The 72,089-nt window shown below is 37.9% G+C and overlaps 1 protein-coding gene across 1 annotated transcript; it reads left to right on the top strand.

Moving 5' to 3' along the window:
• The first annotated feature begins 12,819 nt into the window (after positions 1-12,819).
• PELI1 (pellino E3 ubiquitin protein ligase 1) lies at positions 12,820-66,524 on the top strand. The gene is made up of 7 exons (XM_043468888.1): positions 12,820-12,951; positions 50,821-50,960; positions 53,717-53,846; positions 60,542-60,643; positions 63,207-63,404; positions 63,492-63,680; positions 64,077-66,524. Exons 2-7 carry the CDS (start codon positions 50,890-50,892, stop codon positions 64,641-64,643), a joined length of 1,257 nt encoding a protein of 418 aa, XP_043324823.1. The 5' UTR covers positions 12,820-12,951; positions 50,821-50,889; the 3' UTR covers positions 64,644-66,524.
• The last annotated feature ends 5,565 nt before the right edge of the window (positions 66,525-72,089 follow it).

Genomic DNA, 72,089 nt, shown 5'->3' with positions numbered 1-72,089 from the left:
TTACGTTTCTTTTCAATCAGTAAAACTACTGAGTGACAGCAGTTTCTTGAATTCTAATCTTCTAAGAGGTAAGAATTACTGTTCACAGTTTTCCTAAATATTATGAAATCTGGCCAGTCAGAAACTAAAATGTAGATGTCTATAGTAATGATAATCTTATTAGTCAAGTTGCTTTCTTTAAAAATACATAATACTTTTCCAGCACCACTTTTCTTTTCTTTTTTTTGCCCCAATTCTAGGCATTGGGAAGAGATGAGAACCCTGTTTTACATATCCAGTCAATCCTTATCATTTGTGGAGTACATATTTGTGAATTTACCTACTCACTAAAATTTACTTGAACCCTCAGATCAATACTCTTAGTGACTTTGCAGATCATTTGTGACAATATGAAGAGCAGCCAAAATTTGAATCACTCAGTGCTCACATTCCTGGCTACGACTGAGTGAGGCAATGTTCTGCCTTCTTGCAACTCTCACACTGTCAACCAGTGTCCTTTTTGTGGTCCATTTAGTGCCAAATTTTTCACATTTTTGTGCTTTTCATTGATGATTTTGTTTAAAATGACCCATAGAGGTAGTACTGAGGTGCTGTCTAATATTCCTAAGTACAAGAAAATTATGATGTTTTCTCTGGAGAAAATATGTGTTAGGTAAGCTTCATTAATGCCGACAAAGGTCCATCTAGTCAAAGCTATGGTTTTTCCAGTGGTCATGTATGGATGTGAGAGTTGGACTATAAACAAACCTGAGCACCAAAGAATTGATGCTTTTGAACTGTGGTGTTGGAGAAGACTCTTGAGAGTCCCTTGGACTGCAAGGAGATCCAACCAGTCCATCCTAAAGGAGATCAGTCCTGAATATTCATTGGAGGGACTGATGTTGAAGCTGAAACTCCAACACTTTGGCCACCTGATGCAAAGAACTGACTCATTTGAACAGACCCTGATGCTGGGAGGGACTGGGGGCAGGAGGAGAAGAGGACGACAGAGGATAAGATAGTTGGATGGCATGACCGAGTTGATAGACATGAGTTTGAGTAAGCGCCGGGAGTTGTTGATGGACAGGGAAGCCTGGCGTGCTGCTTTCCATGGGGTTGGAAAGAGTCAGACATGACTGAGTGACTGAACTGAACTGAAGCTTCATTTGGCATGAGTTATAGTGCTGTTGACTGTGAGTTCAGTGTTAATGGATCAACAGTACATATTAAATAAGGTGTCTTTCACAGATGGCTAACAAACATATGAAACGATGCTCAACATCACTCATTATCAGAGAAATGCAAATCAAAACCACAAGGAGGTACCATTACACGCCAGTCAGGATGGCTGCTATCCAAAAGTCTACAAGCAAAAAATGCTGGAGAGGGTGTGGAGAAAAGAGAACCCTCTTACACTGTTGGTGGGAATGCAAACTAGTACAGCCACTATGGAAAACAGTGTGGAGATTTCTTAAAAAACTGGAAATAGAACTGCCATATGACCCAGCAATCCCACTTCTGGGCATACACACTGAGGAAACCAGATCTGAAAGAGACACGTGCACCCCAATGTTCATCGCAGCACTGTTTATAATAGCCAGGACATGGAAGCAACCTAGATGCCCATCAGCAGATGAATGGATAAGGAAGCTGTGGTACATATACACCATGGAATATTACTCAGCTGTTAAAAAGAATTCATTTGAATCAGTTCTAATGAGATGGGTGAAACTGGAGCCCATTATACAGAGTGAAGTAAGCCAGAAAGATAAAGAACATTACAGCATACTAACACATATATATGGAATTTAGAAAGATGGTAACGATAACCCCATATGCAAAACAGAAAAAGAGACACAGATGTACAGAACAGACTTTTGGACTCTGTGGGAGAAGGCGAGGGTGGGATGTTTCGAAAGAACAGCATGTATATTATCTATAGTGAAACAGACCACCAGCCCAGGTGGGATGCATGAGGCAAGTGCTCGGGCCTGGTGCACTGGGAAGACCCAGGGGAATCGGGTGGAGAGGGAGGTGGGAGGTGGGATCGGGATGGGGAATACATGTAACTCCATGGCTGATTCATGTCAATGTATGACAAAACCCACTGCAATGTTGTGAAGTAATTAGCCTCCAACTAATAAAAATAAATGAAAAAAAAAAGAAAAGAAAAATAAGTAAATAAATAAATAAGGTGTCTTTAAGAAGAAGTGCACATCAAACATGGTTATGTACTGATTAGTTGACTAAAATGTTGGCACCAGACACTCTCAGAAACTTAAACCTTATGTTTCCTCTCAGAGTAATCATTCAGTATTTGTTAGTTCAGTGTTCGCAGCAACTTTATAAAAGACTTGCAACTTAAGAGACTTAACCATTGGTAGTTTTATGTAAGAATGTTCTTAGCAGCTTTATTCTCCATAGCTAAAACCTTGCATTAACCAAATGTCCATCAACAGGAGAAAAGATAAAATATGTGATAATGAGAGCAATTATAACAAACTAATCCAGTAATAAGGATGAATTTCATAGGCATTTTATACTGAGAAGACCCTGAACATAAAATAGTATAATATTCCAAGAATATTATAAGTCACTACAGCCTGACTCTGGTCCTCACTATAGACTGAACCTGGTTCTCTCTTTGCCTCACAATGGCCCAACTCTTTGCCTCACTAGGACCTAACTCTTGACTCTTTGCCTCACAACAGCCTGACTCTGCCTCACTGGGACCTAACTCTGGTCCTCACTGGGCCCAGAGTCTGGTCTGCACTGGGCTCTGACTATAGCCACCACTATGGCCTGACTACGGTCCTCACTATATCTTGATTTTGGTCTTTACAAGGGCCTGACTCTAGTCCTCACGTTGGCCTGACTCTCATCCTCACCACAGCGTGACTCTCATCCAGATCACGGCCTGACTCCATCCTCTATGGCCTGACTCTTTGCCATACTATGGCTGACTCCTTGCCTCACTGGGGCCTGACTCTTGTCCTCAATAGAAACTGACATTGTGCCTCACTGTGCCCTGACTCTGGTCTTCTCTGAAACCTGACTCTGTTCCTCTCCATGGCCTGACTCTGCCTCACTGGGACCTGACTCTGGTCCTCACTGGGCCCTGATGCTAGTCCTCACTACAGCCAGACTCTGGTCCTCATTAGGCCTCACTGTCATCCTCACTAGGGCCTGACTGGTCCTCACTGGACCCTGATTCTTGCCCTCACTACAGCCTGAGTATGGTCCTCACTACCTCCTGAATCTGGTCCTCACTAGGGCTTGAATCTGGTCCTCACTAGGGCCTGACTCTTTAATCTAAGATTAAAAAAAAAAAAAAATCAAAGTTGTTGCTAGTGAAGAAGTAAGAAGCAAAAGAGAACCATCTAGGGAGACAGAAATGTCCTGTGTGATGACAAGCACTTCCCAGGTGGCACTTGTGGTAAAGAATCTGCCTGCCAATGCAAGACATGCAAGAGATGAGAGTTTGATCCCTGTGTCAGGAAGACCCCCAGAGTAGGAAATGGCAACCCACTCCAGTAATTTTGCCTGGGAAATCGCATGAACAGAGGAGCCATGGCTACAGTCCACGGGGTTGCAAAGACTCGGGCACGACTAAGCACAGGCGTGTAGTGTAATGACAGAGGTGTTGGGTATATTCATATATCCAGTTTGTCAGAATTGTACCACTAGGATTTGCATATTTAAATATATAGACATTTTACCTCAAAGAATTGATTGAGTGGAAATTGGAGAGCGTGTGGAGGTATAGGTGGTACAAGAACGACAGACTGTTGATCATTATTGAAGCTGGGTGTTGAATACATATATTTTTCTGCTTATTTTGCATATGTTTAGAAATTTTCAAAATACAATTTTTTTTTTTTTATGAAGAGAGAGAGACTTAAGAGATATAGCAACTAATAGCATATATATTCTTTTTTCTTATCTCCATTCATAAAAACTGACTGGGAGTTTGAGGAGGTTAGGGAAGCATCTGAGGGATGGTATTTTTAGATATGATAATTGCATTACAGTTAAGTTCTTAAAATAAACATACTCACTTTTTAAGAGGGATACAAATGAAATTATACGGCATCTGGGAGTTGTTTTGAAATAAACTAGTGGGTATGGTAGAGGTAGAGATAAAACAGGTTTGACCAGGAGTTGAAAATTGTTGAACCTGGATGATGGGTAGGTACATGGGGTTCATCAGACTATTCTCTGTCATTCTGTATACTTCAAATTTTCTGTAATAAAAAGATTTTCAAATAATATATATATTTTCATTTATTTTTATTAGTTGGAGGCTAATTACTTTACAATATTGTAGTGGTTTTTGCCATACATTGACATGAATCAGCCATGGATTTACATGTGTTCCCCATCCTGAACCCCCCCACCACCACCTCCCTCCCCATCCCATCCCTCTGGGTCATTTTTTATAAGTACTCTCACAAACTGAAAAACTCCAGGCTGGCTAAGTCTAGTCAAATGGATGGAACTGGATCTCTACTAACGTGTGACGCTGATTCTACCTGAGAAGAGACGGGCTGAGCTAGAGACAGGAGCCTGGGCTGGTAACACTAGAAGGAGGCATCTGGTGACTCAGGTTGGGAGGCTGGGAGTTTTGTACAGTGACAGAGTGGGGTGGGGCTGTGAAGAAGCTGATCTCTGAGAGGTAACTATGGAGGCAGGACAAGCAGGAGGAGACACAGATGATTAAAGCAGGATCTGAAATTGCATGGAGGGACTACTTGAGAAAATATTAAGGGGGTAAATTCCAGGAGTTGGTGATGGACAGGGAGGCCAGGCGTGCTGCGACTCATGGGGTCGCAGAGTTGAACACAACTGAGCAACTGAACTGAACTGAACTGAACTAGTTCAAGAGAGGCAGTTACAAAGAATCAATTCTCAGAGGCAGAGCTCAAGTAGGAAATTTCTATTGGCAAAGTCCACCATTCCTGTATTTAGGCCTACAAAGATAAAAACAGACAAACAGAAAACAAAAAACTGAGGCGTTTAGGGAGTAACTTGCTACTTTATTTATTAAAGTAGCTCAGAGAACTAGATGAAATAAACAGGGAAGATTGGGTTATGGGGCATCTAACTAGTTGGGAGGATGAAATAGGGAGTGTTAAAGCAAGTATCATGAGTTTATAGTTTTATAACTTAGCAAATTTAAATATGGTTCTTTACCCAGAACCTTCTCCTCACCCTCCCCTGGCCTGTCAAGATTTTCTATTCTACTACTCAAGACTGTAATGTTTAAAAGTCAACATGTTTCTTTTTTACTAAAAAAAATTAAATTGTTTTATTTATTTGGCTGTGCTGGTCTTAGTTGCAGCATGTGGCATCTAGTTCCCTGAACAGGGATTGAACCCCAAGCCCCCTGCATTGGGAGCGTGGAATCTTAGCCGCTGAACCACTTTGAACACTGAAGAAGTGAAGTGAAGTCGCTCAGTCGTGTCTGACTCTTTGCAACCCCATGGACTGTAGCCTACCAGGCTTCTCTGCCCACAGGATTTTCCAGGTGAGAGTACCAGAGTGGGTTTCCATTTCCTTCTCCAGGGGATCTTCCCAACCAAGGGATCGAACCCAGGTCTCCCACATTGCAGGCAGATGCTTTACCCTCTGAACCACCAGGGAAGACACTTTGAACACTAATGAAGTTGCATTTGAGAAAGACAGATGTGTTCTTAATAGTTTTGGGATATGGCTAAGTGTTTAAAATAGTTTTCTAAAAGAATTAAAAATAAGTTCTACATCATGGCAGACAGCTAATTAGAGCCACCTTTTCTGATACAAATACAGAGACATACTGCATAAGTGTAACAGAAGCAAAAATTAAATACATAGCTGAGCTTGAGAGAAATAAAGAGGAATTCCTGCTGCCAGTAAAAAAACAAAACAAAACAAAAAAAAACAACGTTCTGCCAGGGGAAGGGGACTCAAAGTCAGAGACCTGCTATTTCATTTTTCCACATCTTTTCTAGAGTATCAGTTATACTGAAATGTCTTTGCTTATCTGATGAGCACCTACTCATTTATCAGGACTCAACTCAACCACTACCTCTTCTTTGAAGTGTTTTCTGACTGCATTCTCATGAGAAATTATTCCTTATCTATAGTCTCACTATTTCCTAAACATCCTTCTAGAAAAGTACCTATAAAATCTAATTGCACTTATCTATATATACACTTGATTATAAGCTTTTTGAGGGTTGATAAAATGATAATTAATCTTTGCGTCCATAGCCTGGCACCATAGTAGATGCTCAATAAGTATGTGGTGAAAGAATAAATGCATGAAATTTGAGGTACGAAGATAACAATACAAGTAATTATTCCATGATTAAATAAATTAATAGGGATGGAAACACAATCTAAATCTTCCCTTCATGAGTTTTCCACGCCTTTCATTATTCAGTAATTTTTACAGTCTGAAAGTAACCTGCTGGCATACATGTTGGTTGGACTAATACTAATATATAGACTGCATTCTTTGATGTACAAACATACTCCTTTAAAACAGTAAAATCTTAACTAGCTTGTCTTTGACATTTTCCACATATATCTAAAATGTCAGAACCAACATTTGGGGCCTACAAATCTTTTGAGTGAAAGCCCAGGCCTTCAAATTGTGTGCCATTCACAGGTTTAAAATAGGAACATGTTCCATGTTGACGATGAGCTATTTGGAGATTTTTGAGGACATTAGAAGAGAATAATTTTATTTGGGGGAGAAATGTTAGAAGGTAGGAGTTTTGAGAGAGAACCTATTTATTGTCTGAATATTGAAATGAACACACATACATTATTACTCTAAAATCCAAGAACCTCAGCAAGAGTTAAATATGCAGTCTAGGGTCTTCCTGATCCTAAAGGGAAGTCTGCCTAAATTTTTAGAAACAAAAAATAACTTACAGCATACGTGAACTAACAGTATGTAATCATTTGTCAGTATAAAACATGAGAAATTTGGATTAAACATAAAAAGATATATTTGTTTGCAGGAAATGAAAAATTTCCAATGTAAGGAGAAATACAAGTTTGCAATATTTCAAGTCATAAGAAAAGCTGAGTGTGTCTAATTTCCTCTAGCATCATTTACTAGTAAATTAGGTTTATTGCACGATGTTTTAGAGACAGGTGCCAATAATGTGATTTTTCCTTATGTTCACATCCTAAATACCATTTTTATATTTGCCTGGGGGAGAGTAGAAACATAGTTTTAGCTGACTTTCATATAGTCATAAGGTAGAGGAAATATTGAAATTTACTAAGCAATTTCCCAAGATGAAAAACTTTTTAGCATTCAAGGGATCCCGGTAATATAACTTATTAGTCCCCTGTATGCTTAGTTGCTCAGTCATGTCCAGCCCGCCAGGCTCCTCTGTCTATGGGATTCTTCAGGCAAGAATACCGGAGTGGGTAGCCTATTTCTTCTCCAGGGGATCTTCCCAATCCCAAGAACTGAACCAGGTCTCCTGCATTGCAGGCAGATTCTTTACCAGCTGAGCTACCAGCGAAGCCCTATTAGTTCCTTAGGATTCACTAAAATGACTAGATATCTGAATATAACAAATTTGGAATAGCAGATTTTCAACCAAAGGTTAGCTGCTTTGGTCAAGGAAATGTAGGTATTAGACTAGATATGTGGATCAAGTAGGTGGCAATTGGAGGTGAACGCATTTTCCATGACTCAACTGTCCTCTACTCAAAGGACTTCAGATTTTGAAGAACGTAATAGAACTGTGGTGGGTAAATTTCAAAAAGAGATTCACAGATTTTGACATATAAATGAATGCCACCTTGATTTTCTACACCTGGCATTGGAGCACAAACCCTACATGGGTCTAAGTGGTGGTACATCTACTTTGTTATTGTGGCTCTGTTTCAAAGTAACAGATATTTACCAAGCATTTACTATATTCCAAGGACTACGCTAAGCAATTTGCATGTATCTTTTCTTCAAGAATAAACTGATTGAATTGATAGTAATAAGTGATACTCATATAAGAGATGAACTGTCCTTGGAATTCTAGTGACAAATACATGACCCCAAAACATATGTTGTAGTTATTGGCCATGCGGCCAAATTCTGAGCAATGTGTGGGTCTGCCTGATTCTGGGAAACACACTTTACTTGATGAAATCACTTTAGGCTTGTGGCTGTTCTGATTAGCTTCAGCTGTACATAGTGCAGACTACAAAAAACTATGCCTTTAAAGGAAACAGAAGTTTATTTCTCTCACTTAAAAGAAGTCAAGAGGTGGAAAGTCCAAAGCTGCATGTCTTTTCCATGGTCCTTAGGGACACAGATTTCATTTATATTTTTGTTTTTATTAGCTATACTCTTATTTATTACCAGCTTACTATTGGCTTATTAGCTATACCTGTTTGTTTTTTTTTTTTAATGGCTATTCTAAGGTTTAGAATATGCAGTTTTAATTCATCACAATTTGCCTTCAAATAAATTGTGGTCATCATTTTGGCTTTTCTCACGTCAGATTTGGAAAAGGAAATGGCAACCCACTCCAGTATTCTTGCCTGGAGTATCCCATGGACAGAGGAGCCTGGCAGGCCATGGTCCATAGGGTCACAGAGTGTTGGACACGACTGAAGTGCTAAGCAAGCACCTTCAAGTAATAGTGTAACACTTTACATATGATGTAAATTCTAACAATGTAATTCCATTTCCTCCTTCCACCCTTTGAATTCAAATAGTTATTGTGGTCAAGCATTTTACTTCCATATATGTTATGTTATGTTATATAAATTTTGCTTTAAATAGTCAATTATCTTTAAAAAATTTTTTAAGTGAAGGGAAAAATCTTTTATACTAACTCATATAGTTTCCATTTCTGACACTTTTCATTCTTTAGTATAAATCCAAGTTTCTATATAGTACTGTTTTTCTATGCCAAAGAATTTGCTTTAACATTTTTTATAATGCAGTTCTGCTGGCAACATTCTCTCAGCATTTGTTTTCTTTAGCCTTCATTTATGAAAGATATCTTCTCTAAATATAGGATTCTATGTGACAGACTTTTTTTTCTTTCAGCACTTTAAAAACGCCCTTTCATTGTCTTCTGACTTGCATAGTTTTTAATTAGAAGTTTACTGAAATTATTTTTTTTTTCTATACATAATCTTTTATCCCCCACTGGCTGCTTTTAATCTTTTCTTATCACAAGTTTTCAACAATTTAATGGTGTCTTTTGCAGTGGTTTTTGTGAGTATGTGGGAATGTGTGTGTTTATCCTGCTGAGGGCTCACTGAGCTTCTTGTCTCATAATTTTCATCAAATACAAAAATAATATCAGCTATATTACTTCAAATAATTTTTCTATCACCCTTCTCACCCCCTCTCATCTATATTACACATATATTAGAATACTTGGTATTATCCCACAGATCACTGAGGCTCTCTGTTTTACTTTTCTTTGTTGTTGTTGTTTCTCTAGAAATTCCATTTTTATACCTTTAATTTCTCTGTATCAGCATATAAAACATATTTGCAATAATTGTTTTAATATTTTGACTGCTAATTCTACCATCTCTGTAATTTCTAGATTTGTTTATTAACTGACATTTTTCCTGCTTATAGATTATGTTTTCCTACTTTGTATGTCTTAGCGTTCTCCCTAGTTCCCAGGCATCTTAAGCGCTGATGTCCCAGCACTTAAAAAGTAGGCAGGAAGAGCATGAAGCTGCCTCTATGCTATTATTGGCTCCGAGACTCCTGGATGCTATTAGTAACTTCTTTTCTGCTGTGCGTTCTCTCCCTGGCCAATCTCATCCACTTCCAAAATTTCAATCACCATCTATATGATGGTATACTCCAATCTGACCTTCTACTGTCCATTCTCTCTTCAGGGCAATAGAGTCATGTATATAACTGCCCACTCCTCTTCTCCACCTAGATTCAGAGCCATCTCAAACTCAGTACACCCAAAATGAAACTCATCAAATTCCCCCTCAAAAGCTGCTCAGTGTCTTATATTCCCTAACTCAGTGAATGGCATCACTTGCTCATAGTCATACAAGCCAAACATCTGTGTGTCATTATCCTTCTCCTTCCATGTAGTAGGTGTTGTGGTTCTCCCCTTCTCTGCCTCCATTCTTTTTCTAGGTTATCACCTCAATTTTCATTGGGATATCCACACCTTCTCATCCCAGCTTTGGATCTAGAGGCAGGATATATTTCTCTATCCTAAGATAACTAGACTCATGCCATTCCCTGGTCACCATGAATCAATTGGTGAGACTTCTAAGAAAGGAGTTTTCTCTCCTTTCTGAAAGAGTTTACAAAAATGACTCCCTCATCTTCTCTTCTTGGACCTAGACCTTGAAACTCACAGCCACAAGAATTGTTGGCAACTATAAAGCCAATACTAAGGAAGAGCAATGAAACAAGAAAGAAGCATGTCTTTAATGACATCACTGACCTGTTGAATCATTCAGCCTTGTAGCCCATCTTTTCACTGGACTTTCTATCTAGACAGGTCAATGTTGGTTTATTGGTTAATCTAGTTAGAGTTGGGATTTTTGCTGCTGGCAATCCAAAGCATCATAACTGATAACTTTTCTTCATCCTTCACGCCCAATCACAGGTAATTGACTCACTAGGTTCTAGTAATTCTTTTACTTAGTGTCTGATTTCCCTCAGTTCTGTCTCCTGCCACTGCCAGTGCCAGTTCAGACTCTCATCTTTTTCTAAATGAATAAAATGCATTTATAAAATGTACATCTAACTAAAATTTGCTTCCAATCCTGGCACAACTTTCCATTGCTTCTAGAAAAGACTGCATTCTTTGCATATTATACGAGATTCTTCACAATCTGTCTCCTTTACCTTTTCGTCTCTCCTCTGGCCATTCTCTTTAACCCCATCCTACCACCAGCAATGATGAATTCTTTACTGAACCAAAATATTCTTTGATCTCACACCTCTAGCACTTTACTCTTGCTGCCCTAAACCCTAGCCCTAACCCTGCCCACAATTCTCTCACTTACTTCTCCCTTTTCCTTCCTCCACCGAAGAACACAGACACACTGACTCCTAGTCATCCTCAAGTTTAAATGTTCTTTGAAGCATTTCCTGATGCTATCTGAGTCTGGGGTAGGTGTGTATCAAAGCATCTGGTAAACTTTTCTAGTAAGGTATTTATTGCAGTTTGTTTATTTACCTGGCTCCTCCTCTGCACAGTAAGCACTTTGAAAACAATAAATATTTCTTTTAAACTCCTGTATCTCTATTTCTGGGAACTGAAGACATACTATACTCAATAACTGTTTTTTGAATATTAATTATGGGGTCTGCAAACAGAAGGATCCTTGACCTTGAAACTCTCTACCTGAAAACCGCAGCTTTTTTCATGTTTCTGATTTCTAAACATTAGTCCTTTTCTTCCAGAGTATGGGGTTCTAGGTAGGCAGAGAAGGAAAACAAAAGATCTTGGGACAGGTTGCCTTTAGTTCTCTGGAATCCAGTAACATGTCCTGCCTTGCACCAACCTCCTCCACCATTTCTTCACACCTGGCTGTCCCACATGGGTGTAGATTTAGCTGACCAGCCCCAAAGCATACTCAGACCTTGGTTCAGACTTCTCTTATTGCCAAATGAAAGTTGGTAAATGTACATATAGCAAACAATTTTCAACTTTCCACTTATCTTTTGAACTTTTATTTTACAAAATTTGTATTTCTTGAAAATTATAGGCCTTAAAATTTTAGAATTTTTTTTAACATGGATCAAGTAAGATATAGTGATCTTAACCTTGAGCTTAACCTTTGCTGGCCTTAAAGTTGGATGTGACTGAGTGAAGAAATGATGGGACTCTAACAGTGGTGATGTTCCTAACCCTTTTATAACCTAATTAATTAAGATATCGAAAGCAACTGATGGCTCAGATGGTAAAGAATCTGCAATGCAGAAGCCCTGGGTTCCACCTCTGGGTCAGGAAGATCCCCTGGAGAAAGGACCAGTTACCCAATCCACTATTCTTGCCTGGAGAATCCCAAGGAGCCTGGAGGGGCTACAGTCCTTGGGGTTACAAAGAATCCGACATGACTGAACGACTAACACCTTTCTATAAGTCTTAGGTTAAAGAACAAACAAACAAAGAACCTTAAATTTAAGGCAGAGAGGATACATTTGCGGGAGGGGAGGGAAATGGGTATTTGTGATCCCGAATTTATGGGATAAAATTAAGCAGCAGGGAAGACCGAGATATGGTGAGGAAGTCAGATTTCACTGGGCACTTGGCGTCATGAGGCTAGAAGCTGGGGGTGGAGCGAAGTAAAAGGACTAGCCAAAAGTGGGATCCCTAACAGTACCATAATACAAGGAGGGCCTTGTTCAGTCAGCAGCCTCGCTTAACACGTTCCCTTCCTTAGGGTGTCGGTAACCATAGTAACAGTAGGGCCGAGCCGCCCCCCACGCCGCCCCCGCTCCCCAGCATGCGCAGTGCCTAGCGAACGCAGACGCGTCCTCAACAACAAAGTACATCTTTTTTCTTGAGGAGAACTACAACTCCCAAGAGACAGCTCGGCGCCGCCGCACCGCCTCCCGCTGTGGCCCTGCCCCGTCCCCTCCCTCCAGTCCCGCCCTCCCGCTAGTCCCCTCCCCTCCCTCCGAGCGTGGGTCAGAGACCCAGAGGCGGTGGAACCGTCGGGGGGCGCCGCCGCCGCCGCCGCCTCCAGCAGCAGCATCAGCCTCGCCGCGCGTTCGGATTTGCCTCGAGCCCTTCCGGAGCGCATCACAAAGCGGATCTCGCGGCTCTTCCTCCGCCCGCGGCTTCTACAGCGTTCGGCTCCGCGGCCAACTTCCCCTCGCTGGGCTCGGCCGGCTGGCAAGCAAGGCGGCGGCGGAACGGGCTGTCTGCTCGCGATCCGCGCGCACGCACACTTCTCCCCCCTCGCTCCGGGTGTCGGGGCCGTGCTGGGATTCCGGCCACCAGCAGTTGTCCGGTGAGTGTGGCCGCAGGAGGGGTCGCGGCGGGGCCGCCGAGGGGTGCGGGCCAGGCAGGCGCGCAACTTCCTCAGCGGCTTGCCCGGGCGGCCGGCCGGCCGGCTCTCCCCGCCCGCCTGCGCGCCCCCGCGCCGGAGGCGGCCGGGAGCGGAGTTTGCGGCGCCGGCATCCCGCGCCCTCGCAGGAGGAAGCGCCTTTGTCAGGAGCCGGCCCGGCGCGCCCTCCCCCTCTGCCTGGGAGCGGGCGCGCGGGTGGCCAAGTCCGAGCCCCGCGCTCGGGGCCGGGTCGCCAGCTGCCGGAGGGGAGCTCCGCGGGGGCGGGGAGCGAGACCGAAACCAAAGGGAAACAAAAGGGGTCGTGGGCTTTTCTTTTGTTTGTGCGACACTGATAACTTCTTTTTCCTTTCCTTACATAACACAGACTTCCAAGTTAGTCATTCTTTTTATTATGATTATTGTCATCATCTCTGCGTGTCCCTCGCGTTTCCTTTCATCTCTGGATCTCAGAGCACTTAAAAACACTAATTAATTACACCTCCGGGGCCCCGACGAAACAAGTTAATAAACCCGTTTGTGTAAGTGGGTAAACTGAGGCCCAGAGGAGCTCTCTAATTGATGGATACGCTTGCTCCTCCACCGCACCTGGTGTCTGAAGACCTGAAAGCATTTATGAGTAAAAACTCGTTCTCCAGTGCCCCGTGGAAAAAAGTTAAAGATGTTCCTTTTACTTACAGGCTAACTAAAGTCTAAAAGAGGTCGGGGTACTTGTTAGGTAGTTCAAACAATAACTCTTCTTACATAGTGTTTGAATTTTAACCTCAAAAGTCTCTTGAAAAATGCCGGGAGTGGGGAAAATACTGTGATCATAAACTCACCTCACCCATCTACTTTTATTTTTTGTGTGTGTAGGTTTCTTACAAGGCAGACGAGCAGGGATGGGGGATGGGGGTGGGAGGACAGAGACTTTTTAACGTAGGCTTCACAGATTTTAATCACTGCACACAAGGAAATGTGTCTTGGTTTTAATAGCGCCAACAGCCTCCCCATCGTTTAGTCATCAGATAATTGAGTGAGCGCCTTATCCATAAGGTGCTGGTTGTGCTAAGAACTGAAGCTTTAAATATACGAAAAGGTCATCTATTTGTTTTGGTTCAAAGACGGTGTACTTCTCTTAGTCTGCAGAATGTTATTTTGTTTTCATAGCAGCTGATCTTTTGTTTAAGAACTGGCTTTGTCTTTTTCTACCTTGAGTATGGGTCACCTTTATAATTGAGCAGAACGATTAAAGTGTTTTTGTTGTTATTTACTTTGCATAGTAGTGTGAATTTAGATTTTTGAATTGTGGAGAAGGTTCAATTTCTCCAGTTCTTGTTTCAGTTTATGGCGTTTTCTTTGTAACTAACAAAGAGAAAATGTTTTCTCAGAGTGATCAGATTTATATCTTTCAGAACATTGTCCTTCTTGTACAAATACAGCATATAAATTCTTTATGTTTTTTTACTCGTACCAACAACCTCTTGTGGAGGAAGATAATTCTGAGGACAGGTTTATTTTTGTAGTTGACCCAAACTAGAAGGTACTGTAAATTTAAATCAAGCATTATTTCTACTAGTTATTTCCTGAGGTGAATAATGATCAGAACTGTAGTAACAAGACTTTTTCTTATCCACAGTTCTCTTGAATTTAATTTTGTATTTTATAGTTGCCCCTAGATTTTAGATTCTGGTGATTCCATCAGAAAAGGGAAGGATGTTCTTATTTTGATATTTTCCCCCAGTCTTCTAACCTGTTCTCTTTCTGTAGTATCTTGAAAGAGATCGTGACTTTAAAACAGTTGAAAAATAAAACAGTTAAGTGTATGGAAAGATGCATGTAGTGAAGTGGCTATAATACTAAATCTAATAAATTTAAGACTTTTAAAGAGAAAACTGTCACCTAGATTTTTATTAATAATACAGAAGTGCTGTCATATAATAATAGTGATATTTATTGACTTTGAAAAAGAGATCCTGGGAATTGTCTCTTCCTGGAAGATTTGGGAGCAGGGAGAAATCTGTGCTCTCCTTAATATTTTCATTGAAGTGACCGTACAGTCGGTTAAGTTGAACTTTTTCTACAGCGTTTACAAACCAGATTTACCAGAGGCATTTATTTCAACTTTAAGAAAGCTACTAACACAATGTCTGCTCAGTCACTGGAGTCCAAAGGCAGAAGTTAGTGTTGACTGTCAAAAGGCTGGCATTGCAGGTTTCCTAGTTGCTTTGGAACCCTTTAAAGGAAATGACTGAAAAGCACAGGGCAGGGAACTGAGTCTAGTACTGCTGAATGCTGCTGAGCCAAGTTTCAAGGGGAAGCCTAAATATGTTTCCATCCGTCTTTGTTTCAGCTTCCTTTCAGGTTGTCAGAATGTCACTTCTATATGAAGAGTTCTCTGAATTCAGAATATGCCTTATTGTGGTTGTCCAGTAGGTCAGATGATAAGGACTATAGTAGTCGTGCTCCGTGAAGAACAGTTTTCAGACAGAAGCTTCTGTAGCTAAGAGATTTTAATCTGGAAGACTTTGAAAACTAACATTCTCACATAATACGCCTTATCATGGCACATCAGTAGAGACCTTTTCTCATATTTATTGAATCAAAAAGACTTATATGGATTATTTTGTTACGTCTGTTTTAATTGTCTGTGTGAAAACATAATGACAAGAACATGATGGAACTGAGAGGTGGTGCTAGAAGTTTCTTTGGAAAAATCATGCTGTTCCATGAAGTTACATTTGTGTCTTTTAATTGAGGAGGATAAAAAAATTTAAAAGCCAGTAGAAAGAAGAAAGAAAATCGGTAGAATGAAGGAAACCTGATGAAGATATTTTTAAAGAGTACAGTATTACAGATTCCTGGCAACAGTATGTAAGGGACAAAATTCTAGCTAAAGTCAGTAAACAGTGAATTCCATTTAGCACTTTCTGTTTATAGATCTCTAGCCATGTTTTCCAGATTCCCTCTAAATATATCACATAGGAAATGTAAATAGAAATCATTCCTTCAAGGGATTTGAGTTGTTAGGAGGTTTGTTTTTTTTTTTACACACATGGTAATGAGGGTTTATTGGTTTTCTTTGTTAAAGTTCGACCTCTGTTAGAGGACAGTTTCCCCCAGACTAATGTGTAGGAACCTCAATGCAAGAAATATTGGACACTGAAAGAACTAGATATAATTTCAGGTTGTATCACTAGCTTTTAGGGGTGTGTGTGTGTGTGTGTGTATTCTCTCGAAAGAGCAGTTCTAATAATTGTTCCTTCCAGAGGTTGAAAATAATTGCATGTAGTAGGTCTTACATAGTTTTTGTTTTTGCTGAATGAATTTGCAAGATAAAGAGAAACCACAAGATTTCTTGAGTCAGAGAATTTATTTCATTTTAAATAGAAGTAACTAATTGAAACATGAACATCTGATTGAAGCCCTTCAATTAGCATAGCTTTCTTCAGAAATAAACTCAAAGGGAAAGAGCTTCATCAGGTACTGTAAAAGAACTGAGTTGCAAATGAGTCTAAGAAGACCTGGTTATTTTTTCAGAATGTTGTACATGTTTTAGATATTTTGCTACAATAAACTCCGTTTCAGAGAAATAGAGTTCTACAATTACTCCTTGTATCACCCGCGTAATACTTTTTTACACTTCATAATACCATTTACAGAAAATAGAATATGTTGCTGATGCCTATGAGAAAATCCTGACATTTGTCATCCCCCAGTTAATCGTGACCGTCCATGTAGTTAAAAAAAAGTTTTTAATTGAATACACATGTAATTTACTTATTTACTTCCTTTTTGAGGAGTTTATTGCTGGTCTTTTACTTTATAATGTACCTCTTGGGATGTTGCTACTTCTAAAAATATGTAGTACCCCCACTCAGTTTCCCACCATGTTCTGCAGTTTCTCCTGTTAACTTTTTGGCTTCAATTTGCTTTTCCCCCTAAATTGTCTAAAATGAGCTAAGAAATGTTGAAACATACTTGACAAGAAATACAGTCAGTAATTTATTATGCTAAGCTTCAGCTAAATTTCAAAATACAAGTTTCGTTGGATCTATTTTGGAAATAGAAATTTACTTACTTTAAAGGTGGCAGATATAGCTAGTAGATTTCAACTTGGGTACCAAATCTGATTGCCTGGTGGTGACTGCCTAGAGTGCCATGTAGAAAACATGGAGTCCTGGTTCAGACTCAGCAGGACAGAGTGCTGTGATTAGCAATTTCTGCTGTGCACTTTTGGCATGAATGCCAACTATTCATTTAATGTTTTTTGGATGCCTTTTATGTGTCAGGCATTGGTCTAAATGCTAATAGCACACAAACTAAAATCTCTGCCTTATGGTGTTTACATTTTAGTAATGACGCAGACAATAAAATAAACAAATAAAATATTTTGTCTTTTAATGACAAATGGCCTGGATTCTTTTAATCAATAAATAGCAAGAAATCAGAGGGAGGGGTAATATAACTTTAAAAGCAACTCATGGGTCATATCCATCAAATGGATTGTATGGTCCTTAGATCCTGCTTTGAGCAAACTAACTGTAAAAGACATTGATGAAAAATTTGGGAAATTTAGACATTGGGATATTTAATAAAAAGGAATTGTTGGTTTTTAGGGTATAATGTATTGAACATGTAATGTAATTTTAAAACAAGAGCCTTACCTTTTGGAGATAGATATTTATGAATTAAAATATGATATCCGAAGTTTTTGCTTTAAAATAATTTGGAGGAGAGAGGAGCATAGATGAAACAGTATTGGCCACGTATTGAAAGTTGTTGAAACTGGGTAATGGACAGATGAGATTTCTTACTTTCTACTTCTGTGTATGTTTGAAAATTTCTGTAATTAACAGTTTTATACACACACACACACACACACACATACATAAAGCAGAAAGGGAGAAGAGGGGATACATGGGTTGGGAGTGCAGAGGTAATAATTATTTGAGTAAAGATCTGAAGGAGTTGAGAGCAAAAGCCTTGGAGCTAATTTTGGGGCAGGACATTCCAGGTGGAGGGAAGAGCAATTACAGTGACCCTGAGGTTGAACTTTGATTGTAAGGCCAGAAATTACAAGAAAATCAGTGTGTCTGGGTTGGAGTGAGAGAGAATAGCAGGGGATGGTCAGAAATACGGGGCTTCCCAGGTGGCACTAGTGATGAACTCACCTGCCGATGCAGGAGACTTAAGAGACATGGGTTCAGTCCCTGGGTCAGGAAGATGCCCCGGAGGAGGGCATGGCAACCCACTTCAGTATTCTTGCCTAGAAAATCCCATGGACAGAAGTGTCTGGTGGGCTATAGTCCTTAGAGTGGCAAAGAGTCAGACACGACTGAAGCAGTCAGAAATGTAAGTGGAGGGTAGAGGAGACCAACTTGTATAGGACTTGGTTGTCCATCCTTCCTTTAGAGTAAGGATATTTATTTTATACACTTATCTAAAATAAGTCTTCAGCCACCCTGGAAGCTATGCATAACAATATTGCTACTGCTAAGTCGCTTCAGTGGTGTCCGACTCTGTGCGACCCCATTGACAACAGCCTACCAGGCTCCTCTGTCCCTGGGATTCTCCAGGCAAGCATGTTGGAGTGGGTTGCTATTTCCTTTTCCAAAGTATACATGCATGCTAAGTTGCTTCAGTCATGTCTGACTCTGTGCAACCCCATAGACGGCAGCCCACCAGGCTCCTCTGTCCACAGGACACTCTAGGCAAGAATACTGGAGCGGGTTGCCATTTCCTTCTCCATCAACAATACTAGCATTACTCAAATATTTTTGGAACTTTTAAAGAATTGCCTTCTAAGCCAATTTAAGAGCCACACATGAAAATAGCTCATTACTTTTTATTTACTCCTTGTTTTTAAGGAAAAGGGGTATTAGCTACATGGTATCTCATTTTATTTATCAGATATGACTCAGAAAGGATTTTAACAGAGAGAAAATAGGAAATAACTTCAGGCTATTTGTGAATATCAGATCTACTCAGAGAAGGCCATTATTGTTTCTGAAAACCAGATCTACTCATAGACTAAAGAGGAATTTTAATAATGTCCTAGACAGTTGTAGCATCATTTAGAACAAGAATATAACCTGTGAGAATGACTAACATGGAAGAAACTATACTCATTTGGATATTTAAGTTCTGTCTCATACATGAAAACACATAACATACACACAAGACCATGCATATTTCTTAATACTTAAGTATTCGAAACAGTGATTGCTGATAAGTTTTGTGTCATGCATCCAAAATGGAAGAGATGGCATTTATCATCATAATGAAACTGTGTAACTTTCTTGTTGCTATGGCATACACTTGGAATTGAAAGACTAGCATGCGGTTAGTGTTAGGAATTTGGCTTTCAAGTCTTCTTGTGTTCATGTTTCAAATCTCAGATTAGTAGTTGTTTCAAGAACATGCTGATTTCCCATGAAGAACTCTTTTTAAATCTTTATTAAAATTACAGAAAAATCAGACCCTTATCCTCCAAGTGTTTGAAAGCTCCCCTTCCCCGAAAAAAAAAAAACTCCATCAATAGGAGTTTTTTTTAAATCATCTACTTATAGGACAATGTAAAGATTATTAGTTTTGAAAATTTTTATACTAGTTCATTTTTTTAATAGGAATGTTTTTCAACCTGAGAAACTTAACATTTGAATGCTTTTTAGTAACATTGAATAAAGAAAATATCCTTTTTCTAGTCAATTATGCATAATAAGAAGGTACAGTATTTTCTTTAACCAATAATATGATATGTAGATCTCTGCAAGGAGATCAAACTAGACAATCCTGAACGAAATCAACCCTGAAGGAATGAAGCTGAAGCTGAGGCTCCAATACTTTGACCACCTGATGGGAAGAGCTGACTCATTGGAAGAGACCCCGATGCTGGGAAAGAGTGAAGGCAAGTGGAGAAGAGGGTGGCAGAGGAGAAGATGGCTAGATAGCATCACCAAACTCAATGGATGTAAGTTTGAGCAAACTCCGGGAGATAGGAACAGGGAAACCCGGTGTGCTACAGTCCATGGGTTCGTAGACAGTCAGACACAACAGCGACTGAACAATAGCAACAAGCATAGAAATTAATGGAATTAAGTAGAATTTATGAAATTTTATTATATAATAGGTTACTAACAGTGACCACTAAGCACGTAAATACGTAACTGTATAAGGAATACTTTAACCAAGATTCCTATTTTTCAGAAAATTGTTAGGAATCTAGTTCTTTAATTCACTCAAGAGTTTTTGTCCTTTTGGTGGATAGATAGGTAGATAGCCAGATCCTTTTTTCATATACTGCACATACTATTAGGATTAAGCTGCTTGGCTGGATTATTTAATGTGTTTTAAACACTATCCTTTGAGCATGGAACATAGGCCATGTTTAATTTTGGGGCTTTCCAATAACTCTGGAAGTCTTTAACAAACTATCTTTGATTTACCTGTGAAATAAAAGTGGTGGTAGTTTTTTGGAAAGGACTTTGAAATTTTAAGAGGTGACTGTACTTGAGATAACAGTCAGTCTTTGGATTTGGTGGTAGGATTATCAAGCTGTTTTCTCATTTCCATTTTTTTGTGGAATAAATAACTTATGAAGGAGGAGAAAGAGAAAGAGGGAAAAGGGAGAGAGCAGGAGAAAGAAGGAAAGAAAAAAATTGGCTGTCACAAAATAGTAACCATGACCAGATAGACCTAGTAATTTGGATCTACTTAAGTGTCCATGACCTAATGAGCTAAGATTCAAACTTATAAATTCAGTAAAGAGTAGTAATAAAAATACAGCCTCTCTTTAAAGGAAAAAAGTTGCTTTGCAAAAGGGCCATGTTATATTTCACATTGACTTGAACATTGTGACCATGATAAAGCCTGTATTTCATTTTGGAGTGAATAATGATGACAGTGATTAACAATAGTTTATGGAGTTATATGAAAATTCAGTCTATTACTTAAGCTCTGTTCATGGTTGCAGCATCAGGTTCCAGGTTATTCTGTTCACCTTGTGTGTTGCAAATACTCATATTCCACCTCTCTGACTTCATCTCTCTCTCATGCTCATCTCTCCACTCTGCCCCGGCTCTGTTTATCTTCCTTCACCAGCTTTAGTAGAGCCCATTGCTCTTCCACATTTTTTTCTGCCATTTTTTATACTTATAAAGTGGATTTGAAATGAATTAAGGGCCTAAAAGATGTGACATGTAGATGGCAAGTGTAGTACTTTTCCTATGTGTCATACCTAGTTAGCTTCTCTTTATCTTTTCTTGCCCTTTTTATGGTGTGTGTTCTAGTGGAGAGATAGTATATTGTATCACTTGGCACTCAGAGATAACTGACCTAATAGGATGGAATACTTTTTGAACTGAGTAATGTAGAAAATAATAATAAACTCAGCCTCATAAGTTAATCCTGCATCCATCCAGAATCTATACATCAGCTAGCCTAGTGGATTTTCAAAAGCTGTTTTCAGCTTTTGGTGTATGTTGTTGTCTTTTCTGAAAATGTCAAACAATCAAGAACTTTATCATCACTGTAATAATAGTTAATCATAAATGGCCTTGGGGAAAAACTGTCTGGACTTCCGTTGAGCTGTTTTTTGATAGTGGAGAGGAAAGGAGAAAAAGATCAGTAATGTGATGAAGTCCTTTATAACTTCTTCCTTCCGTAGAGTGAATTATAAGGTGACTGGCCCCGATTTTTTTGCTAGTTGTAGTGTTCAAGGTATCTGTCAGTTGCCTTAATCTTCAGAAGGCACAATTTGGTTTAATTTTACTTTTTAATAATAAGCGAAAACAATTGGAGGTGTGTGGTTCTTCAGAACCTTAGAGTTGTATTCCTGGTTCTTGGCAGATACTATCCACAGTACTTAGTGTTCCTGTGGGTTTACACCAGATTTAATGAACTGCATGTACTGGAAACACTGAAAGCTGATTTTCTTTAATTTTAGACTACAGTTAACATAATGGATTTTTCTTCAGATTGTCTCTCACTACCATACTTTAAATGTACCAAAGGACTAAAAGACCCAAATTACAAAACTAGTTAAGTTTATCATTCATGAGAAAATGTGTGAACTGTGTGTGTGTGTCTTTTATAAAGTATGAGCTGCTAATTAGAAACCACTGTCCTATAGACAGACTTCATGTATATGAAAGCTTTTCAAATTTGCCTACTGCCTTACTGTAATTTTCGTTTAAAGTAGGAAGATTCTGTCTCTGAATTAGTCCTGTCAGGTCACTGAAGGGCTGTGAATTTTGAGGTAGACTCTTAAACTGTTCAGCAGAGAGCATCACCAACACTTCCTCAACAGAAAGTAAATCCCATTTTACTGAATCTTCTTGGTTGTATCTCTTATAGAAATGGCACACTAGTTTATCTGTAGATAGTTGAGTTCTTAAAGACCAGTCTTCTTAAGACTTTCACTGGAATTTGCCTCCTGAGGCTGTCTTTTAAATGGCTTCCAAAAAGGATTTGCTACTTTTCCAAGCTGAGTAGGCTGTTAACAATTCAGTATGCCCCCTCATTCTCCTCCTACCTCTTAAATTGAAAGCACCTTCATAGCACCTAGGTTCCCTGAGTCATCATGGCTAAATTCTAAAGAAGAATTGTCACATGGAAACACTCACCATGAAGTAAAATTGTCAGAAAACAATCTGAGTCAGAGATCATTCATGGATCACAGTGATACAACTTAGAGGTTGTGGGCTTCATTTAAATCTTTGAATGTACTTTCATCTAAGTCTTTATCATAGGACTTGTAAATTTCAAGGACTTGTTTATTCCCAGCTAAATTTTAATTGGTTTGATTTTTATTATCTACTACATGAAAATGCCTTGCTATTTTTAATAAATGTATCCAACAGGAGAAGCAGTATGGTTCTGGAAAAGACCGTCTCTTGATTCAGAAGTCAAGAGGTGTAGAGTTCTGGTCCATTTATTTGGGATGCACCTCACATATTTCACTTAATGTCTTCGAGCCTTAGCTTCCTTTTCTTTACAAGGAAGGTCAGGAACTCTATGAGAGCCCTCCTTGGAACTGACCCATGGCAGATAAAGCTAATAGCTAACCCCAAAATGGCCCTAGACTCCTTTTTGGTACAGCACTGTCAGCACCTATATGGTTGGCATTCTAGATGAAATCTGTCATCTCAGCCTTATAAGGTCCTTCTAACTCCATGATTCTGTGACTTCCCATAGGACATCTCCCTCTCCAGTCTTTACTGTCTTTTTCACGTGAGCATCAGAGTTGAAACTCACTAGGTGAATTTAAGCATTCTTAGTTTTTGTAGTCAGGGATAGCATGTGTATATTTCACACAGTACTGTAGACTGATGTTTATACCTGCCCAAAATGCATGTGTAGAGACCTCATCCACAATAGGACAGTGTTTGGAGGTAGAGCCTTAGGGATGTATTTAGGTCTTGAGGGCAGAGCCCTCCTGAATGAGATCAGTACCTTGTAAATGACCCTGGAGGGATTTCTTACTCCTTCTATCATGTGAGGACATAGCAAAAAGATTTGTGAATGAGGAAGTTGGCCCTCACCTGACATCAGATCTGCCAGTGCTTTAGTCTTGTACTTCTTTGTCTCCAGAACTGTGAGAAATAAATCTCTGTTGTTGATAAGCCATCAGTCTATGGTATTCTGTTATAGCAACCTGAATGGACTAAAGTATGTTGCACTATTAAGAAAAAGTGATTGGAGAAAATTCATGGGTGCACTTAAAATTCCAAGTGAAGTGGAACAAGTCAAAATGGTCAGTGATAATTTGATTGACTCATTTTAACTCCTAAGTGTTTTTGTGGCAAAACCTCAGGTTAGTGAAGGTCATAGTAATGTTGTGTCTGTTTGGAGGGCACATAATGAAGCAGAACGTATCCTAAATTAAGAGAGAAGAGGCCTGAGTTCTAGGTCTGCAAACTTTTTAACCTGATTAGTATCTTCATCTATGTAATGATAACAGACCAGGGCTTCTTGGACATTAATACAGTGTGTGAGTTATCTGGGGGTCATAACTAGGTGCATATCCTGATTTAGTAAGTCTGGATGGGCCTTGAGATTTTGCGTTTTTAACAGTCTTCCAGATGTGCTACTACTGTATGCCATGGACCAGAGTTTGCTTTATGAAAGTGCTGTGATGGTATGAGGCTCTTTTTGCTGGATCTTTAAATCTTTACTTCTTTCTTTCCATCTGTTTCACATCATCCATGAAACTTGGTTTTTTTGAAGTCTTTTGTTTTCCTAGACTCATTCCCTATTTTCTCAGGCTAACAGCTTCTTGAGTTTTGCTGTTTTTCTTTTTCCAGAACCAACTTCATAGGTGGTCAGTCATTCAAGTTAGTATGGTAGTAGAATAGAAAGAGGCTTTGATTTGAAGAAAATTGGATTCAAATTCCTCCCTCACTGGTTAGCAGCCTTATGTAGTTGACTCAGTTTACCTCTCAAAGCTTTGAATACCTTCCAGATAGGGTTGTTGAAAGGAGTAGAAATTATATGTAAAGCCCTCAGCACAGTGTTGAGTGTTCAGTAGGTGCTCAAAACTCAGAAGCTGTGTTTATTCTTACTGGCATCCTGATTTGGTTTTGTAGAGGAGGAAAAAGCTGTGGAGATCACTTACTGTCTCTGTGTTGCTAAATCCAGTGACACTTCTCCACCATTTATCTTACCTGACTTCTCAGCAGCATTTGATATCAGTTGGTACTTCCTACTTTTTTAAACATTCTTCTTCACTTCCAGGACACCATATACCTTACACCAGCACGTAATGCTGTTGCTTTTTTAATGTCTTTCAGAAGCTGCTGCTGATCTTGTAGAATCCTAAATTTTTAATTCCACAAGGCTTAGTCTTAGATTAGATTTTATTCTCTTATTCTATACTCTTCCTAGGTAATTTCTTTTGTATGTTGGAGATTTCCAGGTCTTTATTTCCATCCCAAGCTCCAGACTTATATGTACAGTTGTTTTCCATGGATGTCTCAAATGTAACTCCGATTCTCGTGCTCAAACTAGTGGGAACCTGAAGAGCACTAGACTGCAGAAGTTTTTGAACAATGAGTTATTACCTTTCAAAAAAGTTAATCTCCAGCCAATTTCCCCCCAATTTCTCTTTAGCAGGAAATAGTTTGTATACTAAAATAATCATTTTAAGATAATTGACAAAACAAATATTAAAGTAAATAGAAGTTGACAGTCAGAACTGTAACAGTAAAGCTTTATTGAGCTGCTGCTTTGTCCTAGGCACTTTGTTGCTTTCTCATAATAACTCATTGAGGTAGGTAATAATATAGGTAATGTTAGACTAAAAGTTAATACACTGTAATGTTTGTAAGTAATTTACTGATCTGGGTCTCAGTTTCCTTCTCTGTGAAACAGAGATGGTATTATTATTTGTCTCTTAGAAACATTAACATCTCTTAAGAATTAATTAAAGAATTAGTATGTAAAAGTCTTTGAGAAATATGCCTGGCACTTCTGATAAGCACTGCATACATGTGAAGATTATTACTTATTAGTTATCTTAGGTTTACAGGAGAGTACACGGAGCCTCAGGGAAGTTGGTTCAAGTCTCACACCTGTTGAATGACAGTGCCAGGCGTCAGCACAGACGGTCTGACTCCAGGACTCCCTTAAACACTCTGTTTCACTTCATCTCAACCAGTAAGAATTTATCTCATCCTTTTGCACACAGACTCTAAGTTAATGGTCTCATTGTGATCATAAGAGAACTATAATTCATTTCAACACTCACACCTGGTGTTTGAAATACAGAAGATCTAAAATATGCAGGTAAAATTTCACTTCAGTAAGATATGAGAGAGCTTCCCTGGTAGCTCAATCGGTAAAGAATCTGCCTGCAATGCAGGAGAACTGGGTTCAATCCCTGGGTCAGGAAGATCCCTTAGAGAAGGAAATGGCAACCCACTCCAGTATTCTTGCCTGGAGAATCCCACGGACTGAGAAGCCTTGTGGGCTACATTCTATGGGGTCTCAAGAGTCAGACACAACTTAGAGACTAATCCACCACGGAGATATGAGAAACACAAGGATATACATCTTAATTCCATTTTATTCCATGTGTATTTTTTTTTTTCCCTTTTCTTGTTAGCAGTTAAGTCACCAAAATCCCTAGAAAGTGGAAGTCCTAATTCTATATTACTGTTAAGTGGCTTTAGTTGTCTTTTACTTATTCTGTTAAATTCTCTCTGGCTGAAATTTTCAGAATGACTTGGAGGCTCAGTAACATGTTGTATCCACATAGTAAGCTTAAAATTAATAATTTCTATGATTTTGATTAACCTCTTGAAATTATGTAGTGATTTGTCTGTTTTCAGATGTCTAAGATATTTCAACTTCCCAAAGTATTTTCCTTTAAATTTTATCAGCTGCTTTTTGAATAAGAACTTTGATTTAAAATCATTATGATATCTTTATATTACATTCTAGATGTAGTTGAATCTGCTTAACTTATAAGCTTTAAAGGACATCTGGTTATTATTTACAGTTTCTATAGCGGATTTTTCCCCCCTGCCCCCACCATTACTTATTTCTTTTTTCCCCACTGTTGATTTTTTATTCTTATTCCTTTCCAGTAATTTTTTCTTTTTTTTTTTACTTTGTGTTTAGACAGTATAAAGGCAGAAGATACAGTCTTTCATAGCCTTTGAACATAGTAGGGAGGTAGGGTAGGAGGTTCTTGAGAAGGAGTGGACTTTGAAAAACTAGAATCTTCTATGGGGATGAGTCTTGTTTTTACTTGTTTTGGGAACTGAATTCTATGACCTAGTGTATTTACTTTGGGGAAACACTTAAAATGGTTATAATATCAGCTAAGACTCTATTGTGACAGAAAACTCCGTTGAAACTGGCTTAGGTTGGGGCCAGCTGGGGGGACAATTTATAAGGGTTTGTGTAAACTGGTCCAGGATAGGTGTAGCATCAAAAATAGCTGCACCCATGGCTCAAAGTCAGCAAGACTCAGTTTCGGTATGTATCTTAGTACTGCTTCCTCAGTGTTAACTTTATTCTCCAGCCATGCATGAGCAAAAGATAACTTTAGTCCATTCAGCCCCTAAATCCTTAATCTGAAAAAATTGATTATCTTTTTTCCCTAGAAGTCCCAGCAAAAGTCTTACTGTATCTCATGGATTCATACTCGTCCACTGCCCTGTGGCCAAGGGAATGTGAGGTTCAGATTGTCTGGGACAGAGCGATGTACCCAGCTTTTGAGTTTGAGGATTAGTCAACTACATCAGACACACATAAACTATATGTATGTACAAAAGGGGAATGAAGATATCATTATACCACCTGAAGGGTGATTGATTGATTGTTGCCCAGTGGAAAATAGATGTACTTTGTAGTATCTTTTCCATTTTAAGAGTTAGCACTCAACTAGGAAAGATCAGTTCGATTATTTTTTAATATAATATTTGGTGCAATTTGAAATTTGTGTGATTTCACTTCTAAATTACTATTTTAAAGCGGTATGTAAATGGGAATTGTTAGAATTTTCACCTCTGAAGAGCTTTAAGAATGTATCAAAATTTAAAATTTGGTGCTGTTTTAACAAATACCATACTACTAATTTTCCTATTAGCTGTAGTAATCCAATTTGTTGATAGCTAGTTTTTATGAGATAAGGCATTGTCTTTATGGATTAACGTCTTTTTCTAGGTTAACACTTCCTTAATGCCTTAAGCATACTGGGCTCTTGGACCAAGAAGTTCACAAAGAACCATAAAATCAAAGATTCTCCTGGACACTTAGGGCGTTAGAGAGAGGAGGAGGCGTCAGGGGTTATAAGGGATGCTAGTAAAGGCATCACATATTGATTTCTATGACTGATTTTAGTCTGAAAATGAAAACTAGATTCTTACTGAAAAAATGATACTGTAAAATTACTCTTCTTAACATCAAAAATATGAAGTGGTAAATGTTATTTACATTTCAGTCTCTAATACAATCATTTAGATACCTGCTTCTAGTTCTTATGTTACATTAATATGTATATGAATGAATATATCCATCCCCACAGAGCTTTAATATTCTGTAGTCTCTAGGAAATGTTAGTTTTCTCTTTTAAATTTCTTGACATCATAGAAATATTTATACTTTATCCACCAAATTAAAATGAAGACTCCAAAGGATCTAATGTAAATGTATATTTAACATCATCTTTTCCTTTATTATTAAGTGCTGCAGAATGAGGAAAACAGTTTTTATTTTGCAGTTTTCAGCTTTAATAGGAGATAGCATAAGCTCATACATACCTATAATGCAAGGGTTTTATAAGAATAAGAGTTCAGGGGATAAGGAAAAATTTCGTGATTGGAAAAGGAGAATCAAAATGGGTCTTGAAACATTAACAGAATTTCTTTTCAACTAAATAGTGATAACATTAAAACAATTACTGTTTACTGAGCATTTGTCATATAATCAGTTTCATTTTTGTCAAAAATATGTGGTATATGTGACATAGAGAGGGACAGCCATGGCACTTTATGTTTGGAAGAAGTTGGAAAGAATTTGAAGTACAGTGAATTCAGAAGACACAGGGTTTAAAACTTAAAATCGAAGTAATGGAGCTTATTGGGACATATCAATTGGGGACCTTTCTGTTTCAGCCACCATAATAACTCTTCCTAGTGTAAATAAAAATTTGAGAATTATTTCTCACAAAAATTACATTGTTTCTCTGTAGGTAATCAGTGATTTTAATCAAAACTTAATAGTACATGACAGAAAACAACAAAATTCTATAAAGCAGTTATCCTTCAATTAAAAAAAAAACGTAATAGTACATACATTGCTTTAGGGGGTGCTAAATTAATCTAACATTAGAGTCATTATTAAAGAAATCCCTGTGACTATATGGATCACCAATATTAGCAGTTGTAGACTGTATTCTATATCTTAGAGAATCAGCAGTGTATCTATTTACTTGGTTTTTATATAGATACTAGGGCATTTTACAAATATAGGATGGTACATTTAAAGTAGGTTTTCCACAATACAGTGTGACATTAAATGAGTGGTCTTAGAAAATTTGTAAATAGTCTAAATATTTACTGAAGAACACTTTCATAATAACAAAAAAGGGAATAATATATTTCACGAGCTATTAGACAAAGCCAATTCGAATATGATTTTAATTGCAGTTTATTGAAATACATGAAAAAGAGCCCAGAGTAGTTTAAACATATAAGATCTGAATTTATGGTCTTCTGAGCCTAGTATTTTTTTCTTTGAATGTCAGGGGTATATATTAAACTGCCTACATTTATGTTTCTCTACAAAAGATTGTTCTGACAGTAAGTTTAAGTCATTTTCACAATTTATTTGTTGTCTAAAAATTTCCCTTGACTTCACATTTTGTTCTGAATGTCTTGGTTTCTTTCCTCCACCTACACAATATTGAAGGCAAGTGAATCAAGAGTTGCAAAGTAACAGTGAATTGGAGAACCCTGGCTTTTTTTTTTCCCCAAAAAACAAGATAAACCTTTATTATTAGGTTACTTTTTATTGATACCAAAAAAGAGCTTTTTGGCAAGTGTTCAATAAATGTGTGAATAACCTAATTGATTTAGTGGAATGAATAGGAAGCTTTGCTATTTGTCTTTGTAGCTACTTGGTTAGTAAACACAGTGATAGACCAAATGCTGCATGGTCTAAGGTAAAAACAAAACCAAAAAACCCTTAAAGCCCTCCAAATGTATAGATCCAAAGAGCAAATTTCATGTCTGTGTCACAGCCTTCTAAGAGAAAGAGCAGTATGTTAATTAAATCTTATTTCTATTATGAAAAATAATCATGTTAATGTACATAAAACTCAGTGTTTTGACCAATGGTAATATGTGAAAATATCAACAGTGAAACTTCTCCTTAAGAATAGTAAACTGTATGAAATTCAAAGATATGTGTGGAAATTTAAATATATATACTCTACAATAAAACTCCAGTAAGGGCAGGAAGCATAATGAGGGCAAACAAAGGTAACAGCAGGAGCAAATTAAGAATTTTTTAAAAGCTTATTATAGATAACATACTCAACTCAGTCTGTAAATTTTATGTTAAAAGGTTGAAAAGGTAAAGTTTTAGGAGATTTTAGATTAAAAGACTAAAAGGTAAAATTTTAGGAAATTTTTGAGGTCTGATAAAAAGATACTCTGTAGTTGGAGAGGAAAGATAAAGAAGTGTTGGTGGCAATTAAAATGTATACAGTACTTTTAAAAAGTACATTTGGAATCTGATCACTTAGCCTTAAATGCACAGAAGTGTATCATGTATAGGTTTATTTGCTTGTAAGACCATTAAATGGTTAAAAGTAGGAACTCTCAGAAGAATTCTAGGGGGAAAAGGAGTTTTCCCTAATTTTAAGGACTTCTTTAAAATATTTCTCAATTATCTTTGTATCTATAATTTCTCTTACAGTACCTGACCCATAGTAGGCACTTCATAAACTGAACTAGTTACTGTTTTAGAAATATCCATATAAGACAGTATTATTTTGCTGGGCTTTAAAACAATACTCTCCCCACCACCACCTACCATACGCACATACCTTTGTATCTCAGTTTTGATACAAATAGGTTTTCAGTTTTGAATGTAAAGAAAACTGAAATTTTTCATCTACCCAGTCTTAATTTGAACTGAAATTACTTAAAAGGGAACTCAGTTTAACAGCATTCCTTCTTTTCAGGTGTCTGATGTGTATAGAATGTGGATTCTAAATGATATGGTTGGAAATAATCTGGTTTTATCTGAGAGGACTGGTTGGGAAAAAGTCAGTAAACTAAGGTGGAGAACTGGTTTGAGAAATAGATTTCTTTTTGTCTAGTGGTCATTCCTAACAAATGTAGTTAAAGGGAAGCTGAATTCTGACTTTCAAATGGTTAACTGAGGCAACAACCTCGATTTTCCGGGTTAGTTCCAGTTTCAGGTACAAAACTCCTTTGACAACAAGGAAAAGAACTATGGGTAGCAAAACTGCAATTGTTGCAGTCAAAATCTGATTGGAAATAGAGTTCAAGAAAGATAGTTAGGAGACTTCCCCGGTAGTACAGTGGTTAAGAGTCCTCCTGCCAGTGCAGGGGCCACAGGTTTGATCCCTGACCTGGGAAGATCCCACGTCACCACGGAGCAGCTAAGCCCATGCGCCACAGCTACCGAAGCCTGCGCTCAGCAGCAAGAGAAGCCGTCACGATGAGAAGCCTGGGCACAGCAAGGAGGAGCCCCAGTCTCTGCAACTAGAGAAAGCCCACAGCAACGAAGACAGCGCAGTTAAAAATAAATAAATCTTTTTTTTTTTTTAAAGAAAGAGTTAAATGCCGTTTCAAGATTTTTAAACTTATTTTTAATTAGAGGATAATTGCTTTACAATGTTGTGTTGGTTTCTGCCATACATCAACATGAATCAGTATAGGTGTACACATGTCCCTTTCCTCTTGAACCTCCGTCCCTCATCCCACCCCATTCCCCGCTCTGGGTGGTCACAGAGCACCAGGCTGAGCTGGGAAGGAGAGGGTGGGAAAAATTGAGAAGTGGTATTGAAATACATACATTACCACATGTGAAACAGACAGCTGGTGGGAAGTTGCTGTATAGCACAGGGAGCTCATCCTGGTGCTCTATGAATATACTTCTAACACAACAGAGTTCCAGAAGGCATCTACTTCCAATTCAGCAGTGTTAATAACCTGACTTACTTAACATTGTTTAGGAAACATTGCTGTGATGGCCATAATCTACTAAAACACAGTCTCCCAACAAGTTTATACAGAATCATGGTCTTTGAAAACTTTTCAAGCCAGCTCTTAATGGCTTGGGATTGGATGAGTTTTATGCTTTTGTCTTCCCATGTTTTGTTACTTCTGTTTAATAAATATCAGCTAAGGGTTATGTCACAGCCTGGGCTTTTGCAATATGCTTCAAGAGAATGTTTTTTCTGGTCTTGGTAATCTATCCATGATTGAAAAAATACAGTGTGAAGAGATTTTTTTTATTGTCAAGATATAAAGAGGAATCAGTAATTATTGTCATACTTTTTCTTTATGTGGAAACTGAATTTTTTAAACTGAGGTTTTATATTTTATTGCAGAAATATTAAAGATCATAACTGACAAGTGATTTCTTTAGCTTCCTTCCAATCTTACCCCACCCAGCTCCTCATCCTCATAGGTAAACTGAACTGTAGTAAGGTTGTCCTGGTTCTCAGTAACCTAAAAATATGAAAACCCTGTCCAACATCAGACATTCTTTTTGGTTAGTTTTGGCCTGGCTAGTTTTAAATAGCTTAATAAGCATCCTTCGGCTTTATATGCTGGCTAAGTCACTTCAGTTGTGTCTGATTCTTTATAACCCCAATAACTGTCAGCTTTATATGTAGATTCTTATTTATATATGTGTCTTCCAGAAACATGTATGCAGATGATCTCACATTTGCACATTACTGGTTTGTTCTTGACCCATGGACCTGAGGAAAAGGACAGGTACAAACCCATTCCTGTATGGTGATCCCAGGGTCTTTTTCCTTCTTTAGGGAAGACTGTTCATCTGGGAGAAATTGAATAGTAACATACACAAATGCTCAGGGAGCCCACCAGCCTTCTGTATTCATCAATATAGATTTTCATAAATAAAGTGTAAAAAATTACCAAAACACTGTGAAGAGAATCAGTAACTAGAAAAAGGAGCCGTGCTGCTTGTGTCTTTGTGGGCTTTCTATGGCTTATGTCATCCATTTCGTTATAATGCGTTGGCATGTATTTCCCTCTTCGTCTTCAGATCTCGTAATTAGTTTAATCTGTCAGAAAGATAGCTCTTTCTTCAAGATAACTTCTCAAGAAACCCCAAAATGACGTGTCTCATGCTAAGTAGCTTCAGTCGTGTCTGACTCTCTGTGATTCTATGGGCTATGGCCCACCAGGCTCCTCTGTCCATGGGATTCTCTAGGCATGAATACTGGAAGTGAGTAGCCCTTCCTTTCTCCAGGAGGTCTTCCTGATCTGGGGATCAGACCCACATCTCTGTCTCTCACATCTCCTACAGTGGCAGGCAGGCTCTTTGCCACTAGCACCACCTGGTAAGCCCTTAATGTGTCTACTCCAGCCTATATTTTTAGATCAAGCTATCCCAACAGTCTACTCACATTTGGCAAAAACCCATTTACCATAATGTAGCAATAAGCAGACTAAAAAAAATAATTTGACATAATACCAAATTTGATCATGGACATTATGGCCAGACATCCTTTGGCCCTGGCTTGATTGATTGAATTTTGCCAGGTAGAATGGTAGACAGGATGTATGTTTAAATTCAGATCTCAACTTTTGCCGCTTAGTTTCTGAATGACCATGAGCACATAATTTAGCCTAATTTCCTTACCTGTCATAGACAGTTGTAAAGATTGAGTTTAACACATGTAAAGTTCTTACTTGCTATATAATAGGTAATACATGCAAGTTGTTTTCTTCCTTTTCTGAAAGCCTTCCTTAAAGACTTCTGACTAACTCCAGAGAAAAGTTCAGTCTCAAAAAAAAAGAAAGAAAAGTTCAGTCTCTTTACCCAGACTCTTAGGGCCTGCTCTGTCAGGCTCTTCTTTACCTTTCAGTTCCTGGGAACCTAACCTTTCCTGAGCACACAGTACTTTTTTTTTTTTTTTTAATCTTGACACATGTTGTTTCTTCCACCTGAAATGCTTTTTCCCCATTTATCCAAATCTAGTCTGTCTCTCAGGGCCCAACTCAAATACCTCGCCTTCTGTGAACCTTTCCCTGGATGCTCTTCCACCAACATGGTAATACTTTTTCTTGAAATGTTACATTATCTATTCCGTTTTGCTTTAATATGGTACCTGATTTGGGTTGGACTGATTGGTTTACACCTTTTCCCCTCCAAACTCTGAGTAAATGAGTGGTAGTATAGGGAATCATACCTTTTGCATTAGTTTGAATATTCTTATTGCTTCTGGCATTATAGTAAATGCTCAATACTATTTGTTGGAATTGGAATTGTATTATTAGACTCTAGATGTGACTCCAGATGTATAAAATTAAAAGTAAGGAGATCATAGGCCTCAGTTTGAAAATTACTCAAACATCTAAGCTAATTAAAGTGCAGGGAAGCCCACAATTGCTGTTGTTAGTAGAGGAAATCATTAATAGGCATTTAGTGGAATCTAGAGGATTGGGAGAAGGGTGGCTCTTTGTAATCCTGCTGTGGAGAGATACCATCATCTGGTAACCTAGATCTTAGTTTTCTGTTTTCAGCTATTTAGCCAAATGAGACTGTAAGCTAGTTAATACTCAAAATACTTAAATAACACTTCCCTTTATAATAAACTGGTAAATGTAAGTTAAGTTTTTTCCTGAGTTGCATGAGCCATACTAGTAAGTTAGGGAACCTGAAGAGGTAGTCATGGGATCCCCCGATTTATGGCAAAATTAAGGGTTGCCTGAGATTTGCAGCTGGCATCGTAAGTGCTGAAGTGGGGCTCTTTTATGGGGCTGAGTCCTTTAATCTGTGGGATTTGCGCTAACTCCTCCAGGTGGATAGTGTCAGAATTGAATTGAATTCTTGGACACTCAGTTTGTATCAGAGAATTAATGAGTTGGTCTTAGGGGAACACCCTTCACTCGTATTTATTGAAGGTGATGTAAGATGTCAGCAAAACCAAACAAGAATGTCTACAATAAAAGGTAGATTGAAATAATATAAAATTAAAAATTCCAAGCCTGACTGTGAATATTATGATTTTTGTACAAAAAGCAAATTGGTTTGGTAGTCTCCAGCTCTGTTTGTGAAAATCTGTCTATCTTGTAGAATGTTCAAATGATTGTTTCCCTCAGTTTCTTTGGTTCAAGAAGTAGTAAGTTCAAGATCAGTACTTGAATTCCACATGCATGCCAGCATCCAGTGATCTAGAGTCTGTGGCATTTTTTTTTTTAATGTGGAAATGCTTTGTTTCTTTAATAATGTAATAGTTTAATTAAGACATAATTTATATACCATGTATTTGAAATGTAAAGTGTATACTTCAGTGGTTTTTTAGTGTAGTCACAGAGTTGTATAACCATTATTACAATTTTAGAACATTTTTATCACCTGAAAAAGAAACCCTATGGCATTTAACCATTGCCCCCTCAAGCTGCCATTCCCGACCCCCTCTCCCCCCGACCCCGTCCCAGCCCTAGGCAACCACTAATCATAGTTCTATCTCCGGATTTGCCTACTCTGGACATTTCAAATAAATGGAATTATACAATATGTAATCCTTTCTGGTTGGCTTCTTTCACTTAGCATAGCGTTTTCAGAGGTCACCTATGTTGTGGCATGTATCAGTATTTTATTCCTTTTTATTGCCAGATAACATTCAATTGTATGGATGTGCCACATTTTATTTATCCATTCGTCAGTTGATGGACATCTGGCTTATTTCCACTTTTTGGCTGTTATGGATAATACTACTGTGAACATTTGTGCACAGATCTTGTTTGAATATGTGTTTTCATTTCTTTTGAATATGTTACCAGGAGTGGAATTCCTGGGTCATATGGTAACTTTGTGTTTAATCTTTTGAGGAGCTGACAGACTGTTTTCCAAAGTGACTGCCCTATTTTACTTTCCTACCAGCAGTGGTCGGGAATTTTGTATTTTCCACATCCTTGACAATATTTCTTTTTGATTACAGCCATCCTAGTGGGTGTGAAATGGTGTCTCATTATTCAGGTTTTGATTTACCTTTCCCTAATGGCTGTTGATATTGAGCATTTTTTTGTGTGTAATTATTGATCATTTATGTGTTTTTTAAAAAAGAAATCTCCATGATACACATATCATCAAACTTTTATTTGTCTAATTTTCAGCTTTTTCTTTATGGTATAAAGTAACAGCACACAGATAAGGATAGAGCTAGAGGTCAGTCTTGGCCATCTCACATGATAGTACTGTGGTACAGGGTATGAGTCACGTGTCAGCTGACTGCTCTTTTCTTTAGTTTCGTGGTATTGCCTCCAAAACGAATGAAACAACCTAGTAGAAGTCAAAAGATCTATTAACTGGCTCCACTACTTAGTACTATGACTTAATCAAATACCTTACCCTCTCTAGATACAGACTTTTCTCATCTGTAAAATGAGGGAACTGAAAATTGGATAAGCTGATAGGATATTCTTCAAGGTTCTTTCCAGCTTTACAATGTGGTTATATGATACAGGAATACCAATGATATTTTTGTTGTTGTTGTTCTTCTTCCTGTCCCTAATAATGAAGAATTATGCCTTGTTGAAAAATCTTAGACCTCAAATACCTTTTCTTCAAAAGGATTAGAGTTAGGTGCGTTTGGCAGGTAAAAACCTGGGCACGTGTAGATATTCAGTAAAAGCTTACTGGGGAATAGCCAAGGCCATCTATGTGAATTTGCCTTATGGGTTAGAGGAACATGACATAAGTGTCACCAGTGAGGTGGAACTAAAGGATGAAATAGTTTACACACTTGCTGTGGGTGTGGCTAGAGGTAAAGCGCCTAGAAGGAAAGAGTCCTTGACTGTATCCTCAGAAGTATTCAGAGACCTTTAGAGGAGAAACAGGCTCTCAGAGGGAAGTCGTGTTCAAAGGTGAAATCAAAACCTAAACTACAACAGATAAGAAAAATAAGGCATAAGAAAAGAAACATCTGAAAAGGCATAGACATTGTGAGGTAAGTGCACTTTGTTTTGTTTATTTTTCTTCTGTATTGATTTTAAGTTTCCAGGGTACTGAAAGTTTATCATTGGTATCAAAAAAAAAACCCAGCCCAACTGAGATAAGTCCCAGAAGTTCAGATATTGTGGGTGAAGACAAGGAAGTTTGACACCTGTAAGCCAAGGCAGACTGGGGAGAAGGGTGGGGAAAGGTTATTGAGGTGTTAAGGTCCATTTGTCAGAGTTTGGTAACTTTGATTCCTACCAGTTAACAAAACTACTTAATGTTTTGTTTTTGTCTTTGACTGGGCTTCCCCAGTGGTTCAGTAGTGAAAGAATCCGCCTGCACTGCAGGAGATGCGACTTCGATCCCTGGGTCAGGAAGATCTCCTGCAGAAGGAAATGGCAGCCCACTCCAGTATTCTTGCCTGGGAAATCCCATGGACACAGGAGCCTGGCAGCAGGAGTCAAACACAATTTAGCGACTAAACATCAACAAACAACGAGATATTACTGAATCAGACATCATTGTAAATAAAAAATAAACCACATGTAAAAAGCAAAAAAAGTTCATAGAGAAAAAAAAAAACCCAGATAACTAGTCAATTCAGATTGGGAAAGAAAAGCTTAAAAATTTAATTCTAGCCCTTTTCCGTTATGAATATGGGTCTTTTGTCTCATTTTAAAATTGTTCATCATTCTCAGTAAATAGGGAGGTTTTGTCTTCGTGTTTTCTTGGAGCTCTTTAAGAAAAATATATTCCTTCAGATTATTTGGTATAAACACAGAGCTTGAACTACGTAAGGAATTTTTATACTCCTGATGGTCTGTTTTTAATCATTATAAGATAAGTCATGGACAGTGTACGAGCTGTTGATCTATTTGATTGCCTTAGGAGGTGAGCAAGAAATAACACTCCCCAAGTTAATAAGAGAGTCAGTTTATTGGTCTCAAGAATGGCAGGTCCTCAAGTTTTGTTGTGGCGTCAAGTTTAAGGCATAGTCAGTCACAACTACATTCTGTTTAGTATGAGTATTGGACCCGTCACGTCCGGCTTCTTGAGCAGTTTCATCAGCCTGAAATCACATGACGTGGCAGTATCACCAAATAGCAAAATGTTAGAGTATGCCCAGATTACTTTGACAAAAAGGTTTCCTGGACTGAGCATGTATCTACATTGGACAAAAGCAGACTACCTGAGCAGATTTACTTCACAGTAACCTAAGTGGGCCTGCTGCCAGCATAATGAGCAAAAGAAACATTATGCAGATTTGCTCAAGAATAGCTGCAGGGGATGTGACATAGTTATGGAATGCTGGGTAGCAACAGAAGTAGACTTGTAGCTATAAGCTAGAAGAGGGTTCATTTTGTGACAAGATATTATTTGGTAGGTATTAGGTAGATAGTAGATACCCTAATTTACTACTATTTAGTAGATACTAGGGTATCTATTATTTGGTAGATATTAGGGCTGCCGAGTATTTTTCTATAAGTGCATTTGCTCCCTAGACTCAAGCTGAACAACAATTTAATGGGTGAGAGTATAGATAGTTTGCATGTGCAGCTTGTTGAACAGGTATGGACCAGAATTTGCTCTTGTAACTTAATTTAGCATGCTTAAAAAAACCTGAAATGTAATTAAGCACAGAGTAGGTTTATTTTTGGCTGTGTAGAGGAATAACAGGTTCTATGTATAACCCTTCACCATAAGAAAACACATTTCTTAAGAAAAGGTGCAGGGAAATTTGGAAAAGCAGGCAGTAACTCTTCAAATAAAGCTTACAAGTAGGATCTAAAAGCTGCTGAAGTCAGTAAGTAAGGTCCTTGAGTGGCTGTTTGGTGAAACTTATACAACCCCAACTCCCTCTGAGGACTGCTATCATTTCTCTATGTTCATGAGCATCCAGTGAATCTGTTTTTAAAGTATAAATCTGGAAATAAGCATGATCAATTGGAAATGTGATTGAATGCTCACCTGTTCTTATGCCTGGGATAATGTAGTTTTTTGTAACAAAACCAAAAATTCTGCTTCGTTGGATAGTTCTAAAAGAGCCATCTTTCTTTGCATATGATATTGATTCTTCTGTTTTTTTAAGTAGATGTTTCTTAACAGATTAAATATTATACTAAATCTGTTAAAATAGGCTATTACTTTATCATGAAAAGGTAGTTCAGAATTTTATATTTCCAACATTTTTAGAGAACCTTTATGTAGTCAATTCAGTCAGCCTTTTAAGAAATAGAATACTCCCTTTTGAAGTACCGTATTCCATAACTTGAAATTCAGTCTGTGTTAAAAATTGTTCAGTGCTTTCCTTCCGTTTCTTCTCTTTTAGGATACAGACTTCCTTAGGGAGGAGAGGGGAGACGTGAATTCTCAACTCAGCCAATAGAATGTAGAATTACATAGTGTTTACCTATTTTGTGTAACACAGGCCCACCCACACACATTATGAGGTGCTTAAGTGAAGGAACACTGAACAGACTGCTTTTATGTGTGTGATTCCAAGTGTAACTGGAAGATGCTTTAGCACTATCTGGATTTTATCATCTGGTGAGAAGGTTATTTATCTAGCTAGTGGTGATAGCAAAGGAGTAAAGAGGTGGGTGTTCTATGGCTTAATAAGTGTCACATTGTCAGTGCTTCAGGGTAAAGGTAGGGTTGCAGAAGGAATCATTTGAATCATCAGATGGTTTATATTTAATTTTTCCACATTTGGTTTTAGAAATATGTAAAAATTATATTTTCTTCCCTCTTGGGAAAAAGTTTGACTAAATCTCAGGCTCCAAGGGTTTTGTGTTTTTAGCGAGGTTTATGCTATTAATTTTAACCTCTCATTACTCTTAGAGAAATAACTACAGGGATTTACTGCCTGTTGACTGTTGGTCAGCAGAAAACTAAAAATTCTTCATTTGCAGTGTTTTTCCAATCCAGGCTACAGTATTTAGTGTTTTTCTTTCAAGCTACAGTATTTAGTTTTTAACATACTTTGGGATTCAGTGTTGTCCATTGTTTTCTTCTGAATTATTAAATTTGAGAATTACATTCCTCTTTGAAGGAAATTGTTTGGTAGCCAGAATGATGGAGCTGTCATTGTACTTTGGTTAGCTGTTGATAGCTTATTCAGAATTTAGCTTTTTGACAGTAAGTCTCCCGAGGTCCTCTCAAAGAGATTAGGGCTTTGAGATAACTACAATTTACTTAAAAATTTAAACATTTTTACAAGGTAGGGAAAATTTATAGGATTTTTTTAAATATTGAGAGTTTTGCTTTATAAAAATTTTAGATAATGTTTCTACCTGAATGTTTTGTTATTGTTCTATAATGTGGTAGGAAGAGATTTAATAATTTTAGATCTGCTGTTTAAGAGGAGGTGAGGCACCTGCTAAAAAATGAACAGTTTTACGTTCCCAGCAGTGTTCTTTTCTGAAGCATTTTATTTTTATTTAAAGAAAAGGTATAACTTAAGATTTTCTTTTTTTAATTTTGTTTAAAACTGAATGTTTGCCAGAATACCAACATGCTGCCCAGTAATGTGTGTTCATTTTTTATCAGATTTTCTAATTTGTGAGAGGGGAGTATATACTCTCTTGGGTATGTATACAGCAGAAGATGAGAGAAAAGTTGCAGATTAGGAAGAAAAATTGATCTTAATAAGTTACCTACTTGGGTAATCAGAGTGGAAAGAGGAAATTTGTAGAAATATCCAGGCTACATGTATGTATTATTTTCCTAATGAAAAGAATTAGATAGGAACACCATACCAGGTGATTTAAAATATTCACTCTGCTAAAAAAAAAAAAGATGTTCTTAGCCTCCCACACACAGTGTCTCTAAATTACTGTTATAAAAATTTATGGGGAAAACATGGTTTGGTCAAAGAAAGATCAGATGCTGTTACTTTTGAGAACTTTTCATGAACCACAGAGAAATCATAATATGAAACTTCTGTTCATTAGTGAGATTATAATAGTCATCATCTTTTAATAATGACCTCTCTGTGGGTTGCTGACTTTATTGTTAGAAGAAATATTGGAGATTTAGTTGTTATTTGAATTTTCAACCACATTTTCTTTTTCCTTTCCTTAAGCTTATAATGAAATTGTGAAACTTTAAGTTAACTCCCTATTAAGAGCAGGAAATTGTTGTTCATTCGCTAGGTTGTGTCCAACTCTTTGCGACCCCATGGACTGCAGCACTCCAGGCTTCCCTGTCCTTCACTGTCTCCCAGAGTTTGCTCAAACTCTTTTATGTCCACTGAGTCAGTGATGCCATCCAACCATTTTATCCTGTGTCACGCCCTTCTTCTGCCCTCAATCTTTCCCAGCATCAGAGTATTTTCCACTGTGTCAGCTCGTCACAACAGGTGACCAAAGCATTGGAGGTTCAGCTTCAGCATCAGTCCTCCATTGAATATTCAGGGTTGATTTTCCTTTAGGATTGACTGGGTTGGTCTCCTTGCTGTCCAGAGGATTCTCGAGTCTTCTCCAGCACCATAATTCGAAAGCATCAAAAGCAGGAAGTACATACACTAAATCTAATTTGATTTAAATGTAGTTTTTTCCACTACTGAGAATCAAAACATTTATATAACATTCAACCTTAAAACTAATTGCTATGATCTTTGAGGTTTTTAATTATATTTCAGGTCCTCTTATGTGTTATGAGCAGTAGAAAACTAGAACTTTATACATGGTATCAGTTATCGACAAAGAGCAGACCATAAACATTTGTTTAGATACTGAGAAATAAAGATGCATCTCTGAGAAAACAAATATTAAGTGATAAGGCAGCATTACCATAAATTAAGTATTATCAAGGCCAACTTTATATTATTGGATATATTATTTAGTTTACCAAGTATTATGTAGCCTAACTGAATACATTTTACAAATACTTGAATTTTTTTTAACATACATTAAGACCTTGAAAATTGCTGGTTTAACTCTCACAGTTTGAATAATTTTAAGAGACTCAAAATTCTGTGACTTGAGTGAATCAAGGAGATGGCCCAACAGAACAAATCCCAGTGTGGCTTTGTGGTTCTCATTCAGACCCGGTGACAAATCCTATGAGGTGAGGAAAATGTTGTCCCCATCTTGGGGAATTGTGTGTTATAGTACTGGTTTGTAGCTTTGAGCATTCATGAAAGACCCTGGGTCCAGCCCTCGTGACTGTCAAGGGCCAGAGTTCTTAGGGTTGGTCTCAGAGGACCCTGTCATAGCTTAGTCCTTGGCAAGAGCCTTTTCTTATTTGAAGAGAATAGTATCCACAATGAAATAATTAACGAATAATTCAGGAAAGTATTTGACTTTCTGGCTTTTCAGGATTTTATTCTAATTGAAATGTGTCAAGAATCACCCAGGGCTGCTGCTTCCTAACTCTTATTTTTCCCATCCTTCTTTCTATTCCCTTTTATAAACTCTTCAGAACTCAAATAAACTAAAATCCTGTTAAAGGTCAGAGTATAGTATAGCATTAAATCAAAAGCTATGATATAATTCCATATACAAAGTGTTTTCTAATAAAACTTCCTAGAGCATTCAGTAGTTAAATTGCTCTTATGTCATAACTTAAAAAAAAAAAAAAGCCATGAAGCATGATTCTGCCAAATTTAGATCAGTGTGTGGATACATCACTAAGGTTCAGTTATTATCACTCAGTCCAATGAATGGCCACACTTGGTAGTAACAACTTTGCTCACTAAAGAGGCTGTGAATGGGGCAGCTTCACATCAGAGACAGGACAGGAGACCAGATGCTGTGACTTGACAGGCCCAGCATAAGTGAAAATCTTACACATTTAGGTTGTGAGAGGGCTGGAAGGAAGCAAACTTTAAATCTTGAATTCATTTTGATATTAAATTTTTTATTAAATTTTGTTTTCCATTTTTATTGCCTTCTTTTTTTACTTTTTATTTTGAAATAATTCTAGCCTTAGAGAAAAATTGGAAAAATAATTCAGTGAGTTTACATATACCCTTTATTTCTTGTAATGTTAGCGATCTGTATAACCAGAGTATATTTATCAAGATCAGGAAACTGACATTGGTACAATACTATTCACTAAACTATAGGCCATATTCAAATTTCAGTTTTCCACCGTCCTTTTCTGTTCCAGGATCCAATTCCTAATCCTGTGTAGTTGCTTCATCTCCTTAATCTCCAACCTGGGAGTTTCTCAGCCTTTCCTTGTCTTTCATGATCTTGGCACTTTTGAGTGCTGAGAGTTATTTTGTAGGCTGTCAGTTTGGGTTGGTCTGATATGTTCTCCTGATTAGATCAAGGTGACACGTTTTCTGGCAACATAGCACAAAAGTGATGTGGCTTTCATACATCATAATCAGGGAATACATGGTATCGAAACATTTTATTGCAGATGTTAACCTTGATCAGTTAGTTAAGATGGTGTCTGCCAGGTCTCGCCCACCGTCAAGTTAGTTTTCCACTTCATAATCAATAAATATCTTGGAGGAGATACTTGAGACTGTTACTGGCCTTTTTAAAATGCATGTAATTTGGTCAGTGTTTTAATAAAAATAAGGAAAACCCAGATTATTCTGTTTCTGGAAGTAATCTAACTGTCCAAAATAATCATCACACAATACATTTTGTGGAACATGGACTTCGTATTCCATTTTTTACTTCCATAGCGTGGTATAGATTTAAAGTGATTGAGAAAAATCCATTTATTCCTTTTTTTCAAGTTTAAATTTTATCCAAGGGACTTTTGAACTCAGCTTTAAAATGATTGAATTACTAGAAACTTCAGATGGTTAGTCAATATTATAAAAGTTTGTCCTGTATTAGGGCAATAGCATTTATATAAACTCTCACTATTAAATACATTATAGTAGGAAGAGTTGGAGGGTTTTCTTGCTTGTTGTTCAGTTTCCCAATGCAGTTCTCTCCTCCCCAGCCCCATTTACCTTTCATTTTAAACTCAGTTGTTTCAGCTGATCCAGAGTACTGGTTTGAGTTGTAACCTTGGTTTTCTTTATCTATTGAACCTCACAAGGTTGTTCTGGGATTAAATCAGTTGTTTTATGTAAAGTATTTAGAACAGTGCTTGGCATAGAACCCAGAAAGTGCTGAACACTAAGAAAAAAGGGGTAGCAGAGGCATGGGTTGCCTGCTGACTTGAGGAAGCTATAGCATTTACAACGAGTATAATTCTATCAGATATTTTTTGGTCCGAGTAGCTATCTAATCCCACTGAATTTGCTGCTTTCTGCAAAATTTTCTTCAAGACTTTAGTGGTGAAATCTAGGGGAATTTCTGGTCTTGCTTTCCTGAGAGGCATATTATCATTTTAGGCACTTTGGTAAGCTAAAAGAGTTGAAATATAGGCCAAGCATGGGCAGACAACAATTAAAAACCAAAAAAAAGAGTCCTTAGTTGTGTCCTTTAAAATACATTTTCTGGACGTGGGGAATTAAGTGATCCTTTTGGGGTAGGGTGGCCAGGTTTGTTTAAGCCCCCACCCCGTCAGGAACGCTGCCTGCAGTTCTCTCTCGGCTGTCCCTTTCCCGGGAGTGCATGAAACCTGTCCCTGCGCTGTCTGGGTGGTCTGCTCATACATGTGTTTTTCTTCTTCATGATGCCAGGAATTTGTCTTAGTGTAATACCATGCTTTTCCCCTTGGATTCCTTTCTCCCCTCCTCATTTTTTTAAAAAAGCATGCAAAGCCCACTTTATTTACTGATGTTTTTATTGTTGGTCACTACCAGGCAACAGGATTGACAAATACAGTGAGCTTTGAGGAAGTGACAAAATTTCAAATAATGTCCAAAAGCCCTAGTCATAATTGCATAGTTGCTATTAGTCTCTGCTGGAGTGTAGCTTGTCTAGAGTTTAGTTTACTTTACAGTCTCTTTTCCTAAATGGCCCCCTAATGGCCTCTTACTCAATATTTAGGAATCAACCCTACCCAACCTTGTTTGGGGTGTGATTAGTGGTATCAAAAAACCTGAACTACTGCTCAACTTCTAAGAACATCAGTCTTCTCATTTATCAAATGGAGATAAATAACTATACCTGATACAGTTGTGATAGAAATTAGATGAGTTAATGTATGTTTGTTTAATATATAGGCTTCAGTTCTAGCTCTGTCACATAGTACCTGTTTGGCCTTGAACCGTCACTGGCCTTTCTGACTGACACCTTCTGTTCCCTGTCTGGAAAATGGAGTTCATAAGACATCCCTACCTAATTCACAGGGCTGTTGTGAGGGTCAAATAACCTAATCCTGTGAGAAGGCACTTTGCTGATTAACTTTCTGTGCAAGTAGACCTTAATCTAAGTTTGATTCCAATTGATACTGATATGCCTTTTGATTTAAAAACATTCCCCTTTAGGAGTTTGGGTCTCCTAGGTCAAGAAGATATTTCTTTATCTGGCCTCCACAGATTAGCCTTTCTCTAAACATCAGGCTGGGCTTCCCTGGTTGTTCAGGGGTAAAGAATCCATCTGCCAATGCAGGAGGTATGGGTTTGATCCTTGGGTTGAGAAGATCCCCTGGAGAAGGAAATGGCAACCCACTCCAGTATTCTTGCCTGGGAAGTTCCATGGACGGAGGAGCCTGGCGGGCTGCAGTCCATGGGGTTGCAAAGAGTCAGACACAACTGAGCGACTAAGCAACAACAAAATGTCAGGCTACCAAGCACTGGCCTTATAGCTACTTCTTTAGCCACCCCGACTCCAGTTTCTTTCCTTCAAGAAAGAAGGTTGGTTGAGAGAGGTTGCTAAAATATTAAAATATTTTAATGCACAGAAATATTAATAATTAATCACCATCAAGATAAGATGATAGTTCTCCCATTCTCATTCCAGCCACTCTTATCAAGTCTGATGAAATACTGAAACTGCAGCTTCAAAGCCATTGCTCTCCCTATCACAAGGCTTAGTAATAACTCTTTAAGACTGGTGGTTAAGACTCACACTCCCAATGCAGGAGACATGGATTTGATCCCTGGTCAGGGGACTCAGATCCTGCATGCTGTGAGGTGTGGCCAAATAAAACTAAAAAATTTTAAGACGACATCAGTATGATTATGGTAGTAAGCAAATGTTTATTGAATACCTTACTGTGTACTAAGTACTATGAGCAAAATAGGGGAAATTCCTCCTAAAAAAATTGTTATCTCCAGTTTGTTCTCAGTGGTTCTGAGGGTGAGGGTGGGAAGGAAGTTGGGGGATGAAGTGTGGGAAGGTGAGACATTCTCAGGGGTGCTGCTGAACCTCTGACAACGCGCAGGCCATCTCCCCCCTCCACTCCCCATGTCAAAATGTCAGTAGTGCCAGGGTTGAGAAACCCGAGTTTAGGGGAACAATCACTATCTGTGGAAAAGATGTTAATTGCTTTCCCATCAGGATGAAAATAAGTTATCACTGGAGCTGATAAAACATCAGCATGTCATTTGGCCACCCTAAAAAGCAGGGCTGGGAGTTTGTCCAGGAGTGCCCTGTATCTTGAGAAGGGGAACGTGGCCTTCACTTCTTTCAGTGCTCCACTGAGAAGCCAAAAGCCACCAACAGAAAGAAAAGTAGTAACCTCATCCTCCTACAGCTGACACCATTATTTTGCCTATCTCTTTTCTCCATTTATGGAAAAATGCTGCTTATTAAAATCCTGCTGATGGTGAAAGAAGGACGATGATGATTAATTTTTCACTCTTAGCGAGAAACTACTGTAAGTTTACCACCCTCCAATTTGTTGGCTCCACCAACAAATGGCTCCACCACAAGCATAAGAAAAGAGTTCCTTTTGTTTGAATCATCCTTTTGAAATCAACCACAGGGGAATGCTGGCGTAGATGGAATTCTGTTTCATCAGAGATAACATATACAATCCACATTATATTTTTCACCATAAAAAAATTATAACATTTTCATGTTTTAAAACATTTTCCCTTTTCCCCCCAGCATCCCTTATGCCTACTCTCTTGCCCACCAAAATAGGAGTATTCAAAAGTTTCTGTAAACACATTCCTAAGGTCTGTTTTGTCCCTTGCTTAGTGTTTGTTTTGCTTCTTTTTATTTTTCAGGACAGGAATTTTGTACTTGTGTTTAGTAGGTAGAAAGCAAAAAGGCTTTGTGCAGTGTGAAAAAGAAAAGTGTTATGTTAAGGGAGCAATGTGGACCGAGATTGTTTCCCCAGTTTTCCTTCTTAAGGTAAAACTGACAATTATATATTAGAAAGTCTTTTCCTTTGCAAACACTTGATAAGAAAACAATTGTATTTCCTGGCCTTTAAAGAACAAATGATTAGAATGTTGTATCAGTCAAATTAATGAGACTCTAAGAAACGTATTTTATGGCAAATTACTCATGTTTTCCTAGCCCATATACACACAGACACAAATAGTGTTCCGTAATGTATTTCTTTTAAAATTGTTTAACTTGGGAAGGTTTCTGCTGATGAGAACAGCATGCTTAATTTTCACAGATCAAGCAGACTTCAAAGTAATAGATATTATAGGAAACAGCCTTATTGTCTTAGCAAGATTTTCTCTATCATTGTTTCCAGTCTCATATAGAATTAATGGTGCTATTTCATATACTTTTTGCTAGATCACTTTGGGATAGGACTGAATATATGGGGTCAGACCAGCTAACTTAATTGAATACCACCAGGCGTTGTCTGTGATTGAGGTATTAGAATATACTTATGTACATATGCATTTCATGTTCTCAGGAATATAACTTCAGGAATTGATTTTGAAGAATTCTGTATATTATTCAGATTTTTAAAACACAGAGATTATCTACAGAGAGTGAATGCAAGAGTTACTATCTAGCTGCTGGGCTTTGTTTAAGATCCTAAATAACCATTTCTACTGAAGTATCTTATTAGAGATTTTAGATTATTAGATACAGAAATAGAAACCAAGTTTCAGTGTGTTCCTGTGATTGAATTTTGTTATCTGATAAATATCTCAAATTAGACCTTCTAAGGGATCTAGCCAGAGTAAGAATAATTGGGAACATGTTGTTTTTCTTGGCTAATTTGGCCAGAGGCTCTAGAAAATAGAGTGGTGAGTATATGCCAACCCTACTCTTATTCCTTGTCAAAGCTAGAATTAGTTCCTGTTTTGCTATAGGGGCAATAGGACTAAATCTATAGTGCTGTATGCACATTACTTGTAAATTCATATGTTAGGACTAGATGGTCTCTCGTATATTTTCACCTCCAGTGTTCTCTTCATTTTACTTTAGTCCCTTCATTTTTAGAGATGAGGAAGCAGATTGGTTTATTCAAAGAGAACTAGAACTAGAACATAGATTAATACTTGCTAGCCATGCTAAAAACTAGTGTCAGCCAAATATGGGCATTTATGTGTCATTTTCAGATTTTTCCCATATCTATGTGCTTACTAACCTATTTAATACTGTTGAAATTGACTTCTTTAAATAAGTTCTTTTTAAGGAAATGTTTTGCTGCTATAAATGAAAAACCCCCACTTCCTAAAAATAGTAACTCTAAAAAGGAATCTGAATCAGGACAGTGTTATTAAAACTTAATTTAAATTTTAAATTTAATTAATTCATGTTATTGAAGTTTTAATTCTTACTGTCCTTGGTCAGAAGTGTGCCACAGCTGTGTTTTCATGGTTAGATGGCAGTACATTAATTGTCTAAGAAGAGCTCATTTAAAACCACTGGTTAAAGCTTCTGCTTAAGCTTTTTAAAATGGATTGCTTCTTTAGGAGAGAAGTAAAAGGGATAGACATTCATATATTGATATACAACATAGTGTAGATTAGATGATCTTGTTATATACAACTATAGTTGTGAAACTATAGCACAATATCACAATATTCTGGTTTTATAGAATACTGATGCTGATAAGGCTACAAACCATTTCCATCACCACTGTGGTGCCTTCCTGTTGCTTTTTTGTAGTCACATTCACTTCCCTCCTACTCCTCCCCCCCAGTTTAACCTTTGGCAACCAGTTATCTGATTTCTGTTTCTGTAATTTTGTCATTTCAAGAGTGTTATATAAAAGAAATCATATATGTAACCTTTTGAGCTTAGATTTTTATACTCAGCATAATTCTCTAGAGATTTGTCCATGATGTTTCATGGACCAATAGTTTATGCCTTTTTATTGCTTAGTACTATTCCATAGTGTGGATGTACCACAGGTTAATCATCCACTCAGTAAAGACCATCTGGATTAATTCAAGTTTTTGGCTACTATGAATAAAGCTGCTATAAACTTTTATGTACAGGTTTGTGTGAACATAAGTCTTGATTTTACTACCATGTTCTTTGTTCTTTTCTGGTGTTCCAAGTTTTGTTTTTTTTTTTTATCTTCTGTTTAGAGAATTCCTGCTAACCATTCTATGAGAGTAGCTCTGCTGGTGACAGATTCTCTTAATTTTTCCTCATCTGAGAATGTCTTGATTTTTCTTTCCATATTTGCTGGAACCTGGCTGATAGTTACTTTCTTTCAGCACCTGAAAAACATAGGCCACTTGCTTCTGGCTTCTGTAGTTTCTGGTGAGAAATTCATTGTTTTTCCCCTATACGTAAGATTTAGTTCTTCTCTGACTGCTTTCAAGAAAATTTCTTTGCCTTTAAGTCAGAAGTTTAATTATCATGTGTCTTAGCATAGATTTCTTTAGTTTTATCCTATGTGTAGTTTGTTCAGCTTCCTGAATCTGTGGTTTTGTTTCCCTTTTCACATTTGTTGAATTTCAGTCATTGTTTGAGTACTTTTTCAACTCCACTCTTTCTCCTTTCATTCTGAACGCCAGTGATACTAATGTTATTAATAGGGCCGTTCTGTAGCCCCACAGGTCCATTAGGCTCGTTCCTTTTTTTTCCAGTCTGTTGTTCAGACTGGGTACTTTCTGCCTTCCAGCTCATTCCTTTCCTACGTACCTTCCATTCTAGGTTGAGCCCATCCAGTGAACTTTACATATCTTCTGTTTCTTTGTGGAGACTCTATTTTTTGTTTGTCTCTTTGCTTGTAATTGATTACTGAAATTTTTTATCATGACTGATTTAAAATCTTTGTTAGATAATTCTCACATCTCTGTCATCTAAACTTCTGGCATCTGTTGATTATCTTTTTGCATTGTTTTAATTCTGTCTTGTACTTTATATAATACGTGGCTTTCTTTTGAAAGCTGGACATTTTCGTTTAATGTTCTGACACTCTGAATATCATCCAGACCTCCTATTTTCCCTGGCTTTTCCTCACATTGCTCTGTCAGGGGGGTACAGGGAGCCTTCTTATTACTACCAGGTGGACATGGAAGTCCAGGTTCCCTGCTCGGCCTCCATTGACACCTGAGGGAAGAAGATCCTGCCAAATTGGGATGGAACCCCAGGCTCGCTGCGCTCTCCACTGACACCACTCGGGCAGAGGAGGGGGCGCGTTACCAGCCAACAGGGTGGCCGTGCTGGCTCTCCACTTGGCCTGTTCTGACACTGCCTCCACAAGGGTAGGCCCAGGGGGAGGCCAGGCCGCCTCACAATGGCCTCCTGAGGTGATGTCTGGGCTCAGCACTCAGCTCTTGCTGGTGAGTGCTATGGTGGGGTCACCGTGTTTGCTGTGGTGGTGGCTGAGGAGAGCAGTTATCATCAAAAGCTTTCTGTCTTGCTGAGGCCGCCATTTTCTTGTTCTTCTGACCAGAGAGAGCAGGCATTTTGTCACATGTTTTGTTTTTCTCTCTGCCAGTGGGCATTTCCAGATTGCTAAATTCTTCAGCTTCAGATCTGGGATATATTGATACTAGGCAAAAAGAAGACCCGAAGAACTTGCCACTAAGTTGTTCCATGGGCCCCAAGGCCCCTAGCTGTTCTGCCTTCTCTCTACTTTTCAGAGTCTTCTTCTGCTTTATATATAATGTTCAGGGTTTTGGATTATAATTAGCAGAAATCATAGGGAAAATAATGTCTTCCTCATCATCCTGGAACTGGAATTTACATTTTTAATGTAAAGTTAACATTCCTAAATTTACATTTTACTGTGTTTAAACAGTTATATCAAATATATAACCATTATTGGGGGAAATGTCAGACACTTTATATATTATGTGATAATTTTCATAATATTGTGCTCCCAAGGACTTTTAGAAAAGAACATCTTTACTTAAACTGAAATTCATTGTTCAAATTATTAATGAAAACTTTTCCCCTCTAGGAAATAATGCAAAAGGTGTCCCAAGGCTCCTGACCAGTGAACAAAGATTTGAGAAAGACAACCAAGCTCATGTTTTCTCCTGATCAAGAAAATCATCCATCCAAAGCACCAGTAAAATATGGTGAACTCATTGTCTTAGGGTAAGACTTCTCCATCTGATGAGCATAAAATTGAATGATATATGATAACTTGAACATCTTGGTTAAATGCACTTTTTTTTAGAATTTATATCCTGCCTATTTCTGAAGAGTATTTAAAGCTACAGAGTTATATTACCAAATCAAGAAATTCTTTTAATTCTCATTTTTGTGTCATCCTTTGTGAGTACTCAAATGCTCCATAAACTCTGCCTCACCCTCACCCCTAGAAAAGACAAACCTTCTTAAAGATGAAGTGAAAAATGTACTTGTCTAAAGTCACATAGCCAGTCCATCTGTCTTCCCTATGCCTTTTTTTAGAAAATTTGCCTCAGCTGACTGTACCCAAAATCTCCCCTCTGCTTAGGTCGTTTCACGTAGGTTAGTGTTTATTTGTTCCTTTGCCCTGTGAGACAGATGCTGCCTTCTGCTTTTGGTCCTGTACTTAAAAGAGTTGTATAGACGTGACAATATGATGATTCTGAAGCCCAGGACATTGCTACTTGTTTGCTTCGAAAGTAATTTCATCCATTCTACTCATACAGTCTTATGATTGAGGAATAAATGATTCCATTATTTTAGTTTATCCAGTCTAAACTTGCCACAGCTGTCAAAATGGAGACACAATGTTAGTCTGTTTCTTAGAGATCTCAGAAACTAGACATTGTAAAACTTACTTTCTCCCAACTGTTTCTGTCCTGCCTAAAAAGCAGTTCTAGACATTTAGAACATATTTTAGAATCAGGTTGGTGCAAATTCTTCTTTAACTGAGACTGTGGCCATTGTTTCAGGTAAGAAAGTAAGAAAAACTGGGGAAATAATATGGTGTTACTGAGCTTGGCTGGAAGCCAGGAATCCTGAATTCCAGTACTTTCTCCAACACTGCTGGCTGTGTGGCCTTAGGCAAGTCACTTAACCATTTTGGGTCTTAGTTTCCTCTTCTGTAAAATGACAGACAAGATCAACTAAGGTCCCTTGAGATTAAAGAAAAAAAATTTTTTTTTTCCCTCAAAAACAACTTAAAAGATTGTAAACTTAATATAGGAACTACAATATTACAATTTAAAATCACATAGATTTTGATGTATTAATAACAGATTTTTAACCACCAAAAGCTATTCAAAGTTAAATTCTTCAGCAGGAAATTTGATTCATCTGAAGACTTAGAATTTGAAATTTAGTGTATGGTTTAAACTGACTCTTTTAGCCCAGCAGTTTCTCAGTTAATCTGATAAAATGGTTGTCTCTGTACCTAGCACTTGATGTCTTAAAATGCAAACAATGCTTCTTCTCAACATTTTAGGAGAAGTCAAGCTGGATAAGGTGGTCAGTTTTGTGCTAGTGCTAGTTAGAAAAGAGCTCTGAGCTACAAGAACACAGTGTAGGAAGAGAGAATATGTCCAAAGGAGGAAGGAGGCGTGCTCTGGTAGACAGTAGTGAGGGGCAGTGAGGAGCCCTCAGTTTGTGAGACTGGGGGCAGCACAGTCCCAAGCAGCAAAGTCCAGTATGCATTAGCTGAGGGGCTCTACTCTGAACCTTTAGCAAGGTTAGCAGGGGCTTTTGCCAGAAGAATCAGTGTGTTTTACATTTTACAAAAGTTGTTCAGTGTCATTTCTATATCTGACAACCTTTAAGTAAACTCCGTTCCCTTCCTTGTCAGCCACTAGCGTAGGCCATTTTATAAGCACAGTCTCCTCCACCCTCAAAACTGTACCCATTCCTTGCCTCAGTTTCCCCCCAGATTAACCAATGATAAACAAGAAACCATAAAACCAAATTTGTCGGGCCATAAGGGGACAGTACATGAGGAGAGAGTATTATTAAGCTACTGTTCACGCTTCGGCGAAGCAGTAAAGAATGAAAAAAAGCACACCAAGCACCTAGATTCCAGTTCTAGCTTTGCCAGTGTCACTTGTGTGACCTTCAGAAAATAATGGAGGGACTCAATTCCTCTGAAGAGTAACTTGATTCCTAACCTGTAACAGAGGCAAGTGGTATCAGTTTTGCAGTTTTTATGAGAAAATGGATAAAATAAAGTGATTTGTGAAATAGAACCCACTAGTGTCTAGGACATAGTTAACACCCGGATGTTTGTTTTGGACCTTTTTTCTGTTGGTTCACTCCTTGCTCACTTGCTTACCTTTAGGGCATGTTTATGTTATCATGGAGAAATGGTCATAAGATCTGAGCAACACACGTGTTTAACGGCCACTTAGTTATGCTCAGTCAGACAGGTTTTACTGACTCAACGTGAATGTATACAGGCCAGTAGCTGAGACTGACCAGTCTAAAAATTCCTAATTTCAAAAGTTCAGTTATTTATAAAGTGTTTGGTTCATAGTTAAAGGGAATTCTATTTTAAGCAGGTCATATTTGTTTAAATATGTACTTTTAAAGGTTGTATTACCACATGCAAACATTCACCTTTAAAAAAAATAGAATGAGTCATAAGAAGTCAGATATGCCATTAATCAGCTCTTGATTATCTTAAAGAGGGAAGAAAACTACAAGTAATTTAAAGCTGTGTGTAATCCAAAAGGTACTTCTCTGTGACTTCAGACATAGACAGAAAAAAATCTTTTTTGTTTCACACTCAGGCAGCTGGTCTGGGGATCAGCAGTTGCTAAAAGTTAATTCTAGACACTTAAAATCTGCTAATAATTAATCAGTGGTTGATCCTCTAAGACAAAATAAAGCATTTGTTTTAGAATTGTGTGGTTCTCACATGAGATCATCTAAACTTTTTTCTCCCCCATCAGGTATAATGGGTCTCTCCCAAATGGCGATAGAGGAAGGAGGAAAAGTAGATTTGCTTTGTTTAAAAGACCTAAGGCAAATGGGGTGAAGCCCAGCACTGTGCATATTGCTTGTACTCCTCAGGCTGCAAAGGTAAAACAAACAAAAACTAAATAAATTAACTTGGAGAGATTGAAAGACATATTTGCTGTTTATATTCTCTCGCAGACCCTTCACATTGTATACCAGAAGTTTCCTTTTATTTGGATGGGGGAAGACACTTGGAAGATAGGATATCTAAAAGGGCATAGGACTTTTTTTTTAATGACACATGGGATCCATGAGTAGAAATTAAAAGGAAGTAATTCCTTTTTTGTCATTAAAAAGAAAAGCGGGGGTGGAGGGGGGACAGGGCTTCATCTAGATTTTGGAATTGTGGAACTGCCCTGAGATGTAGTACGTTCCCGCTATTACTCAAGGGACCTCCTTGAGCTGGGCAAGGAGTGTGGTACAGAATATATGTATTCAGGGCCTAGAAACATGTTTGGATGAGATCATTTTCTTAACTAAGTGGTCTTTATCAAAGATATTATATATGCTCTTGTTTTTATTTTTTATTTTATGACCCCCACAGCTTTGTAGCGTAGTGCCTTAAACACGGTTAGTTCAGTCGCTCAGTCATGTCCGACTCTTTGCAACCCCATGAATCGCAGTATGCCAGGCCTCCCTGTCCATCACCAACTCCCGGAGTTTACCTAAACTCATGTCCATCGAGGCGGTGATGCCATCCAACCATCTCATCCTCTGTCATCCCCTTCTCCTCCTGCTCCCAATCCTTCCCAGCATTAGGGTCTTTTCCAATGAGTCAACTCTTCACATGAGGTGGCCAAAGTATTGGAGTTTCAGCTTCAACACCATTCCTTCCAATGAACACCCAGGACTGATCTCCTTTAGGATGGACTGGTTGGATCTCCTTGCAGTCCAAGGGACTCTCAAGAGTCTTCTCCAACACCACAGTTCAAAAGCATCAATTCTTTGGCGCTCAGCTTTCTTCATAGTCCAACTCTCATACCCATACATGACCACTGGAAAAACCATAGCCTTGACTAGACAGACCTTTGTTGGCAAAGTAATGTCTCTGCTTTTTAATATGCTGTCTAGGTTGGTCATAACTTTCCTTCCAAGGAGTAAGCGTCTTTTACTTTCATGACTGCAGTCACCATCTGCAGTGATTTTGGAGCCCGAAAAAATAAAGTCAGCCACTGTTTTCACTGTTTCCCCATCTATTTGCCATGAAGTGATGGGACCAGATGCCATGATCTTAGTTTTCTGAATGTTGAGATTTAAGCCAACTTTTTCACTCTCCTCCTTCACTTTCATCAAGAGGCTTTTTAGTTCCTCTTCACTTTCTGCCATAAGGGTGGTGTCATCTGCATATCTGAGGTTATTGATATTTCTCCCAGCAATCTTGATTCCAGCTTGTACTTCTTCCAGCCCAGCATTTCTCATGATGTACTCTGCATATAAGTTAAATAAGCAGGGTGACAATATACAGCCTTGGTGTACTCCTTTTCCTATTTGGAACCAGTCTGTTGTTCCATGTCCAGTTCTGTTGCTTCCTGACCTGCATACAGGTTTCTCAAGAGGCAGGTGTGGTGGTCTGGTATTCCCATCTCTTTCAGAATTTTCTAGTTTATTGTGATCCATACAGTCAAACCATAATCCCAGAAAACTAGCCAATCTGATCACACGGACCACAGCCTTAAACAGAGTAGATCTTCATTAATTATTAAATCGAATCAAAGCTATGAAAGTAAATACCCAATTGTGTCTATAACACAACTTCTCAGGCGCCTGGCCTACTTCATGCTTCTAGCCCCCTTTTTATTCCCAACCAGAATTTCCAGAAGCTAGGCCACCATTTTAGGACACTTGGGCTTTTCCTAGAGTGATAGACAGTAAGGGGTCATTTCAGATCTTACATTTCTTCTACTTCAAATTTTATAACAGAGACTCAGTTTGTTACTGTGGTGAATGAATAAACATTACAAAGAGTTCTTTACATCTGGAAGTACCTATATCTTTAAGCAGCCCCAGAATGTACATTAATATTATACCATCTAAGGTATATTTTTGTAGATTAAAAATAAATGAGAGCGAAATTGGCATACAGTGCCTTGTTTTAAGTCACATTTCCAGTCCCTGGACTTTCGGCTTTGTTTTATATCCAGTGTGGTGTCTAAGCAAGAGCCCTCGGAGTCTCCTCTTACTATTTAAGAGCCAGGGAATGTAGAAAAGTGACAGTTTCTTTTACGTGTTTCCTTCTGTTCTTTTGCAAAGAAGGGATGTGCTGATAAATAATAAGCAGGTGGTAGAGTGAAAGGTTTATTGATCTGAGAAACTTCTTTCCAGTATTTCCCCACTGAAGTGCTCTTGGCATTTTGGGTGTGCCAGTTCTTCTTTATGCAGGACTGTTCCACCTGTTGCAGGATATTTAATATTAGGTTGGTACAAAAGTAATTACGGTTTCAGACCATGAATTTTAAATCGTTGTAAGTAGGCTCAAGTACATCTTATATTAATCAAAATAGGAACCATTACAGCCAACACATTTTTGGCAATGAGAAATAATTTTGTTTATTCATGTAGCATAAAAATCTGTGCTTCAGGATTCTTGGAAAGCAATTTCTGCCTCCTCCTGGTTGTGGAAGTGTTTTCCCTGCAAAAAGTTGTCAAGATGCTTGAGGAAGTGGTAGTTGGTTGGCAAGAGATCAAGTGAATGTGGTAGATGAGACAAAATTTTGTAGCCCAATTCATTTAACTTTTGAAGCACTGGTTGTGCAATGTGTGGTCGGGCGTTGTCATGGAGAAGAATTGGGCCCTTGCTGTTGACCATTGCCGGCTACAGGTGTTGCAGTTTTTGGTGCATCTCATTGATTTGCTGAACATACTTCTCAGATGTAATGGTTCCACCAGGATTCCGGAAACTATAGTGGGTCAGATGGGCAGCAGGCCACCAAACAGTGACCATGACATTTTTTTGGTTCAAGTTTGGCTTTGAGAAGTGCTCTGGAGCTTCTTCTCGGTCCAGCCACTGGGTTGGTCATTGCTGGCTGTTGTATAAAATCCACTTTTCATCACATGTCACAATCCGGTTGAAAAATGGTTTGTTGTTGTGTAGAATAAGAGATGGAGAAGGCAATGGCACCCCACTCCAGTACTCTTGCCTGGAAAATCCCATGGACGGAGGAACCTGGTGGGCAGCAGTCCATGGGATCGCTAAGAATCAGACACAACTGAGCGACTTCACTTTCACTTTTCACTTTCTTGCATTGGAGAAGGAAATGGCAACCCACTCCAGTGTTCTTGCCCGGAGAATCCCATGGACGGGGGAGCCTGGTGGGCTGCCGTCTATGGGGTTGCACAGAGTTGGACACGACTGAAGTGACTTAGCAGCAGCAGCAGAATAAGAGAGGATGTCACTTCAAAATGATTTTTTTGATTCGCAGTCAGCTCATTAGGCACCCACTTATCAAGATTTTTACCTTTCTAATTTGTTTCAAATGACCACAGGATGGTCAGTGTTGAATTCTTTGGCAAATTCTTGTGTAGTTGTAAGGGGGTCAGCTTCAATGATGCTCTCAGTTGGTCACTGTCAACTTCCGATAGCCAACCACTGCACTCCTCATCTTCAAGGCACTCTTCTCCTTTGCAAAACCTCTTGAACCACCACTGCACTGTACGTTCATTAGCAGTTCCTGGGCCAGATGCATTATTGATGTTGCAAGTTGTCTTTGCTACTTTATGACCCATTTTGAACTCGAATTTAAAAATTGCTCAAATTTGCTTTTTATCTGGCATCATTTCTATAGTCTAAAATAAATATAAAATAAACAGCAAGTAATAAGTCATTGGCAAAAAAATTAAGTGAGAAATGCACATTAAAATGATGTATAATATCATAGCCACATAGAGTTCAACAGTGCAGAACAGCCATTATTTTTGCACCAACCTAATATTCTTAGTCCCTCCCACTGAATGCCATTTCAGCCCTCAATCATTGTGATGGCCAACAAACACAGCCACCAAACACCCCTTACACAGCTGATACTACCTCTGGTTAAGAACTCCTATCCTAGGGAAAATTTCTAAGTCTTACTTCTGTAATTTCCTATTGTGTACTTTTCTTCATGTTTTTACTGTCATACTCCTCATGTTTCATTGCTGGCTCCTTTTCATCTTTACTAGGCAGCAAGAATCTTAGGGATCAAAGATTGACTCTCTGCTTTTTCAATTTTGGAGGAGTGTGTAATGAGGTCAGGAAGAAAACTAACTGTTTAGTCTAGCAGTCATCTGGGATGAGTGCTTAAACCCTGACTTCCAATCCAGTGAGAATTTAACTTGACACAGCTCTGTATTCTCAGTCTGAATAGATCTCATAGTTAAAAAAAGAAAAAACACCCTCAGCCCGCGAGGCCGCGCGCAGGCAGGTCCCGCGCTGCCCCGCGGGAGGGGCCAAAAAAATAAAAATAAAAATAAAAATTAAAAAAAAAAAAAGAAAAAACAGCTTATAATCTCAAAGTACACAAAACCTGTGTTTTTAAATCCCTTTAGCCGTTAAGAATTTATGACCAAAGTACTAAAAAATTATTTCATTGAAAAGTCAGCTGCTTAATGTTGAGATAAAGTAATTATATATTTTTAAATCTTTAAAACCATTTTGTCATGTTTGTGAATGCATCAATGTGTAGTAAAGCCTGTTAAAGTGCATGGGAGTGACCTAAACTGTACTCTTGAGGTCCAGTTCCTCTATAGAGACAGGAGTAGGGAAGGACATATAAGCAGCCTTCATTATATCTGCAGTTTAATTTCTTTTAAAATATCAGAAGCAAAAATGGTATTAGTAAGAATGATAAAAGTTGGGTAGTTAGTACCCAGGTGTTTGTATATTCTTTTTGTATATTTGAAAATTTCACAGTCTTAATTATCTTAAAACTATGAAGACTTTTATCTATTCCAGGTTAGCTACCAATTGAAACCAAGTAAAATTTCATAATACCAAAGTTCTAATTACAAAAGTTTTTTTTTTTCAATTTAGCCTCTTTGCTGCATATAATCATTCTTCTGTGTCTTTCTGTGTTTCTTTTACACAACCTGTTTCCACTTCCTCTGTGCAGGTTTTTCCCCCTCTGATATTATCATCAACTCATATGCATAGAAAACGCCTGAAAACAAAACTGAGAAGTTCTTTTTAGCAATGTTTTTAGTTTGGCATATGTCAAAAGTACAGTCATAAGCATTATATCCATTTCCTTTGGTATGTCTAATCATTCTATGAATTTTTCTGTATCTAGCCTAGCATATGGCAAATACTTGTCATCTATAGAGTCACAGAGTGGCTAGGAAAACCAGTTAACTCTGCTTATTTGTTAACTTTAAACCTCTTTAATTATTAAATAAGATTCCTCTTGTCTTGCAAGATTTTGTATTTTCTCCTTATCAGAGCAGTACTGAGTACTGCTTTCATTTCCTACCTGGGATTTGATTTTTAAGTATCTTATAACTTGAAATACTTATAATGTAGACTCAGATTTTACAGTTTTTTTATACAGTGAACTTATGTTTTTACTCTGTAATTGCTTCAGTGCACAGGTAGACCTCAGATATATTTTGGGTTCAGTTCCAGACCACCACAATAAAGCAAATCACAACTGGTTTCATTTCCTAATATATACATAAAAGTTATGTTTGCGCTATGCTGTGGTCTCCTAAGTGTGCAGGCTTCCCTGGTGGCTCAGATGGTAAAGAATCCACTTGCATTATAGGAGACCCGGGTTCGATCCGTGGGTCGGGAAGATCCCCAGAAGAAGGGAATGGCAACCCACTCCAATATTCTTGCCTGGAGAATCCCATGGACAGAGGAGCAGGCGGGCTACAGTCCATGGGTCACAAAGAGTCGGACACGACTGAGTGGCTGAGCACATAAGTGTGCAGTGATAGCCTCATGAGAGTTACTCAGTTGTGTCCAACTCTTGCGACGTCATGGACTGTAGCCTACTAGGCTCCTCTCTCCATGGAATTTCCCACCTTTGAGCCACCAGGAAAGCTCTTAATTTTAAAGTACTTTTAATGCTAAATGCTAACCATCATCTGACAATGCAGAGTTGCCACAAATCTTCAATTTATAAAATATTCAGTATCTGTGAAGCATAATAAAATGAGGTCTGCCTGAATTCTTCTGCACTCCACTCACTCTAAGAAACTGTCATACAAAGGTTGTACAAGTTATTAATCTCTAAATTTCAGGGGGAAAATATGTCACACATGTAATAAATAGATTACAGTTTTTTAAAGAAAGAATAAAAACCTCTACTTTTCTCATTTGCAATTGATCAAACAGATATTTTATTCAAAATAGCAGCAATGATGTCCTTGATTATGTATTAACATATATATTTTTGTATGTCTGTGTATAGGTGAAATGGATATCAGCACTGACATAAGAGATGTTTTCTTTTGTAATTATAAAATAGTTGACTTACCCTTGAAAGCAGTATGGTGGTATTTTTTTTTTAAACTTTTGTTTTATGTTGGAGTACATATACTCCAATACAAAGTGATAGTGTTGGGTGTGCAACAGTGTGATTCAGTTATGCATTTATATGTATCTCTTCTTTCTCAAATTCTTTTTCCAATTACGTTGTTATAGTATAATGAGCACAGCTCCCTTTTTTTTTTTTTTTTTTGAAAAAAAGGTTATTATCTATTATGGTTATCTATTGTGAAAAGATTATCTGTTTAGACTGAGGTACCTGCTAATTTTTGCTATTAATCTTTTTTTTTCTTAGGCAATAAGCAATAAGGACCAGCATAGCATATCATACACCTTGTCTCGAGCGCAGACAGTAGTGGTTGAATATACTCATGACAGCAACACTGATATGTTTCAGGTATTATAACATCTAAACTTTTTTTCTTAAAGAACAAAAAAAAGTTAAAAACCTGTTGTAATTGACTTTTGCTGTGGTCAGCTTAAAGGTTATCATACTTAATGCATTTCATTAAAATAGATGTTGATTTCTAAACCCCGTGTATAGAAGTCCACATAGCATGGGTAATAGATGGGCTCTGACATCAGAATTTCTGGTAAACATTACTTAGCCACTCTCTGCATCAGTTTCCTCCTATAAAGTGAGATAATAGAACTTCCTTCAGATGACTATTAGGAAGCTTAAATGTGTTAGTCCCTCTGAAGTACTCAGAACTGTGCCAGGTACCCGGTAAACACTTAGCTACTAGTATTGGTAGCTGTAAAAATAATTATCATCTATTATTATCCAAAAAAGAAACCAAGGGATATTTTATACACATTGATGATCTTTTTTGCTATTACTTCTCACTTCCCTCTCTAGGCAACTAAAAGTACAGTTTCTAATTATTCATGAATATCATATATGTGAAGTCAAACTTTCTTCTCAGCACATATTTGGTCAAAGCTAATGGTATAGTAAGTTTTTATTTCTCTCATTCTTGGTACCAATCCAGTACTGATGGTTTTATAAATCGATGATAGAAAAGCCAAACCTTAAAGACATAAGCAAGATTCTTGATTAAGAGAGACATCGTCTCTCTTAATACTGGGTTTTTGTAAAGCCTTGGGCTTTTTTGAAACAAATTTAAATAGGATATAAAGTGCCTAAAAATGTTGTTCTTATGATTATTGTCCCAGTGACTTTTCAGTTTTCTTAACTTTATGAGATAAAATGAAGATGAAAAGGCCTGGAGGTGTCTTTGCTGTAGTCAGTAACAAAAATGTTTCTTTAAAGTCACTGTACACTCAACCCTCTTAATGGAATGCTGAATTTTTTAGAATAGTGGAAATATTTTTAGTTCCAAAGGTTTAAGACCATTTTCTTTAGATACCGTATTCTTAGAAATAAAGAAAAGGAACATCCAAATGTTACATTTTTTTAATCAATAAATTTCCCCCTAAAACTATCCAGACTAAATAAGGACTTTGTACTTAGTGGCAGGGTAAAAACACTAGAGTTTTATCTGAAAGTGTGTTGATAAAAGGAATTCTTAAAGCTCAACTATGCAAAGAACAACTTAAGAGTCATCATCTTTGTAAAGGGTCAGTAGTTTTTCTCAATAACAATTTTCTTTATTTTTTATGATACTACTTGTTCAGTGTTATTTATTTTTGGCTGTGCTGGGTCTTCACTGCTGCCGGCAAGCCTTCTCTAGTTGCAGTGAGCGTGGGCACCTCTGTTGCAGTGAGCGGGCTTCTCATTGTGGTGGCTTCTCTTGTTACAGAGCACAGGCTCCAGGCTCATGGGCTTCAGTAGTTACAGTGCTTGGACCTAGTTGTCCCATGACATGTGGGATCCTCTCAGACCAATGATCAGACCTGGGTCCCCTGCATTTGTAGGCGGGTTCTTAACCACTGAACCACCAGGGAAGTCCTGTGATACTACTTTATAACAAATATATTAATGAACTGATTTCTAAATGTTTAATACCCTGTGATAATTGTCACTTTCGCCATCTCTTCCACCGATTTCATTTTTTCAACTTTCATCTTTCAAAATGAAATTAATTAATTTACTAGCTAGTACATTTGAAGATGTTTTTACTTCACTGACACCTCATCCAGCAGAAGAACTCTGTTCAAGGAAACTTGTCTCTCTGAAATATGGCCAAGAACCAGGAAGAAAACAGAAAAAACATTTAGGCATATAAAATAAATGCCACAGAGTCCATGTACTGAAATTCCTTTTCTCTACTCCCTAGAGAATCCCTTAGGCCATCACCAAGAACCTTTTGAAATACTTTTCCTTGAAGTTTGGTTATCTGATTTCTCAACCCATAGCAGAATTAAGAGTAGCTAGTTCAAGGAGGAATATGCTGCAGAGACATGTATACCCATCAGCAAGAAATGAGAGTTGACAGCCTGACAAAAAAGACAGGAGAAAATCTGTGAAGTAGACGTTAAGACCTCAGAGCACGGCTTTGTAACATTTTAACATAGGGATCAGTGTTCTTCTACACCTTTATAGCACCCAAAGACATCACTGCACTTCAGCTTAATATAAACAGTATTCATAGTGTAATGTCCTGGAGTCATCATAGAAGATTTGCTTTTATGTTCATTATGTTCTGTTAAGGAAACTAGAGTAATATGTGGTAGACATTTTTCTATCCCAAGGGGTTAAAATTAAAATCTGCAGCCACTTAGAAATCTCAGCCATCCTAAACTCTTCATTCCCTGAGGGTTTCCTATATTCTGGGTTCTAAGTTCCTACTTAATTCTGTGCTCTAAGTGATTACTACATCAGAGGAAATCTGACAGATTGGTTTTCAAGGGTATAGATACCTCCAGAGTTAAATGTGATAAGTTTGAGCTTGAGAAATTTCAGAAGCTTGATGATTTCGCCTTATTGTTTGTGCCTTTGAGTGAATTTTCCGCTGTGTTCCTTTCGATAGGTTTATAGATACTTCTTTTTCTCTTAGATTGGCCGGTCGACTGAAAGTCCCATTGATTTTGTAGTAACTGACACAGTTCCTGGAAGTCAAAGTAATTCTGATACACAGTCAGTGCAGAGCACCATCTCAAGATTTGCCTGTAGAATCATATGTGAACGGAATCCCCCCTTTACAGCACGGATTTATGCTGCAGGGTTTGACTCATCAAAAAACATCTTTCTTGGGGTAAAAAGCTTTTTTCCTAAATGTTGCCTTTTACAACCGCTTCTGTTTCCCAGTTTACAAGTAAATAGAAGCTCTTTATTCTACTAGGAGAAGGCTGCCAAATGGAAGACATCAGATGGACAGATGGATGGCCTCACCACTAATGGCGTTCTTGTCATGCATCCACGCAATGGGTTCACGGAAGACTCCAAACCTGGCATATGGAGAGAAATATCAGTGTGTGGAAATGTGTTCAGCCTGCGTGAAACCAGATCAGCTCAGCAGAGAGGGAAAATGGTGAGTACTAAGACATAAACTTCTTACTTAATTACAGTAGACTTCATAGGGTGAGTAAGCTTTCCCAATTTAAACAATACTCTGTGTATTTTCTACTTGTATCTGTATATCTTTGACCAACATATTTACCAAATTGGAAATATTAAGCTGACTGATTATTAGTCAGATGGTTTAATCATAAATTGTCTTTACTATAACTCTGAAAAGATGTGTTACTGTTCAATATTTTATCCTTGATTTTGAAACCTATATTTTTCATGACTGCCATTCAAGTTTCTTCAATAAACAACCAGAGGAAATCTCGATTCTTGAGTAAGAAGCTTGTAAGACCAAAACTCTGAAGTAAAAATCCAAAACTCCATGGTGAATGTGTGTTTTTTGATTCGTTTCCTCTAGGTGGAAATTGAAACCAATCAGTTACAAGATGGCTCATTAATTGATCTCTGTGGCGCAACGTTGCTGTGGCGTACTGCAGAAGGCCTTTCCCACACTCCTACTGTGAAGCATTTAGAAGCTTTAAGACAGGAAATCAATGCAGCGCGACCTCAGTGCCCTGTAGGGTTCAACACACTAGCATTTCCCAGCATGAAGAGAAAAGATGTTGTTGATGAAAAACAACCATGGGTATATCTAAACTGCGGCCATGTGCATGGCTATCATAACTGGGGAAACAAAGAAGAACGTGATGGAAAAGATCGTGAATGTCCTATGTGTAGGTCTGTTGGTCCCTATGTCCCTCTGTGGCTTGGATGTGAAGCTGGATTTTATGTGGACGCCGGCCCTCCAACCCATGCGTTTAGCCCATGTGGGCATGTGTGTTCAGAAAAGACAACTGCCTATTGGTCCCAGATCCCGCTTCCTCACGGTACTCACACTTTTCATGCTGCCTGTCCCTTCTGTGCACATCAGTTGGCTGGTGAACAAGGCTACATCAGACTTATTTTCCAAGGACCTCTAGACTAACAGACAGTTGTCCTGCGGGACTACATTAAACATTTATAAGCTAAGTGATCTGGGCTTTCCAACCTGTTGTCCATGTCACAGTTTTTCTGCTCTGGTCGTTTGCATTAAGATGAAGAATTTTTTTAAACATTTGTAATAAATAGTAGCAATTTCTGAGCAAAAATCTGGGAAACTCAAGCAAAGGGATTTTCGAAAGTACCAGACTTCTGATTTCTGAGTTTTGAAAATATATTTTGAGGAGAAAAAGACATAGTCTAATTTGATGCCTTCCTTTTAGTGTTTTTGAATCACCCATCCTCAGTGTTGAAAAATTGTTTTGTATAACTGAGGGTACTGTTGGTTCAAACTATGTTAGTTTACAGTTTGTTGCAAAATTGTAAAATACAGCAACATGTATATTAACTTTTTTTCTATTTATCTTTATTATAGAAAATATCTTAGAATGTTCCCGATAGAGTAGCATGGTGACGATAGTCTCACACTCCTGGTGGGAATGGTAGTTTAGCAAGCGTAGCTCAAGGATTTGCAGAGTTAGGAAGAAGGACAGGAGAGACTCTCTCCCCACCCCATCTAAATATGAAATTTGGTAAATTAGAATGCTTTGTAAAAACAAATTCATATTAATTATCATTATGTAAGAGGTGTTTGTTTTTAACCACATTAAAGATAATCGGGAAAGAATTTTTTCCTTAATGTTTCTTCCGAGTATAGTACTATAACAAAAGCTTAATGCTAAGAAACATTTTATATGCTCCTTTGAAAATGCAATTTAATCTAGATTATCTATTTTTCTCCCACAGTAACTAATCTGTTTTTAGTATCAGCAGCATTTGGCAAGTTTATTTTTTAATATAAACTGTGGTTCATCTGTTCACTGTTTCTAGAAAAAAATCATTCCCATGAGAAAAAGCATAAATTAACAAGAAAGGAGAGTGACTTGATTTGCTTTTAGAAAAAGAATGCTGAATTAACTATCCTGTATTTGGACTTATTCAGGTGTTAAGAAACGTAAAAAGATTTGAAGGGTTGAGTGACAACAGTGCTCTTTTGTTGTTTTTTTTTTAAATCTTAACAGACCAGCCTTAACTGTGGGTTTGAATCCTAAAAGGACATTTGCCACAGTGTGACTCAAGGAAACACTTGGTTGGCAGGTGAGCACCAGTGACAGCCAGTTGGAGGGACATACTTGCATGGTTAGTTTATTCTCTTAACTCCTGTAAGTTCTTTGCTTTCAGAAGGAAGAAAACATTTTCTCTCCCCTTCCCCCACCCGCCGGTTTTTTGTTTGTTTGTTTATAATACCCACAAGGAAAGGATAGACAGCTGCACTACATCAAACCCTTTGTGACACTTGTAAAAATCAGTACACTTTTAGGTTAGACAGAATCATTTTTTTAATCTTTTGATTTGTTTTCCTTTAGTTCAAAAAGCTGTATTATACTTAATTGACTCTAGCAAGATTTTGTATGTGGTAGCATAGCTTTAATTTATCCTGTTATGATACTGTTCTGAATTTTCTTTTGGTTTTTAAAAAACAAAACCTGTTGCTTAGAAGCCATGAACTATATTACTTTACTTCAACTTGTCAAAATTTCCTTGTTTTAAAAAAATGATCATTTGGGTTCACTCAGGAAATGCATGTCAGGAAACTTGTATTATAAGTTGACTAGTTGTGATGTACCAGTAACTGCTGTTACTCCTTTTTCAAAGATATACAATTGATTTTGAAGTTTTCTGGATTGTCACATGCTTTGTGACTAATGCAAGGAAATCAAGTCCTGTGTTGTATTTGTTCTAGTCATTTCTATTCAGGCTATATATTGTAGCTAATTTTTATTTGCAATTAATTTATTCAAACTAAGTAAATACTTTTCAAAATAGATACTTGAATTTGTTTCTGTGAGTTCATTTTTCCATAACTTAGAATGGGAAACCAGAAGTGAAAACTTGTGGACAAAACGAATCCACACTCCAAAAATATTCACTTGAAATAGATGAGGAGTTTGCATGTGATGTAACTCTTTATTCTCTTAGGAAAGTATCTCTTCCCTGTTAATAAAGGAACTTCTTTAGTGGTTGAGTAAATGCGGCCATTTTCTAAGTTAAACCCTGCTAAAGAGATAGCTCTTAGTAAGTTGCATAACTAGACTGTTTGTTTAAGCAGTGCCTCAGTAATCAGAAAAGGTTCATGTTCTTCCTGAGCTGTCTGAACTTCCTCCTATTGGGAAAAATCTGGTTCACTTTCTATCAAATTAAAGTTATGAAAACTTAGATAATTTAAGTCATCAGTCATATGTTTTTCTGTTCAAGCATCTTAATTGTTCAAGCAGTTTAATTATTAGACATTTTGCCAATGACTAATGGAATACTTTTACTTACTCAGTTGTATTAAGGGAATGTCAGTATTCTGACCAAAAAGAAAAAAGTTGTGTTTAGGTCTCCTAAATGCCTTCTCAAGAAAGATAGTCTGAATGGCTCAATTCTTTTATCAGAGTGATCTTAATATCTAAATCTGTGTTTGATTAAGATTAAATCTTAACCTGTGTCTGACTCTTTGCAATGCCGGGGACTGTAGCCCATCAGGCACCCTCTGTTCTTGGGATTTCTGGGCAAGATTACTAGAGTGGGTTGCCATTTCCTTCTCCAGGTTATCTTGCCGACCGAGGGCTTGAACCCACGCCTCTGAGTCTCCTGCATTGCAGGGGTTTCTTTACTGCTGAGCCAGCGGGGCATGTGTTAGTCACTCAGTCATGTCCAACTCTGCAACCCCGTGGACTATAGCCCACCAGGCTCCTCTGTCCATGGGATTCTCCAGACAAGAATACTGGAGTGGGTTGCCATTCCCTTCTCCAGGGGATCATCCCACCCCAGAAATTGAATCTGAGTCTCCTACATTGCAGGCAGATAGATTCTTTACCTTTTGGGCCACCAGGGAAGCCCTCCTTAATCCATAAAAGGAATTAAATTTCCCCTTTATCTAAAATGCAAGACAGGGTGAATATCTAGAAAGAGGAGTTCTTTAGCAGATTATCTTCTTAAAGCTGTGATTGCTTACTTTCATCATATAAAAATCTTCTAGTACTTGTGAGACAGGATAGAAATAAAGACTCATGTAAACATAGAATCACATCTAACATGAGTACTCCCATTCCACTCTTCCTTCAGAAGAGTGCCCCAGAAACCATGTGTGATGTATGACCTTCTGACACATAGACTGAGGGCACGCATGTAAGTCCATCCATAATTAAATGTATAAAATAAATGTTTTTTATTTATTTTTTAAACTTCATAAAATAAATGTAACATGTTGGCCCCTCATCCCAAATGATCATCTTAAGTTAACTGAAGGGTCTGTGATCCTTCGTTTGGTTTTTATGTTCTAACCATTAACCCTGTAGCAAATCGAATCCCTTAAACACTACATAGCCCAACTGTATTATTCTATCTCCCACTTTCAGAATTGCCCCTGTACAAGCATACTCTACAGCCATGCCCTCAGAATTTTCCTCCCACATTCTCATAACAGATATTTGAATATCCACTGTGCACCAGGCCCTATTCTAAACACTGGGTGATATACCAGGGAAAGACAAAAACCAAAACCCTGCCTTCATGGGGTTTGTGTTTTAGTGAGAAAGATGGAAATGAACAAGATAATGTAAAATTACAGTATGATAGCAGTGCTGAAGGGACAAATAATGCAGAAAAGGGAGATACAGATGTCATGTGTGATTGTGTGAGTGTGTGGAGTGTTTACAGTATTAAGTAGGAGGGCAAGAACTCCACTGGAAAGTTAATATTTGAGTTAAGATCTGAAGGAAGTGGCTACTTAGGAGAAGAGCATTTAGGCAGAAGGAACACCGATTGTGAGGCTCCTGACGCAGGAGCATGCTTGAAGTTATTCTGTAACAGGCAAGAGGCCAGTGTGACCATATGGGTAAGAACGGGGAGAAGAGGAACAGGTTAGATCCAGGAAATAAAGCAACAGAGGAGGAGTGAGGCCTGGGGATGAACTAGATCTTGGAGTGCCTCCTGAGACTTCTGGCTTTTATTCTGAATAAGACGGGGGCTCATGGGAGGATTTTGATCAGGGGAATAACATGCTCACACTTAGCTTTTAATAGGATTCAAGTAGACTGAAGTGGAGCAGGGAGACCAGTTAGGAGACTGTTGCAGTAATCCTGGGGGGATATGATGGTGACTTAGGTCAAAGTGGACTCAGTGGAGCTGGTTTGAAAAGTAACCAGAATCTGGGTATATTTTGAAGGCAGAGCTAACAATATTTGCTGGCAGGTCAGATAAGGGATATGAAAGAGCGAATAGGAGTCAAGGACAACTTGGTTTAATTAGCCTGAGTAACTGCTAGAAGGATTAAATTGTTGGTTAGTGAAGTAGAGAACAGTTTGTGTGGGAGGGTGTACTGGTTGTGGAACTTAGTCTGGGACATTCAATGGAGGCTTCTCTTAAACAAGATATTTATTGAAACCATCTCTGCTTTGGCTTTTAAACTACTGTCAGAGCTCCTAATTATCATGATCAGTGACCCCCATGCATCCCATGCTAGCTTAGAAACAAAAAAGTATTCCTCCTGGTTAAGGGCCAGCTTCCTTTCATTAAAACAGAGAGTGGGGGTACCTCTGTCTTTGCTTTGGCTGCCCTCAGAGGAAATGCAGTTCTATTTTCAACCACAGTAGCTTCCTTTAGCCAGCATGTTCTGATACAGTTCTTCTCCCTTATTCATATATACCTTTGTCCTTAGCACTAGCCTTTTTTTTTTTTTTAAAGGTTCTCAGTTTTATTGAAGCTTAATATTTTGCTGCTTCAAATCCTTCCGGGCACCGGCAGAGCACATTGGTGTTTGTTTTTTAATTTGAATATTTAAATGTTAACAGAAAACAAAGTATGCTTGAACCTATTTTATAAGTCCAGATTTTAATATCCAACTTCCCTTAAGGAAATGTGTCTGTATTTGATAATATTGTCAGAAACTGCAGTAAAGAAGATAAAAAGAGTTTTTTTAGTAATCATTGTGAAATATTATGTCCAAACATCCTGTTAGATGCTATGTTGGAAACACTGGTTTGTTTAGAGTGATGTTAGATTGTAGCCCAGCTATGTATGTTAAACTACAGCTTGAAATCTCCTCACAGCTAACATTTGAGCATTTGCTGTGCCTAGCACTGTTCTAAATGCATCGTTCTAAGTATCTTATTGATGTTGTTTAAAACTCAAAACAACCTTAGGAGGTAGGAACTATCGTCTTTTTTTTTTTTAATTTTATTGGAGTATAGTTGATTTACACTGTTGTATTTCTGCTGTACAACAAAATGAATCAGTTATATATATATAATATATATATACACACATATCCACTCATATATATCCACTCTTTTTTTAGCTTCTTTCCCCATAAAAGTCATTACAGAGTATTGAGTAGAGCTCCCTGTTCTATACAGTAGGGACTTATTAGTTAGCTGTTTTATACATAATACTGTGTATATGTCAGTCCCAGTCTCCCAATTTCTCTTTCTCCCCCCTTACCCCTGTAACCATAAGTTCGTTTTCCACATCTGTGTATCTCCATTTTTACAGTAGAAACTAGGTACAACAGTGTCTTGTAATTTGCCCGAGTCACATGTCTTATAACTAGAGGAGTCAAAATTTCAAACTTGAAAGTCTTGCTCCATACCTATGTACACACCCACCACATTTTGCTGTCCACTTCCCCCTTTTAATCGTTAAGCAATTTTTCGAAAATGATTTAAGATGGCTTATAAAAATTAACTAAGGATATTAAACGTCAATGGTAAAAATTTTTAGAAGAACAAAAGTGGAAGAATTTGGTATTAGTAACAGAATAAGAGAACTAGCAGTGTCATGAGTACATGAATAGTTTTAATGAAGGCCTGTAAACTTGCTGAAGGTGAGTCACAAATTGATTTAGTGCAAAGATGTTCAGTAGGCTATTCAATAAGGGGTATTATGATCCATGCAGCTGCCTGGAAGGTAACAACATATCCACTGCTGTAAAACCTTGTCACCATTTCTGGTTCTGCAACCCGAGAAATTCACATTCAGGAAGTAGTGCCATTCCTTCATATAAGTAGATTCATGCAGTATTTGTCTTTCTGTGACTTGCGTACTTCATTTAGCATAATGTCCTGAAGGTTCATCCATGTTGTAGCATATTGCAGGATTTCCTTCCTTTTTTAAGGCTTAATAGTATTCCAGTGTGTATGCATGTGTATGTATGTATCCATTTATCTGTTGGATATATAGGTGTTCCACTTACTTGTGAATAGTGCTGCAGTGAACAAGGGAGTGCCAATATCTCTTCAAGATTCTGATTTCAGTTCCTTTTGATAAGTACTCAGAAATGGGATTACTGGATCATAGGATTGTTTTGCTTTCCATAATGGTTGCACCATTGTACATTCCCACCTAGAGTGGGCAAGGGTTCTAGTTTCTCCACCTTCTTGTTAATACTTTCTCATCTTTCATTTTTGATAATAGCAACCTGACAGGTGTGAAATGACATATCATTGTGGTTTTGATTTGCATTTCCCTGATGATTAGTGAGAGTGAACATTTTTTCCTATACTTGCTGGCCATCTGTATGTCGTCTTTAGAGAAATATCTATTAAAAGTGCTTAGCCCATTTTCTGATCAGGCTATTAGTTTATTTTACTACTGAGTTATAAGAGTTTCTTATCCACATGGTTTGCAGATATTTTCTCTTATACCGTAGGTTGCTTTTCCATTCTGTTGTTTCCTTTGATGTGTAGAAGCTTCTTAGTTTGGTGTGTCCCACTTGTGTACTTTTGTTCTTGTTGCCTGTGGTTTTAGTGTCATATCTGCTGCTTCTCCACTTTAATGATGGAACACATTGAAAAAATTCTTTCCCAGGTTAATAAAGAACTGTCATGATGCCTGGCATATGTAGACGGTCAAAAACTATTTCTTACATAATTACATAAAACTGGTAGAACTCTTAACTGTTAAAGTGTCCAAACAGTCTGAGTAGGAGCATTTACAGAAGCAATCAAAAGAATAAATGTTACAGAAGCTATTTACTTAATCAGAAAATGTGTTTTCTTTGGCTGAAAAGACAAAAATGGAAAAGGTGGAGGTACTGGAAAAAGTGACAGTTACTAGAATGTTGACAAGGCAGCAAGGAGAAAACCCATGGATGGTGTCAAAAGAGAACAAAAAGAATTATCCTGGAGAAAGAGAAGTACCAATTATAGCCCCACAGTATGCCTTCCATAAATTCAAGATTTTGTGCCTTTTTTGATTAGTGAAGGCACATAAGACAGCTAAGATTGAACGGGAAAATTAAGACCTGCATGCCAGCCTTTGAATTTCCTAAAGTTGTGCTTTATCATATTGTTGTATAACTATTAATAAAAAATATAGAATATAAACTAGAAGGGATCTTGGCAATTAA

Source organism: Cervus canadensis, chromosome 5 (assembly GCF_019320065.1).
Source record: "Cervus canadensis isolate Bull #8, Minnesota chromosome 5, ASM1932006v1, whole genome shotgun sequence".
Classification (NCBI taxonomy): Eukaryota; Metazoa; Chordata; class Mammalia; order Artiodactyla; family Cervidae; genus Cervus; species Cervus canadensis.
Note: the sequence above shows the minus strand (reverse complement) of the source record. Positions and strands in the feature narration are given on the sequence as shown.

Coding starts and splice junctions, on each gene's coding strand:
- PELI1 (XM_043468888.1), top strand. CDS start 50,890: ATGTTTTCTCCTGATCAAGAAAATCATCCATCCAAAGCACCAGTAAAA. Junction 53,847..60,541: donor GTACTCCTCAGGCTGCAAAG/GTAAAACAAACA, acceptor TTTTTTTCTTAG/GCAATAAGCAATAAGGACCA. Junction 63,681..64,076: donor CTCAGCAGAGAGGGAAAATG/GTGAGTACTAAG, acceptor CGTTTCCTCTAG/GTGGAAATTGAAACCAATCA.